Below are 59,424 nucleotides of genomic sequence, written 5' to 3'. Positions count from 1 at the left end.
ATAAATATTCTTTATTTTAATAATTAATTTATATATTAATTTTAATTTATTAATAAAATAAATAGCTTTAATAAAACTATTACGAATATTTTTAAACCTAAATACTTTAATTACCTTCGTTCTTATAAATTATTACTTATTATATTAATAAAAGCGACTTCTATTACACGTTTAAATACTCTCTCGTATTTATTAATATAAACCCTAGTACGTCTTACTAGGTTTCTTTTAAAACCTAGATAGCGTTCGTTACACGCGGGAGACCTACACGGTATAACCGGTCGTACGATTAAACCCCGACTACCGATATCCCTTTTTCTCAACTACGCATCCCGGTATACCCGGTATTAAAGCTTTTTAAGATATCGTTCTCTTTTCCGCTTTTAGCTAAACACTTAATATTAATACATAAATATTTAACCCGGTATATATTATTATATATAATATTTTATTAATTCGAATTATTTATAATAAAAAAATAAATAGCTCTAAAATCGTCCTATTTTCTAAAATATAAAAAAAGATTAACGATTATACCGGCGTACCGTATAGTATTTTTACTAATAAAGTATAATTCTTTATCGAGACTTACCGCTAACTAAATATCTCGGAAGACTAGTATTACGCGATTTTTCCGGATATCCTAGCCGGCCGTGTAGTAAACTTTTATTTAAGCTATATCGGCTTAAATAAAAAATAGGACTAGATATATATCGATTTCGATAAATATTTTAACAACTTAATAACTTATACCTAATATTATACGAATTAAATAAATATTATATTTATATAATTAAAAATAGAAAACCTTAAGAAATCGTTTTTAAAAATCTTAGAAATATTATTTAATAAGTTAACCCGCGTATAACGAGCCCTCGGAATAGAATTTTAAAGAGAAAAATACTTCTATACTTTTATTATACGAGCCTGTCAAGGAGTTCTCGAGCTTGAACCGGCCCTTATCTACCGGTAGTTAACGTGCGAGGGTCTATTTTCTAACTTTCGAGCCTTACTAAGTACCGCGATGGACCGAAAGATAATAAGCGGCTACTTAACGAAAGGATTACCGCTAAAAATAGCTTTTAAAAACGTATATAATTAATAAACGTTTTATTAATAATTATATAAGAGGGAATAGGCCGTTTTATAGTAATAAACCTTTTTATGAGAGTAAACCGGTATTTTTTAATAACCGGAATTAATAAATAATAATACCGTTCCGATCTAGATTAACGTATAGAAATAAGCCGTTTTAAAAAGAAATATACCGAGTTTATTAAAAATAGGGATATTAATCGATAAATTATTTATTTAAAAAGTAATCTCGAGTACGAACTTAATACTTTTAAGCGTATAAAGTTATTAAATAGAGTTTTTTTATATTAAAAAAATACGAAATATTTATATAAAATTAAAAAAAACCGTAAAAAAAACCTTAACGATAAAGAAAACTATAATTATATTAATCTAAAAAATATATAATAAGGAATTATTTATTTAATAAACGTTACGTTTTTTTACCGGCTTATAAAAAAAGATATTTACTTTTTAAAACCTATCGTATAAACGGATTAATTTAATTTAAACGGCTAATATAACTAGGTATACCAGGGTAAACTTTAAAATACTAGTGCCGCATAGCTCTCAATAATCGGCAAGTTTTAAGCCGAAGCTTATATATAAAAAAACCCGGATATTTAGATCGACTAGACTCCCGGATTAACCGAGATCAAATTTAATAACTCACTTCCGGTATTATTAATCGATACTTTTAACGTATAGAACTAATTAAAAATAACGAAATATTATATTTTTAAAACTTAAACCTTTTTCTTATTATTATTATATAATATCGATAAATTTAAAACATATTATAATAATATTTTTAATATTATTATATAAACCGACGAGAAAATATTCCTAGTTATTAAAAAATAAGGATATCCATTCTTTAATATTAATTATATAAAAGCGACGGTACACCTTATCGAAGTATAGTTCCGGCACTTTTACCATTAGTTCGGATATCCCCGCACGGAGAGGCTATATAACCTCTTAAAAAATATTAGCTATAACGACGTCGAGACTTCCGTCCTTAGCGAAATCTAGAAATTCTACTCTTAATATTAAACGTATAACCCGGTATTACGGCGGTTTAAATTCTTATTTTAAAACTCGTATAATTTTAATTATAAAATCGTTATTAATATTATATATATTAATAAATAAAACGTATTATACGTTATTAATATTAATATATCTTTTTAAATAATTATATTTTTAAAATTATTTAATATATAAAATACTTAAAATACGCTTTATAAATATTAAATATACGTTTATTAAAGCCTTTTAAATAATATCTCGTATAACCCCAGAATTTATTTTTAAAGAGAGTTTTAAAATTACGTATAAATAATAAAAATTATATATAAATAAATACTAATTAAAACTTATTAAATAATAAAAAAGATTAAAAAAGCGTATACTCCGCTCCGTTAAATATATAATATCTTATAAAAAAAATTAAGTAACCGTATAAACTTAGAGACGGTCCTCTAAATAGCGGTAAAAGCTTTAAACAATACTGCCGGCCCGGATAGGCTCGTCCCAATACTTTTTATCTTCGGAATATATCCCTAAATTAATACGAGTTCGCCTCCGTCGCCAGAAATCTAAACGAGAGCGGAAGCCGTATAAAAAGCGATAAAAATATTACAAAAGATCCGAACAAAGGTTAATATTAATCGAGCTCTAAATACCCGGAGCGGACTATATATTTATAATATTTTTATACTCCCGCTTTATACGGAGGTTTTTATATAACGAGAAAAAAAAGGATAAATCGGACCGTACCTAATCGCCGTAATCGAAAACCGTATAGTTTAAATTAATATACTAAACGGCCCGAAAAAATTCTAAGTTATTTAAATTAAACTATATTTCTAAAAACCCGAAAAACTTATAAAAAATACAGAAAGCGAGGATAGTATTATTTTTAAAGTAGAGGACGATATTATTTTCGAAATAGAGAACATTATTATTATAAAATAGCCCGAAGTTTTCACGTAATAAGGTCGAGGCTAACCCCGAAAGTATTTATTTCCGCATAATTCTTTAACGATATTCCTTATTTAAAAAAGATATAAAAATTACGATTTAACCGTTAAACTTTAAAAAAATAGTATAATTATAACCTCCGGAACCCCTTTTTAAGAATTAAATATAAAAAAAATAAATAACCTCGCCGTATAAAAGGTATTCGAGTTCGTTCGATTCGATCCGAAGGTTTACGATAATTACCAGATTTTTAAAACCCGGCTCGTATAGGAGATTAAAAGGAAGAATATTAGACCGTACGAGAAATTTAAGCTTATTATTTAAAGATACGGAGATATAAAAAAAAAAGAAAATCCTTACTTAATCGCTAATAATTTAAAGAATAAGTTAAAAGTTAATACTCGTATTAAGACCGACCTTTATTTAAAATTTTAAAGCTTATAGGAAATTACGAGATATTATTTAAGCGTAAATTTAATTATATAATAAATTTACCCGTGTAATATATACGAAGCTTTTAAAAAAGCTCGAGTTTTAATACTTTAAAAAAACGTTTTTATAAATCGTATTATTATTATACGGCTTAATAAAATCTAAACTATATTAATTTAAAACGTATTATAAATACTATATATAAAACTTAGGAATAACGGTTTTTATATATAACCTTTATTTATTCTTTATAAATAACGGCTTAAAAATCTTCGGGATTATTATTATATAAATTAATAATACCTTTAATTTCGTTATAAACCCTTTTTTTAAAAAAGAAAATAAAAAACTAATAAAAATAGCGTTTTATATAAATCCGAAAGAAACCTTAACGGAAAATACGCCTATAAAATTTAATAGAGGTAAAAATTTTATTAAAAACGTACGATATTTTTTTTTTAATAAAAAAGATAAACTAAATAACTCTAGCTTATAAATTTAAAAATTATTAATTAAAATTAGTAATATATTTTTTAATATATAAAAAGGGTGTATATTACTTTAATTTATTAATCGGAGATAGCGTATAACCTATTAGTCATAGCTTAGGTATAAACCTTTAAAAATAAAAATATTAAGTACTTAAACGCCCGAATTATTTAATAAATCGAGAACTTAATACGAAAACTTTAATATATTTTTTTTTAATTTTTAATATATAAAGATATATATTTTTACCGACGGCTTATTTATAAATAATAAAAACTTAACTTCTTAATTCGAATACCTTATCGTGCTCGGTTAAAAAACCGAGCGTATAAAAAACCGATTCGAAATTTAAAGTAATATTATTTATTAAAACTTAATAAAATATAAAAGAGTTATTTAAAACATATTTATTAATAAGTTATATAAGATAATTTCCGGCGTTAATAACGGTATTATATTAAATATAACGCTTAAAAAGATTATATAAAGTTTAAAATTCTAAGAGATTTTAATAATTTTTTATATAAACTCGAGGTCCTTATATAAGTATTTAATAAAGCTTAATACGATAAATAAGAAGCGATTAATGATCGATATTATATCGCTTCGAGAGTCGTATAAGAAAAAGGAAATAATAGAGATTTATTAAATAAACGGACGAGATAACCCAGCGGACGCTTTTATAAAGAAGTTTTTAAATAAAACCCTCGAATAATTTATTTTAACAAATAAATTAATTATATAAATAAAGGCGTACGTTAAAAGGTTTCGCCCGTATAACGAGTAAACGAAAAGTAAGGAGTAAAAAGGAAGGAGGAGGATTTTCCCTTTAAAAAAAAAACTACTAATATTAAAATAGCTACTCTAAAAGCTTTTAACACCTCTTGAAAAGGGCGTTACGTACGTGCGACGCACGGATCATTAGCCCCTCGTACGAGAAGATAAGCGCTGGCGGCTTCCCGCCAGTTAATAAATAGAGGAGACAGATAGAATATAAGCACCGTTTTAACCCCTACGTAGCGTACGTACGCATTAGAAAGCCTATTTAACACACACTGCCTAAGATTGTTAAGATTAAAAAAAATGGTCTCGAAAGGAAAGGATGTTGTCTTTGATTCTTATGTCAGGTGATCTCAAAGAGTTTAACTCGACTATGAGCTTGGACATGAGACATGGAGGACATGTCTGAAAGGTATGAATCAATTAAATGCATATGGTGTGTCTAGAGAGCGACGTTTATTGGTTGATATCCGCCCAAGGGTCATTGGTGGTCGGCTTTAGAATCTTTCGGGTAGCAGAAGAGTGAATCACAGTAAGCCCGAACATTGAACCTGGACATCTTTGCGTTTCCATAGCCTTCAGATGCCCAATGGACAAGATGTAGATATATTATTACAACAATGGGTGCAAATAAGTGGATTAAAAGAAACAGGTAATCAAGCAAAAACAAGTAGCAGAAAATAAAAAGAGGGGTTCTGGTAACCAAAGACATCATGAATATACAACACTGCTATGGAGGTTGAAAGGGAAACTTTCCAGCCATTACTGGCAGGTTGTCGAAAGATTGACCTTTTATAACCGAGTACACAGAATCATCATACATGGTTGATACCCCCACACCCCCAGCCAAGCATTTGAGGTACGCAAAACACAACTCCCAATGTGCCGGTACAGCATACGCAAGTTTCTCCGACGAGTACGTCGATGGGGAGGTCAGCATAATAAGGCCAGAACATCCAATCAGCGACATGGATTACCACCAAGAGCAACAGGTATATTATGCTCCAACTCTGCTATATTCCAACTGTATTATTATCTGACTGCATATAGATACATCTTCAACGGCATATTTCCTCCGCGATTCGGGCTCAACTGGATATCATCGGTCAAGTTCATCTGCCGAGCAGATAACTCCCTGTTGTCCCTGGGCCGCATCCCAGTGAGCCTCATGAGCCGTCAATTCCGAACTCGGGCATTGCTAAGCCACTGTAAGTCGAACAATTCCCGTTATTATAGATACAGACACTGATGAAATTCAAGGGGCAATCTTTCAGTGGGGGCTCGACGGGTTGAGCAAGACCATGACTCCAGCTCAATGGATATGGTTATTGAGGACGGTGGAACCACAAGATCGACTTTCCCAACCATCGACGACTACGGAGTCGGGCAGTCGAAGCTAGTAATGATGGCTATGGAAATTGAGAAGGAAATTGAGAACGAGAAGCACCAGCTGCGCCAAGCAATGGCTGATGCCAAATGCGAAACACGCAGACTTCAGCAGGATCTTACAGAGACTCGGAACGAGCTTTCGGGAACACAGAAACACCTTCTTTGCATGCAAGAAAACCGAGAGCTCCTCGCAGAGAATGCTGCGTGTAGCGTAAGTTCATACATACATATCTACTGGCGACCACAATCTGCGGTACTAACCATGTACGCGCAGGAGTTGAAGGAAATCATTGGATCAGTAGATCACTGGATCGGTCAACATATCACTCCAATATTCACCACCGATACGTACTCAAAACAAGCATTGAGTTTTGCCCGAAATAATTATTTCGAAGGGGTTATTTGTATGGTACAGGATGACCCAGACCTGAACCTCGTAGCCCATCTCCCCGAGACTGGGGAGGATGTTGTACATGCCTGTATACTCCACTGGATCACCCAGAACATATTTCACAACGGGCTACGAGGCATTTCTGAGGCGCTGGTCAATTTCACCGAAGAGCAAGAACATTCCTTGAAGCAGGAGGGTGAGCCCCTATATGCTGTACGATCCTGGAAAGCACAAGCCTACTACGCCTGGACCAAGACGCCACTATATCATTCCGACCGCGAGAAAGAAATATACAAGTTAACCTCCGACCTCGATAATAATTTGACAATGTTCCTTGCACACCTGGAGGAGCCTCGGGCCGCCGTCGAATCCCTACGAAGTCACATAGTGAGACCCGCCTTCGCCCTGGTGGAAAGAATGATGCGCAGCAGGGACAGCTTTGAGGTCACCGCCGAGCACTACCGCCCATTGGCCAAGGGTCAGAAACGAGAAAGGCCGCAGATTGATTTTGATTGGTCGGAGTGCGTAGACATAACACATCGTCATAGCTTTGTCACACCAGATGCAGTCCGCCAAGACCACTCAAAGAACTTGGTGGCTCTATTTGCGAACGCGCCAGGCCTTACGATGCGCAAGATACAAGGTGATGACACTTTCGGGCCACCAAAGGTCCTCATGAAGCAAAGCCTCCTGGTAGCATGGCAGAGACCTGTGGAGGAGCTCCTACGCAAGAATGAGAGAGATCGCATGTCGACGGACTCGCCGAACCAAGGCGCCGAGGCGGCGAGGTCGGCCCGGTAGTAGGGGCGCGCGCACGCGCGTCAGGTGCCGCCAGACGAAGGCGCACATGGCGTCGTAGGTCGACACCCAGCCTGCCCCCTCCGGCTGGGCCAGCGCCTTCAGGGCGGCGGCCTTGCTCTTCGGCAGGTGGAACAGCACCGCCTCGAACCGGTCCTCGGCGGGCAGGTCCGGGTGGCGCGGCGCCACGGCCGGGCCATCCACCAGCTGGTCCCGGGGCAGCTGCTTGGTGAAGCGCGCGACGTCGATGCAGGCCGGGTCCCACAACGGCCACTGGGGCGCGCCGCCGCCGGCGGCCTGGGCGTCCCAGATGGCGCGGCAGTTGTCGGCGAGCTGGCGCGTGAAGTTCCCCCAGCCCACGAGGTCGGCGACCCAGTGGTGGAGGTGCGAGCTGAGCATGGCGCCACCGCGGACGAAGTTGAGTTGGAAGCCCGAGCTGATGGGGCTGTTGTTGGGGTTGAACTCGGGCCGGCCTTCGCCGTAGGGTATGCCGTCGAGGGCGAAGGCACCGGGGCTGTCGCCCAGCGACTTGCTGGAGAAGGCCATCTTTTCCATGTCGTCGATGGAGGGGAACTCGGGGCCGTCCAGCCACTTGACGACGTACCGGACCGTCGTCGCCTGCTTCTTCACGAAGGAGAAGCCGCCGCCCTCATCCTTCTCGATCGTGCCACACAAATGCCGCACCTGGCTGAGCGTCTTCTCGAGACCCTGCTGCAGTACCAGCGCCTACTTGGTCTTTGTGGGCGTCATCGAGGCGGAAATAGAGGGCGAACTGACAGTACACCACGAGAATGATGGGGTCGAAAAACGATAGCCGGAACCGCTCTTTCTCGGGGTCGTTCTCCCATCCCGTGGGGTGGATGGCGTGTTCTTCTTGTCTGGGTTCACGCTGTGTTACGACAATGATTGCGACTCTGTACTGTTTCTGGGGTGCTACTTTGGCCTTTTCCAAATCGATTGGACCTCGTCGATATCATGTGCTTGACATGGGGAAATAGTAAGTTTGCGAGAGCCGTCCAGGCCAGCGCCCTGCGACACAGTATCGCTCCATGCGCATTATTCTCTTCGGGGTTTCTCTCAGTCCCTTGGGAGGATCCCCTTTCCCGCCTAGCAAGCCCCAGCATTGTTTAATGGGGCATGACTGAGTATTGTGTGGTATTCTTGGGTTTGGCACAGTCCATACATACTTTACGTGTTGCATTGATGGGGACTTAAAGGCGTATCACAATCTTGTCGGCGTCACCAAATACCAATTCTAGTCAATGGAATCGATCCTTCGCCCATTTCCATAGCAGCTCTGCCGCAACTCTATGCCGCAGATTTGAATGATTGCAATTGGAAATCCGCGCCTTCATCGGCCAAACAGACTGACGACGACGACTTCGTTGGTAAACAGTATCTGAAACCAAACTTGATAAGGCTCGGGGACTCCGCTGCGCTCGGGTTAGAGGCCGGGCTCCTTCGGGCCTAGCTGGCCTGTTTCGATCTGCCAGCTACTACCCAATTAGGAAAACCAGGGGCAAACCGTTGGTTGGTCGGGCGGGGCTCACGCCGGCCTCATGCTTCCGGGGGGACGTCGGGGATAGTGAGTCAGGAATCGACCAGGGATCCCGTACTCCGCTAGCCGCTGTTGCTCTGGGGTAAGTAGGGCTCACACTGGCGGGCTGGTAGGCTGTCCCACTTAGACGCCCATGTAGGCCCTGTTGTTAGGCCTCTGAACTACATGATGGTATGCAATGGGCAAGAAATGTGCCGGTGTCAAAGACCATGTTGCTTTCCTGGAATCGAACGACCTTTTTAAAGGGTTTCGCCCCTGCGATCAGTCTCCGTTATATATATCAAGATATCGGCTCCACGAACATAGTAAGCTCCTCTCTGGCCGCTTAAGAGCCCTGCCTACCGCCCTACCCGCCCCATGCTCGCTCTGCCCGGAGGAGCTTTACGATATAGTAATATTTCTACCCGCGGGAACATGCCATCCCTGACCATTGGCCACCGGTCACCACCCACCGGCGTTTTATGAACTCAAAGCCCATATAATAGCAGTTGAGCGTTGCGTGGCAGTTAATCCCTTTCGCCTACGTCGTACCCTGCCTGTACTGTAGTATGTTCTCTTCTCTGGGGTTTCCATTGTACGGAGCACACGGTTGCGACGAGGAGGGAATCACATGGTGACCATGATCCTCTCTGTTTGCCATCTACTTAAGTAATTCATTACGAGCTGTCCCAGCACAACTTTACCTATCTAAAATGATTCTTTATGGAGCTGTTCCCGTGTTTTGCCGACAATTAGTTCGGTACAATCTACTGGACTGTTGGTGTTTGTTCTTACTTCTAGTGCCTCCACCCCTATCTCGAAGGCGTTTGTAAATTCCCTCTCGTTTCAAGTCGACGAGGTCCTGCCCGAGCCCTGCTGGACTGCGCATTGTTTCTTGTTGTTGTCCCCTTTGCCGCCAAGCAGGTTCCTGACAACATGGCACTCGATATCTCTGCGTCGGTCCTGCCGCCGCCGGACGGCATGGCCTCCAACTTCCACGATCCACCGAGCAAGAACAATGCACTGGGTCTCGGGGCGGTCAGTCTTATGCTGGTTGTGTCGACTCTGGCCGTGGCGGCCCGACTCTACGGCAGATTCGTCATTGTAAGGCAGCTAAAGGCCGAAGACATATTGGTCGTCTGCGCCTACGGTGTCTTCATCGCAGCCGTCTGGGCCGACTTGATGTGGCTTCAATACCCGGGCTACTTCGTACATGCATGGGATATCACTGTCGAGACCGAGATCTGGCACTGTATGTATGTGGGAAACATTAACCCTACTATTCCCGAGTGTCGAGTGACAGAAAAGCTAATATTTTCCTTGGCAGTATACATTCCTCTTTGGTGTTTTCTACTCTATCGCCCTGGGCCTCATCAAAATCGCCATCCCGCTAGAATAGTCTCGGATATTCGTGCCACCTGGTACTTGGAGGAAGAACTACTTCTGGTGGGGATCTATGTTCATCGTCGTCCTCCAGTCCCTAGTCCTGGTTGTCATCACCATCCTCCTGAATGTGCAGTGCATTCCTCATGAGGCCATCTGGGACGTCACCAAAGTGGCCAACGCGAAATATTTCCCCCTTCCCATTCTACAGAAGTTCTCGGCTAGCACCCACTTCGTTACTGACGTCATCATGGTGCTGTTGCCCCAGAAGGTGGTCTGGTCGCTGAACCTGTCGCTGCAAAAGAAGGTCGGACTTGCTTTCGTTCTCAGCCTTGGTCTGCTGTAAGTAACATACCTACCTAATATCTCCGGTACTGCTGTACGGTGTGAGTCGTACGATCTAATGGGCGACTTGAATAGGGGCGTGGTTTGCTCCGTCTTCCGTCTTGCCGACACGCTTGCCCTTGCGGCCGAGAAAGAAGTCTTCTTCTTCACCTCGCCGGTACTACTCTGGTGCACAGCGGAGATGGCGTGCGGTTTCATCGTAGTCTGTGCCCCCAGTATGCCGCTTATCGTCAAGGAATCGTCTCTTCTCCGAAAGGTCTTTGGCAGTACCCTGTCGGGCACAGGGCCCAGTCATCCCCACGACGGCCTCGCTCAAGCTATAATGTATTACCGCTCAAGCGCAACAAGGACAGCGTGTTTGATGATACCGAGACTGGTGTACCGCCGGACAAGCTGGATAGATCCGAGTCGATGGATCGTCTACGTGAGACTTCGAAAGACGGTGACGCGGGTTTTGGTGGTGGGATTATTCCCACCACGCATGTCACGGTTGTGCAAGACAAAGAATGTCGGAATTTAGGCCAAAGTCAGGTGGCATCCGCTTGGGCATAGGTTTGTATATATACTGAAATGGACTGGTGAGTAAGTAGCCATAAGTTATCTGGGCTCGATGACATTTAATATGGATATGTATAATATGACGATGACTTCATAATTACTGGCTAACTAACCTTCCCGAAACAATGTTTGCACTACTGAATCGTTTCTCATGCGCTTCTAACCTGAAAATTTCACTTGACGAAGATAGATACGACATCCAGATCCTGATTCGATTTCAGTCGATATTGATAGGGTGCCATCAACCTCGGCTCCCTGGGCGAATTGTATTGGATCGCTAATCTGGAATCCCCGTAACAATCCACCAATGAGCAGCAGCAGTACGCATATACGATATCGGCATGGATGACCACACAGCATTTCGAATGGGTCACATAGACCTGCTATTTGACCTTTTTCGTTCGTGTGATAGTTACACAACTTTCAGGATTTGGTTCCCTTCCCCGCTTGCTGTGTCTCAAAACTCGCACGCGCTCTAGTTGTGGCCCCTGTTGTATTCTTGCGAAGCACATCATGGCTTTTTCAACGCTGTTCTCGCAGATTGCAGCGGGGTCGTTATTGGCTATTCTATTGCTTTCACTGAAGAGACGCTTCCTAACGCCGATCCGCGATGTCCCAGGCCCGTTCTTCGCCTCGTTCACGGGTGCATGGCAGGTCTACCAAATCATCAAGGGCGACCAACATGTGTCCATGATCGAGCTGCATCGCAGACATGATGGGCAGCAAATACTGATCTCCCGTCACATAGGAATCAAGACTGATCTGGGTTCAAATGCAGGACCATTCGTGCGGATATCAGAGAAGGAAGTCAGTGTCGGGGACCCAGACGCCGCAAGAGAAGTCCTCCAGGCGCATCTCAGGAAGGTGCTTCAAGCTTTTCTTCTAGTTACCCTTCACTCACGAAGGGGGAGCTCATATATGCCTTTAGACCGAATTTTATTCCGTATTTAGCTTGCCCGACTATAACTACGTCAACCAGATGTCCGAGTGCGATCCCAAAGAGCACATTCGGAAGAGCCGTAACGTGAACGCCGGCTACGCGCTCTCCAACGTCATCCGCTCGGAGCCGCAAGTAGACGCTCTGGTCAGGCTCCTCCAGGAGCGACTCGATGAATGCATCACCAAGCCATCACAAAAGCGGCAGAAGGAGCAGGGAGATCCAACGGCGGCTGCCGCGGCCGTCGTCGACCTGAACCGCTGGATCACGTACTTCACGTTCGACGTGCTGGGCGAAGTGACCTTCTCGCGCGCCTTCGGCTTCCTGGCGGCCGGCCACGACATCCGCGCCACGGTGGCCAACGCGCGCTACCTGGCCGCGTACCTGGGCTTCGTCGGCCGCTACCCGGTGGTGCACCACGCGACGCTCGGCAACCCGCTGCTGAGCTGGCTCGGGGTGCAGCCGACGTCGCACCTGTTCGACACGGTCGCGGCGGCCATCGCGGACCGCGCGCACAACCCGCACGTGCGCCGCGACATGATGGCGCAGTGGGACGAGGTCCGCGCGCTCCACCCGGACCGCATGGCCGCTGCCGAGATCGGCAACGCGGCGCTTGCTAATGTTGGCGCGGGGGGCGACACCACTAGCGCGACGATCTAGGCGTGCTTGCACTTCGTCGTCAATAGTGGCGGCGGGTGCGTTCTGCGGAGGCTGCGCGGCGAGATCGATGGGGCGCAGGATAGGGGCGAGCTGTCGGAGACGATCTCGTTTGTGGAGACGCAGAGGCTGCCCTTCCTACAAGCTTGCGTAAGTTAATCCTACCACATCAAGGCTATACCATGCAACCACTCACACTTCGGAATTTTGGCAGATCAAAGAGACCTATCGGTGTCATGCGGCTTTCGGCTCGGCATACTCACGTATAGTACCGCCTGAAGGATTTGCCGTTGGAGGCAGAACATTTACATCTGGGGTAATCTGAGCCCACCATGCTTCCTAACTCTGCAATTATACTCACATGTGCGAATAGACTGTCCTCAGCGTCAACTCCTGGGTCATCAACAGCAGTCGTTCGGTCTTCGGCGCGGACGCAGACACGTTCAACCCAGACCGGTGGCTTGATCCGGAAGAGGCCAAAGGAATGGCCCCATACCTCATGCATGTATGTGACCATGCCGCTCCCTTCCTATTGTTGTTGTCCGAGCCCTTCCCTATTAACACTTCATTTTTCCCAGTGGGGCACGGGCTACAACCAGTGTCCCGGCCGCAACTTGGCGAACCTCGAGACTTGCAAAGTAGTTGCGCAACTGGTCAGAGACTATGACATCGAGCCGGTTCAGGCAGGCGGGAGCTTTAGATTCAAAAACCGCTTGTTATGCCTTGCAGATCCTCACTTCTGTCGTCTGAAGCGTCGGGTAAGGTTGGTTGATCTACATCCTGCTTTAGTTTCTGGGTTTCTGCTATTGAAATCAAAGTGATGACAGGAGTTATACTACTGTGGTGTGCTTTCAATATACGATTGCTTACTAAAGTATATTCTGGTTTACACGTTTTGGGAATATGCAGTTGTGAGTATGCCTAGAACGCATGCACATACTTAACGACATTTGCTTTTGCTAATTATATTCACTTACGCCCTTGCTCCGGTGCCGTGATATTATCCGGGACGGTTGCACAAAGTGGGGACTGTCTATCCCGCGTCAGCTCAAGTGCTTACTCTGCGTTTATCTCGGCACACGCCATCCCCCAAATTTACCCCAAAAACGAAAAACGTCATTACTCATCCGTGAGTAGACACTGCTTCAGCAAGTTGGAAGTATGGAGGAATATGACTGCGTCGTCATAGGTGCCGGTAATAACACCCTGATCGTGTCTTATGTGTTCTTTTATCCGACGGATGGGATTGCTGATCGGCATGCAGGCTGGTATGGGCTGGCCGCAGCAAAGCAATATCACTCCACTGAGCCCGAGGCTTCATTGAGGATATTCGATTCCCAAGCGTCTCTCGGGGGTACGTGGGCAGACGAGCGACTCTACCCTGGGCTCAAAACGAACAACCTCCTGGGAACTTACGAGTACCCCGACTTCCCCATGGATAGCCCGAGCTTCGGTATCGAGTCTGGCCAGCACATCCCCGGTTTGGTCGTTAATAAGTACCTCAAGGCGTATGCGGAGGAGTTCGGCATTGCTGATCGTATCCGCTTCCAGACCAAGGTCCGGTCCGCCGAGCACCATAATGAGACCGGAGGCTGGACTCTCGCGGTGGAAGGTACCAACGGCATCGGGGCCAGCAGCGTCAAGGCACGGAGGCTGATCATCGCCACCGGCCTTACTTCGGACCCCTTCTTGCCTCATTTCGAAGGCCAGGAAACCTACGGCGGCCGGATATTTCACGGTAAATACTTCAAGCAAAACAGCGATACCTTGCAAACGGCCAAGAATGTTACCGTTTTCGGAGGAACCAAGTTTGCCTGGGATGCGGTATACGCTTATGCCACTGCCGGAGTAGCAGTAGACTGGGTTATTCGATGTAATTTTGCCCCTTTTTATACGACTTTCTGTCAGAAAGACTAGATGGGCTATACTAAACTGCTTGACGCCAGCATCTGGACATGGCCCTTGCTGGGTAGCACCAGCCTACGTGACACCATTAAAAAAATGGCTCGAGAAGCTGGCCAGTAAGTTGAAGCACTCCGTTCCATTAACCAAACAACCCCCTGATCAGTCTTAGACACACGCTTTTTGACCTGGTTCAGCCCCTGTATTTGGGGCTGGGCCGATGGCTACAACCATATCCGCCGACTTCTGCATGGAACATTCATTGGGCGTATCATTGTAGACGCTTTCTGGAAGATTCTAGCAAACGATGCACTGGCCCTGATGAAATTCGACTTGCATCCCGAAACCGCCAAACTCAAGCCTTGGACTGAGGCCATGTTCACTGGATCAAGCTTTAGTATTCTCAACCATGAAACGGACTTTCTGGACCTCGTACGAAATGGGAAAGTCAGGGTCCACATCAGTGACATCACCAAGCTGAGTCCTGGAAAGGTTCACTTGTCGGACGCGACCCTTCTTGATTCCGACGTTCTTCTCGCCAACACTGGCTGGAAGCACGTGCCTGCGCTTAAGTTCCTGCCCGAGGGTATCGAAAAGGAGTTGGGCTTGCCGCATACACCGACGGAGAACGGTCTCCAGGAAGACCTGGCAAACCAGCAGGCGCTTGTGAAGAGGGCCGACGAAGAGATTTTCGCGCAGTTTCCCCGGCTCCGGAAACAGCCTGTCTGGAACAGGTTCTACGTTCCTCTTAAGGACCAGAAGGGCATCGACAGCCAGGACGAGATCACCCCTTGCACGCCCCTCACGCCCTACATGCTGCATCACTTCATGGTCCCTCCATCCGAGCGCTTCCTGCGGACTCGCGATGTGGCGTTTACGGGCATCATCTCCAACTTCAGCACCGTCATCACGGCACATCTGCAAGGCCTCTGGATCAGCGCGTACTTCTCGGGGTCCCTGGCACAAGACCCAGCAGCGTGCGCAGCCAACAGCACGGAGCTCGAAGCGCTGCGCTACAGGACGGTCTTGTACAACCGGTTTGGGCGGTGGCGCTACCCGACCGACTGGGGCAACAAGAATCCCAACTTCGTCTTCGACGCGGTGCCGTACCTTGACCTGTTGCTGCGCGACTTGGGGTTGCCGGTGCACAGGAAGAACGGGTTCCTGACGGAGTGGACTGACCCGTATGGCCCTGAGGATTATCGAAGCGTAAATGAGGAGTGGCAGAGCAAGTACGGGAAGAAGGTCAAGAATGTTTAGCGCGATGAACGCCTGGATGAACGCGTGATGTACGCGGGGGCGGCTTGGGAGACGTGGCCCAGAGCGTCCTCAATGTAGAATCTGATCCCAAATTGGAAGTCAATGAGGCATGGCTAAGTATGTATACAACGCAGTCCGATCAGGTAGTAGAATCACGACAAAAGACGAGGCTCATAAGTAGCCAGCCATTATCAGGGTAATTTGGCGTGGCTAGATATGAACAGGAATATTACCTTAAAGCCATCACTTGACTAGGCAGCATTGGCAATATCCATTTTAATCAAAACTACTCTGCTGGGCGATTAGTAAGGGGATTCGAGGTTAGCATAGGTCTGAATTATGCTTATAATTAAGCCGAAAAGGTCCAGCTAGCTGACAGGTTGAAACGTGGCCTTAGTTACACTATAACTATACAAATTTATTATTCCGTAGCTAGCTATTCTGCTCATGCTTTTAGCCAATTTTCCTGTCGGCACTGATTAGCTTAGAACTAATCACATAAACGTTTATGTTTGTGCTTATTCCACTATTCTCCCATACTGATTCTCGTTAGCCGTGTAGCGCCCGCCCGAGGCGAGTCGCGGCAGCAGCCGTTATGAAAGCCGTCGAACATTCACCGGCATACCTGGGGAAATCCCACAATGGCCCAAAGAGACCACACCAGATCAAGTTGCCGCAAGGGCCGCAGGCGGCGATGTCCAAGTACATCCAGAAGCGTGGGTAGTGCGGTCCAGAGAAGCCCCTGAAGGCCCGGAGGCCCAGGACGCCGGACGCCGGACGCCAATCCCCGGACGAGCGCATGGTTTCCTGGGCGCCAGTATCGCAGGCAGAGCAACGCCAGCGTTTGCACCTCGCTATAAAGAATCCGACCGAGGCTCCAGCCAACCGCATTGGGGTCCGGGCCGACCAGGTACGGCAGAACCGAGTAATTGAAGGCCGCGACGGCGAGCTTGGGGAGGAGAATCGAGAGATAGCCCTTGGCGGACTTGGGCGCAAGGTCGGTCAAAACGTATCGGCAGTTCTTGCGGTTGACGATCGCCCGCTTCGTCTCGGGAGATAGGAATACGAAGCACAGGCTGACTGGTGCCATCACAGCTAGGATAGTCCGGGCCTTGCGGAAAGGCCCATGTTCGAGGAATTTGTAGAGCCTGCCCTCTACTGGGGGATCCAAGGGCGGTGGTGGTAGCCCAGCCTCGTACAGCATCCGATTGAAAAATTCATCAAACTCGGGGTCAGGTCCAAGACCAGGCAGGACTGCACCCGCCAGGCACATAGCCGCAAAAAAAGCCCTCCAGACGCTCGAGTCGGGTGGGTCTGAAATTCAGTATCGCTTCCATGACGCCCTGTATATATGTTAATTTCCCGTACCTAACAAGTCTAGAAACAAAAGTTCACATACCGGTTGAGACAGTATATAACTTATAACTTGGTTTTTAAGAGTTAGGGAGTATTTGAATATAAGTATGCAAAATAATAGCTTGTGAGGGTGGTTATTATTATAATCGATATAGAAGGTGTTGGAACAGCTGGAACTGAAGCTGTCCATATTGCTCCAAAAGGGGTGCCACGTGCCTGCGCGCACGAACCCCTTTTCTGTTTCATAAAGAGGGGCATACGATGCCCCTCGTAGCTAGCACTGAAGATAGACATGAACAACAGAATAAGAACGATTGAACCCCGATTAAAGCCGGAACCACCGTACGTACGAGAGCCTATTCAACAGAAGGTAATATATGCGCTTAAGTAAGTACACCCAGTTATAAATACTCGTTCGGAAAAAGGTAAGAAAAGGAAGGACTTCCTAGCAACCTTACGCTTTATTTGTACCACCTAGTAAAGTGAAAAAAGAGGTGCCTTCCAAGTGTACCAATCACGGCTGGAATCTTGTTTATGTTACCAAGGCAGAAACAAAGTAAAGGGCCATATGCCGTGGTAACTTATTACAGCTATTTTGGCATCTCGTGAATATCAAATAACGCCTTGCCACTATTACTGCTTCAACTCGGAGAAGAAAGTCACCCAGATGTGCTTCGATAATCTCGAAAGTGGCTGATTAATTAGGTGAGCAAATCTATTTTTCTTTAGAAATAGGAACGAAGCTACTATATTCAACCGCGTACAAAGCCATCGACTAACGGAAAAAGCGAAATTACGAACCAGATGGTCCGAGAGTGCCCTGAGGTTCTGGATCAACACCATGGCACACCCAGACAAATGGGAGGAAGCGATCCCAGCATTGCAATTCGAATTCAACAACGCACGATCTTCAACCACGAAAATGACGCCCAATGAAATCGTCATGGGATTCACGCCGACATCAGTATTAGACATCGTGGCGGATAAGAAGCAAATCATGGAGGACCGAAAGATGGCTCGAATCCAAGCCCACGACGCAATATGCATGGGAGCGATGAGCACGAAAGCCTACTATGACCGGAAACATTTGCCTTGCTGGCTTTGTGAGACTTCAAGATACTTCCCACGCGACATAAGCTAGATCTCTTAGCGGTGTGTTTCCTCGACTTCGGTCAACGGATTAGAAATAAGTTGGCTGAATGTGCTCGATTGGACCTCGTTATTCTGACTAGTTAAATAATAGAATCCTGGCTGAATCGCATCGTCCTCCAACCAGCTACTGAATTTGCTAAAATCTGGCTGAATAGGCTGTTTTGGTGAGTGTGGCATTGCTCGTGCTCGGCCTCGTCCGTCCTTTCGTTGGTTCGTCCGTCCTCGTCCGTCCTTCCCGCCAGCGTGCGTTAAATCTGGTGGGTGTAGTATTGCTCGCGCTCGACCCTCGACGTTCCGGATGAACGCTATCTCTATTTTCACGGCAGCACGGATGAACCCGTGGTGACGTCGACGATATCGCCGGGAGGGATTCAGCAGAATCAGCCGGCTCGTAAGCTAACTCTAAAATGCTGAGAGGATCGGCTGAAAAGCTGGCTGAAATCGAGGAAAAGCTCCAGCTAGCTGAATGAAGGAAACGTAGCCTAAGCTGAATACGAGCTGCAAAGCTGCGAGGATTATTGCTTAGTATTCCATATTTTCCTAAACACCCCCTTATTCTACCCCTTTTCTACGATGATGTACATTAAGGTGGATGCCGTATCTATTGGGGGCAATTGAATCTCCATACCATCTTGTCTGATAGAGTTCATATTGATCGGATGGCATATGCCACTCTGGAATTGATTCGTCCAGATGGTCTATTCTGTAAGGAATGCCCTGGAGTCAATAGGGCTCGGCGTATGCTTTGATGGACAGGGACTAGTTCATGTCAATCCATTTCTTCGAACACCTGCTAACATTTAAGTCCTTATTGACAGGGTTCTCCGCGAAGATTGACATGATCCTAGGCCACTTAAATGGATTTGGCTATTATTTCCGGGACTGTAATGCGCGCCATGGAAGTGTGTAGATGGTAACCAAAGAGATACCACCAGCACCTCATTTCCTTCAAGTCACCTGACGATTCTCGGGCGTGTATGTCAACAGGCAAACGCACGGGATTGACGTTGAAGATCCATGTGGCTGGCATCTATTTTCCCATATCACCATGGCAATCGTCAACACGAATGTCTGTGCAGGTATAAACAGTCGAGGTAGACAAGCGCAGTGGCCGTTGCGTTGGCTGCCGAGCTGCTTAAAAGGGGCCTGTCTGTTGTCTGTCTTGAGCAAAAGAATTGGAGGTCCTGGCTAAATTCACAGGCCAATCCCCTATCGTCATTGCGGGGCAGCTGACTCGATTGAAATTGGGGTCAGGCAATCAGCACGGCCTTTGAGCCCATTCCGGGGCATTGGTCCAGCAGCCTGAGTGCTGGCCAATGGCCGAGCGGCCCACCCATGTCCCGACAAGCCGAGGCAAAAAAGACTGCTGGACAGCCACTAGAAACCGCCCGGGACTCCCCCATCGCGTCGAGCAAATCAGCCGGCTAACTGCCCAGACCGCAGTTTAAACATTCCGCACGACAGCCCGCCATGTGGTCGGGCAAGCTCAACCTCAACTGCCCTTAGTAACCGGAAACTACACCCAACTCAACCATCAACAACCATAATCAACATTACCAGTACTATCACCACCACCACATGGAAATAACGGAAGCGTTGTCCTTAGTACTGCCTTCCTTTCTAATACTTACTTTCGCTTGATCGCCTCTATCACCTCTTCTAACTTGCTCCTAAACTGATATGTCCAATACACGCCACCAATAACTGGAATTGGACAATTTGACGAAAACCCACAGCCGCACCAACTAGGAAAATAAAGGTGCAATTCGGGCTTTGTTGACAAGCGTCATGGCCTTCAACAACCACAATAGCAATGCCTATACGGCCACGCTGAGTCCTACGGGCTCCATCTCCATATCCGACAACGCATTCGGCTCGCATCATTCGCAACTCTTATCTTCGTCGATCTCGTCCCTCTCTTCGCCGACAACTGCAGCGCGCCAATCGTCCTCGCACATCTCCAAGACGTACCGCCAGTCCTCCCAGCTCTTCCTTACGCGTCGCCTGCCCGAGGCCCTCTCCACCATCCTCCCGCTCGTCACACCACCCGCTGGATTAGGGGAATCCGCTGAAACGAAAGCCGAGAACGAGCCGGCCCCCGTCGCTCAGGCCAGCCGGACGACCCGCATCAAGGTGTGGAGCCTGTATCTGACGATACTCAACGGGATCCTGGAGCTCGACCCCGACGAGGGCAAGGACTCCTTCGGCACGCAGGAATACCGCGCCCTGTGCCACAAGGTGCGCGAAGGCGACATCTGGGAGGAGGTTATCCGGAATGGCTACCATGGCATCGAGGGCAATGTCGACTCGGACGTTGTCATCAACCTGTAAGTTGCTGCTGCATTGAACTCCCGCTCTGCGCCGCTCTGCGGCTCTGTGTCTCGAAAGACTCGGCTGGACTAACATACGCGACAGAGCCACTTTACTCCTGGCGCATGCCCGCACCCAGACCCTCAATCAGAAGCGATTAGAGACCTATCTGGCAGCATCTCAACAACCGAATCTAGACCTAGCACAGCGGCTAGAAGCGACACAATCACCCGATCCCTCTTCTAAGCATCGGAGGTCGGCATCTAAGTCTAAGGCTACAAGCGGCGCCGACACGCCGCGGGATCTAAATGCGAGAGTTAAGATACTCGAGCTGTATACATTGCACGTACTACTAAGAAACGATGAGTGGGATTACGCCCGAGAGTTCATCAGCGTCTCGTCAGTCCTGGACGAAGAGCGGCGCGACGCGTTCCTACAGGCACTGCAGAGTCTGCAAGAAGACCAGCAGGAACAGGAGCGGCATGACCAAGAGGAGAAGGAGCGACAGGATGAGCAGCTCCGCAAGGACCTGGAGGAAGCCAAAAGACTGCGGTCCGAGAATGAGACCCGGGAGCGAAAACGGCTGGAAGAAGAGAGAACCCGGCGTGAGGGCAGCGAGGTCGATTACGGCATCGAGAAGACGCCCGGCGTTGCCACTGGATCGAGCAAGGGCCGTCGCACAAAAGAGGGTTCTTCGGCCATGTCGAAACCAAAGGCTTCCAGGGGCAAGCCTGCAGGCCCGCCGAGTCTCAGTGCGAGGGCATCGATGATCCTCTCGAACTTGCGAGTGGTCCTCGAGCAGTTGGGATCGCAGTTTAAGACTAATCCGATGTTGCTTATGCGGTTCATGGCCTTTATTATTGGCATTCTCGTAATGTTTGGCAACCAGCGTATACGGGAGCGCATCAGTCGCATATTGGGTTCCGGTTGGAACAAGCTCAAGGCGACGGCGGGCATGGGCGTCAAGGTCAGCTACATCTAGCTGGTCCTGGCCGGGATTGATGGGCTAATGATTTTGCATATAACTTCTCCATTTTGTATAATATTATGGGTACGGGAGGATTGGGGGGTCACGCAAGGCGCACGGCGTCACGAGTTTATGTATCTGTTTCGCACAGCAGTCTATAGCGAGACAAAAACAAGTTTAATTTTGTCAACTATGTGTGTGGTGTACTGCATCGAATCACTGGGTATCAACCCTTAAACCAAAACCTCTTAACGCCTTGTAAATGCAACATCCCAAGTTCTTTTGCTCATTTTGTGATAAATCTTCTGCTGCTTCGCCCCTATCCATATACAATGATGTCCACCTCGCATTCGAGCGATCGCGCCCAGACCCGGGCCACACGGGGACTAGTACCCCGTCCGATTTGTTTTCTTCTGGTAGAACAACTGCGAGAAGAGAAAGATGGATAGTTAGCTACTGCCTGGCCAGATGCCCCTGAGATAGGAATTGAAAAAAGAAGAAAACTCACGTCCGTCCTCGAACTACCGAGGTTGATAATCTTGGGGCAGCCGTCGCGGTCCTTCTCGAGGCGGGTGCACTCGAAGCAGTAGAAGGCGTCCGAAATGCCCTCTCCGCCGCACACGACGCACTTGTTCTGATAATTGCCGAAGGAGCACTCGTCGCAGATGCGCACCAGCGTCGTCGGCCGCACGTACGAGTCGCACACGGGGCACTTTCCGTCGCACTTGTCGCAGAGACGCCCGATTGCGACGCCGGACTGCTTGCGGCACATGACCAAGTCGCTGGAAGGGGCGGGGGAGTGTCAGTATATCATGGTTTCGTAAAGGGAGGAATGATGGGGGAGGCGAGGAGGCTTACGGATGATGGCGCGACATTTTGGGTGATTTCTAGGGTTGTTTCCGTGGTCGATCTTGTCGTATAGAAGGGTGGATTCGGAGGGGAGGTTCTTTGTGTGGTGCTCTGTACGCGAAGGTGATATAGAGAGAAGGCGCGTCGATGTTTGGGTGGTGATGGATTTCTCAGCCTTGCCACCAAATTCTGGAGTTTCTTTTGGACTGACGTTGGAGCTCGGGACTGCTTAGAGCAAGGCTAGGCCAAGGTGGGGGTGGTTGGGCGGTACCTTGCACAAGTGTCTTCATAAGCGGAGAATGAAGTCAATCGCGTGCTGGATTACTAATGCTCCCAGCCTTGCAACGACGTCTCGCCATCTCCCATCCAAGGGAGCATCAGCCCGATTGAGACGAGTAGCATGAGCTGACAGCAGTTAAAATTGAAGTTCTGAGTTTACTTGGACCTATTTAACTGTTCACAGCCGGTTTTAGCAGCCATCGGTTGGTAGCGTTCGTTGGGAAGGGTCGAGATGTCGACAGACGATGATGGGTAAGCAAGCTCGCTAGCTACCTTCCAATCCCCGCCTCGGCCACGTCTGATTCAATGACTGATAACCTCCCATAGCTTGCGCAAAGCCGACGACGATACCACTGCCACGTCCGATGCGAAAATGGAAGATTCCTTGGGCACCCAGAAACGCAAGGCTTCATCGCCATCCCCTTCTGAGGTGACCACGTCCCAGTCGCCCAAGCGCACGAGACGCGAAGACCCCGACGCCGCAGATGGAGGTAGTCGCCGTGGTTCCACCGCCACGCGATCGCCCACGGTCCCTAGGCAAACCTCGCCTGCCGACCGCCGGCTGAGCACGTCGATGGAAGAGAAGAAGCGCGGCAGGCGATTATTCGGTGGTTTGCTGAACACACTAAGTCAGACCACTACCAATTCGCAACAGAAGAGACGGCAGGAGATTGAGCGACGACAGCAGGAAAAAGCCACCCAGCAGAGAGCCGAGGATAGCAAGCACCGAGAGGCGAGGTTGGCGAAAGTCAGGGAAGTACGCCAGCGGGAGCAGATCAACTTTGAGGAACAGGTGGTGAGTTGCACTTTCCCCCGCCTCCTTTTCGAGCCAGTACATGTTACTGGTCGAAGATACGGTGCTGGTTAAACCTAGGACAATTGGCTGACCCGGACGATATAGATGAAAACCCGTCATTCCCATTTGGTCTCCACAGCCCGTTATCTCAGAACGAAAACCGAACCCCATATCGTAAGTTACTCGTTCGCCTCATACAGAGCCCCTTTAATTGCTGCGGTGACTAACCGATATCACAGTATTACCTTCCCTGGGACCTTACCCAACGCCAGGAAGACCTCATTAAGGACCAGATCCAAGATGCGGAAGACTTGGTCAATCAGGAAACCCGTGAGTTCAAGCAAAGACGAGAGAAACGACACGGCGAATCCGCCGTAGCCGAGGAGAAAGTACCTCTTCCCGGTGATGAGATGGTGATAGAGGGGACTTCACAACCCCCGCCGCCGTCAGACCAGCCCAGCGAAGAGCAGCAGCAACAGACCACTGTGGGTAGTAAGAGTGACAGCGACCCTAACCCCCCAGCACAGCCTGATTCTACTAATGATCGTGCATCCGCACAAGCCAGCAAAGCCGGTGGTGCCCACGTTAAGGAAGCGGATGAGGCCGGGGATGTCATGGTGGTAGAAGGCGAAGACACGGTGATTTACTAACAATTAACGGTAATGATATAAGGCTCACTACCCAGTATTGGTAATTTAACGATTTATACCCAATCTCAACCTGCTTAGCCTTGCTGTGTGTATGTCAGGACACCGAGAGGATGTGATGTGCCAATAGGTGCAATGATGCTTTTCAGGGGTTGTCCCATGTGTCTCACCTGGACCAGCCCACACACCCCCTTCCTGTTTATCTCATTCTTCTTCAGTGTCCGTTGCTGCAGCGTATTCACTGCTTACCATCTGGTGCTGAACTGAAACCAGTTCTTTTGAATGGCCACCTAAGGCTACACAGCTCGTGTCGAAAGGGTGCAAGGCAGGTTGAAAGGTCAACAATCTCTAAGGCCAAGGCCGATTCCCCACGGCACTTCTTTTTGCCAAATGGTGTCCATGGCCAAAAGAAACACATACCAGCTTCCAAAGCTCAGGACAATCAAACATATGGTTGAGCTTTGATGGTGTCCCCTAATTTTGCCCTCCTGCGACTCATGATTTTAATCTCATTTAAGGCTCAATTTCGTTTTCTTGACTCTTGATCGATGCCTGTGAGTGTAAATTCCCTGCAGAATTATCAGTCACGAGAACTTCACTTGCTTTTCCGGCTCCCCCTCCCGCCCAAATCCTCGAAAACAACGGTGGGGTACACACATTCTGTACTCCGAGCCTAGTTTTACTTGATCCCAACATGCACATGAAGTTTCTACACATAAGTCTCATTGACTTCAGCAACAAATCAGCACGGAGTGAGCGAGTCTACAAATAGTGCTCCCCCGACATCAATCCCGCCCTTCCATCACGCATCCCCGATCGAAGCAAATGATTATGCCTCGGTCTTCCAATCTTCACCAACCCATCACCAACCACCAACCACTCGCTCGGCTGTTGCGTGTTAGCACCTCAAAAAGAAACAACATGGCTGTTCACGCCAACCACGATGAAAGCGACGATGGCATTGCTGCCGTACACGACGACGACCCGAACATCTTTGGTCCACCCTCGGGCTCTTGCATACTCTGCGGCCGCCTCTCCAAGTACCCGTGCCCCTTCATCGACGATGCCTTCGAGTGCGAGTTCCTGTGCGGCTGGCCGGTGCCCCGTGACATCCGGACCCGTCTGCGCCGGCTCAAGGAGCAGGAAGAGCGAGAGGACACGGAGTCTTATGGTTACGAAGCCGACGACGAAAAGGAAGATAATGCCCAAGATAGCGCAGAGACGACGGTCAGTGGCGTCGTGCTTGTCGACAGCCAAAGCGCTGCAAGAGCATCTGATCACGCCATGCCAAAAGAAGAAATGGTCAATGGTGACATCTCCGCTACGGACCTTGTCGACATCTACGAGGAGATGCACAAGACTCTTTTCCCTGGAGGTGCTCCTTGTCCACCAGTTCAGGCGAGTAAGTCCCGAGGCACCACCATGAAGGATATCGGCGATGATAAAGTGCAGCTTGCCTCTTCGGGAAAGCGGAGGCCCAGAGACCACAACGAAGGCGGCAAGGATAGGCCGGCAAAGAAGCAGAAGATTGTAGGCGGGAAAAGCTCCTCAATATCGAAAGATCCGGTGGACTGCTTCAAGCTCGGGGGCCGTCACAACCTACTGGGACGAATGATGAAGCAGGGTTTGGCTGACATATTTGGTTATCGTGGCAACGAGCATTAGATGAGGCTCGGGCCCATGTCTATGCACAAGTGGCGTGCTATGTTGTTGATCCAAGAAGTCAAGGGGGAGTGATAAGTGAGATTACCGGGCACGAGATGCCATCAGGGGCCATTATTAGGACGATTTGGGATGATACTGGGATGCCTTAGTACTGATGCTGTTTGATTGAAGGGATACTGTCGATGGAAAGATCTAGACAGAGCCAAATCATCGCACGGAAAGGTACGTACCTACAGGCGACCTAGTTCTTAAAATCAAATCGCTTTGGGCTGAGGACGATGGCAGGCTGGAAACAGGTTTGGTGCAACTCAATCATGCCCAATGATATCGTAAGTTTCTCTCTTGGATGAGAACGCGCGATGGACATGAAGGGCTGGTCTATCCCAACCGCGTCAAGATTAACATTGATCGTGTGTTGGACGAACATGAAACGCTTTTATGCTTGTCTGTACAATGAAGGAGGCATATGCTCTGGGCCTATCCGTCAAGAAAACTGGTGAGAGAAACTCGCCCGAAGTGAGAGATGAAAAGTAAACGCAGCTCGCCACGCAGCTCACCCCCCTTTACCGAGAACCATTATTCAGCCTGCTCCTCCATCTCCTCTCATCCCCTTCACCACTCCTTTCGTCCTCGCCCCCCTTCTCCTCTCCCTCCTCCTCCTCGACATCAATCTCCATTTCGATTTGTATCCCCCCAATGTGTCTCATAGTGGAGTCCACTCGTTCTCGTAATTGTTTCAGCTGTCCTCTCAAAGGACAAGATTCATCTGCCGCGCATCTGTGTTTACATTGTTTGTGGGCACGAGTGAACATTCCAGAAAGGGCCTGTAGTGTACAAGCCGAGAAAGGCCCAATAGAAGGCCATAAGTCGCAGTTTGTCAATATTTCGAAGTACTCCGTCACTCTGGATTTGCGGGTACAAAATCTTGCTCTGCGTTCCGTCTGGATCAAGCAAGACGGGTAACGATCATGCGGTTCTCCCGTATTACCACATGACGGGCACGACCTACCGACTCTCGGCGTTGATATTACTCTTTTTGGAACAAACGGGATGTCTCAGTAGGGAATAAAGGCAACTCCTGAAGTAACCGGAGAATCCTAACCCTACCCCCCTCTGAGACACTGGAATAACGAGGAATAACCACTGGAATAGGTAGGAATAGACCCGGAAAGTCGCTTACCATATGCAATTGAACTGTTTCATAGAATACGATCCTTTCGTCGCTCGTAGATTGACTTCAACATTTTGCAGTTCACTATGAAGCCGCGTGGATGTCGCGGAAACCACAGCCGACAACGCAGCTGCTATTTGTCAGTAAAGAGAAACCAAGAGGAAAAGGGTGGTTACATATGATGTGTTCTGGCAGGAGGGACAGCCCTCCTAAGTCCTCCCAACATGATTCAAAGTCAGAAGTTGGGTACACAACAACTTTTCTAGATATCTCGTAGAAGGTGGGTGCTCGGAACAGGTACGCTGCAAGTAACGTATATGCTGCTTCAGACACGCCTATGGATGCCGTCCATACCTGGCACCAGTGGGGAACCCAAGGCGCCAACGCCCGGCTGCAGTCATATTTGTCGCTGAGTAGTGCCATAGGCAAGAGCAGCTCCCGCCCGATGGCCGTTGTCGCATTGGATTGGTGGTGTAGAGCACAAAGGATCATCTCCATCGCATAATGGTCGTCGTCGTGGAAGCTGATAGTGACCTGACCTTTCGTCCGAAGCTCCTGGCCTTCTTTGAAGTTGGGGCCGAGCATTTTGGCGAAGACGGTCGATGCCAGACTCAACACGTGTGATGATACTTGGAAGCGCCGAACTTCGTCACAACATTGGCAGTTGATTTTGATCGTGACATCTCCCTCAGGGTCCAGTATCATCGTTTCGCGGGCTTCGCAACACTTTTCGATGCGACGATTGCGACCCCGGCCATTGTCGCTCTCATCACCAATATCCGTGGCGGGTCTCTTTTCCCCATATTGGTGTAATCGCGAGAGGACTGGATGCTGGCGAGAAGTAACAAATCTAAAATATGGAGCAATGAAAGGAATGTATCAGCTGTGCTTGCTGCTGCCAGTCCCTTCCACATATTCACTTTGTAGGGGACATTACCAGAGTTTGGCCCCGCGGTTACAGAACGACAGCCGCGAAACCATAACCCGAATCAGCCAGACTTAATGATCGACAACCAATTGCAGCACCGTTACAATCTGAACTACCTCCGGCCCAAGCCTGGTGTTGTCGTCTTCGTACAACCGTGCACCACAACCGACTGGAACTAGGAGCTCCTTCGAGATGCCCAATGAGAATTAGGTCCTTTCCCATCGGACATTATGTTCGACCCGTGACGTGATCACCACTGAATACACACATATAATTTAACAGCGCTTTGCTTCTGCTGCACACATTCACAGTTACTGAAACCGTCGCTACCAATTAAGAGAGTTTACAGGACTCAGAGACGACTTCTCAAATCCACATTTGTGTCAATTGATGTATGGAAGACAGTCCCGCGAAGAGAAACATGGGGGGTATCATTAAGGCATCGTGGGAGCCTTTTTGGTATATGTACAAAACGCCAAACTCATTGGAAAGTAGTTGCTAAGCCACAATGGGGGCCATCCCGTATATTCAAAGGTATCGTTCTACATTACATTAAGAAAAAGGGGTGGTGTGCGTTGGCGGGTGAAGTCGGCCCCTATCTATTAGACGAGGAGCAGCGCAGCCATCGCAACACCAGCGGCGGCGGCGGCCGTGGACCCCACAGCTGGCTTCGCCGCGCCAGCCGTGACGATGGGCTGACCAGTAGGGAAGACGCCACCCGTGCCCGTGCCGATGGCTGTTGAGTTAGCGCCCCCGGTCACAGCGAACGGCGGCGGCATCGTCACGACCGGGGCCAAGCTGGCAGTGCTGGCAGGCGTCGTGACGGCGGGTGGCGGAGCAGCACTGCAGGAAGCAGTCACCGTCATGGTCTGGGGCGGCGGCGGGACACCGGCCATGGGCTCTTTCACCGTGACGGTGTGCGGTGGCGGCGCTACTGCAGCTGGGGCTGAGTGATGTACGGTGACAGTCTCAGGGGGAGGCGCGACGCCAGCATGGGATTGGATAACAGTATGGGTAAGGGTAACCGGTGGGGGTGCCATGCCAGGGTGAGTTTCAACAATAGTATGGGTAACTGCAGGCGGAGTCGCCATGCCTGGGTAAGATTCGACAACAGTGTGGGTGACCGTAACTGGAGGAGGTGCGACACCGGCTTGAGATTGGATAACGGTATGGGTAAGGGTGACTGGCGGGACAGCTGCGCAGCTGCCGACGACTGTATGAACCAATGTTTTGGTCTCGACAAGTGTATGGGTCACGGGCTTGTCCATCACGACGTGCGATGTGACCGTTACGTGCTCGACCACGGTTTTGGTATCGTGCACCACCATGCCCCCATGGTTCTCGGTGACCGTGACCTTTGCCGTCTCCGTGACCTTGACAGGCTCGGTCATTGTTACAACGACCTTCTTGGTTTCGGTAACATGGACAGTTTGGGTATTGTTGGAGCCAACCGTTTCCTTGATCTTCTCAGTGACCTTGACGGGAATGGTTTCCTTGACTGTTTCCGTGGTCTTGTCGGTGACCACCACCTGGGTGGCGTTCCAGCCAACTGTCTGGGTGAACTTCTCGGTGATTTTGATAGGGATCGTCTGCTTGACCTTTTCGGTCACCTTTTCGGTCACCTTGGCAGTCATAGTCTCCTTCACCTTCTCCGTGACCGTGATAGGTACGGTGGCGTTGATAGCCTTGGTCTGCTTGACCGTCTCTGTTACCTTCACGGGAATTGTCTCCTTAACTTTCTCGGTAATCTTCTGGGTGACCTTGATGGGTATGGTAGCGTTCACCGTGACAGTCTGCTTGACCTTCTCGGTGACCTTGACTGGGATAGTCTCCTTGACTTTCTCGGTGATCTTTTGGGTGACCTTAACAGGGATGGTGGCATTGACCGCGATAGTCTGCTTAACATGCTCCGTCACCTTCACCGGAATAGTCTCCTTGAATTTCTCGGTAACCTTCTCCGTGACTTTGACAGGTATAGTTGCGTTAACTCGGGCTGTCTCCTTGATATGCTCTGTGACCTTGACAGGAACGGTCTCCTTGACCGTCTCGGTATGAATAACAGTCTTGACGATGTCACCTGCCTTGGAGCTGGCTTTGGTGGTAGTATGCTCGACCTTGGACTCGGCCGCACTGCTGGTGGTATGTCCCGCCCTGGACTCGGCCGCACTGCTGGTGGTATGTCCCGCCTTGGACTCGGAAGTGGTGGTGGTATGCGCCACCTTCGACTGAGATGCAGTAGCTGTGGTCTTCCCTTCCTTGGACTTGGATTCGGTGACGACGGAGGATTCCGTCTTGGATTCGGTAGCAGCCGCAGTGGTGGTTGCCGCCGGTGTACAGTGGAATGTGTTGACCAAATCAAGACCCTTCTTCAGGATCGAATTAAGCACATTGCCAACGGTCTGAGTGGTCGACTTCGATTCGTTGGGGCACTTGCCAACGATACTGTCTACTAGCTTCTGGGCTTCTTTGCCGATATCGTTCACGCCGGTCTGGAGGACAGTGCACAGTTTCGACTGCTCGAACTCGAGTTTCTTCTTTTGAAAGTTGTCCACCAGTGACTGACATCCACTTCCGAGGTTCGCAATGAGCGGATGAATGTTCAGAGCATCTTGAGCGGACATTTGGGTCTTGTCCATAGAAGCGGTACAAGATTGTATGGTTTTGACGAGGTTCTGGGTATCTGACTGAATAGCTGCGGCATCCCCCTCGAAGGCGCCGGTCGAGTCGGCCAGCTGGGACACGGCGGCGGAGATCTTGTTCATGCAAGAATTGACTTTAGTAAAGGTGCGGGCCTCGAGAATGATGCGGTGAGGATGCATCTCGACGGAATGGCCGTTGCCGGCCGCCGCCAGGGCAAGAAAAGAAAAGAATGTAGTAATCCTCATGGTGATCAACAACGAGGCAAAGAATGAACGGAAAAAGTTGGGCTAGCCAAAAAGAATGAAGGAAAGAAACGAATACAAGCCGGCGCAACTAACGACAGCAAGATGCGAAAGGAGCGTGAGAAGGAGAGACAGACCGTGGGCGAAGCGCATGGGGCTGCCATCCTTATGAGACGGACGGACGCAGAGCCGCACGCCTTGCCGGGTGATGCTCTAGCCTCTCGTATCGACAGGAACCCCTGTATGGCACGGATGACCGGCAGTGGGATCTGGATGGAGCGGCATGCCAGGCGAGATTCGGACTTAAGTCCATCAGCCTGCCCCATGTCACATCGGATTGGAACAGCATGGCCGTTTGGGTGGTAGTGCTGCTGACATTGGCATTGGCGGCGCGCGCTGAAGTGGATGAGGTTTGTTCTGAAGTCGGTCTTCAAACTCGCAATTTCTCGGCGGGGGTGTTTTCAGGGACACGGAAGCGCACGGCAAGACCACCTTAATGCGACCTTCGCGGGCTTGACCTGCCAACCTGCCAACCTAGGGCTGCCTCTACGTAGCATTAAGCATAGATGCAGCGGAGCTTCGGGTATCCCTGCACGACTCCGTGCTGGACAAGGGGGCAGCTCTAAGCGGCTGGCGGTCAAATAGGTTCCTGTCAAAGTCAATGTTGAAGACTTGCAAGTTGGAACAAATATGGGATGACAACGGTGCACTAAAGAAGCAGCGGGCTAAGCTGCGTGGGGGACTTTGCACCGGGAGCCGGCAGAGACGCAGACGCTAAATCAACTGTTCACCATGGCGAAGCTCAACCGGGCAGTCGTTGCGACTGACTTCTTCGCCTTCCCGCTTTACTTAAGGTCGTATCAGTGTATCAATATGCAGTAGATGGGATATTAAATAACCGAATCTCCATGAGCAATGCCTATCCTCAGCGTGCAATTGAGCTGCATGATGAAAATGACGATAAAGAGAGACCTGTAAGCTCTGGCCTGGGCGGTGGTCAGTGACCTGAAAACGGTTGAAGGGCCCCGCTCTTTAAAGCTACAGGGGCCAACAAGCGCAGGGATGAAACGGCACCCTGGAGGACGATCAAATCAACTGAAGAAAATTCACTTTTTTCGCTTCTCTTTTCGTAGGCGGCCAGGCACATGACTGCTTGAATCGGTAATCGGTCCTGGCCGTGTTTCCAGGGTTGCCTTGCCTCGAGTAGCAAGATCGTGGCAACATGGGTAAGGAGAGAATGTCTGTGGTTTGTTCACCGGGTCTCATTCCAGGCGGCTGTTCTGGAAGCTTGGCCTCGACCACAATTCAATAACGTTTCTTCCACCATTGGATGCATGATATGATACAGGCAATCGAACCAGAGATCCCGTTCTCAAGATCATTGGCGTTTCTCGACATATGTTCTAGATGGCTTTTGCCAGGCTGGAGGGTCTGGGGATGATTGATGTCCAAATTTGGAGTCACTAGCCTGGCCGATCACGTTTCCATGTATGATGACCACTCCAGCACAACCTTGGCGGCACCCGTTACTTTCCAGCGGCCATATGGTATATCTAGGTAGGCTACTCCGTACACTATCCTTAATGACGAGACCATGGTTGCTGTTGCTCTCAATAACCACCTCAGGCAGAAATTTGACTTTGGATCACACAATTTCCGTCTGATCTACTTGTCTATCACTATGTTTACTTGACCTAGAGCGCAAATGCATTATTCTTCCGTCCCCTATCCGCTCACATGGAAACACAAACAAATGCCTGGTCCTGCATATAGCTTCTCATTGCGCCGCTCTCATCCTCGTCCGAGATGACGATATCAGTTAGGGCTGGCCAAGAAAGTTATGTGTAGGAATATACTTGCCTTCCCTGTGCATGTAATCCAAGAGGATTCACATCAGAGTCAACACCAAGTCAGAACAACCATCCACCCACGTATCGAGGTTCGCACGCGTCTCGTCACGCTCCAGCCGCAACTGTCGTATTCAGTCCAGGTTGAAGCTTTTTCAACGCCCCACAGGGACTACACGAGCATGGCTACGTAAAGATTGAAGGCCTATAACACTGGCTGGCTGAAGCGATAGCCAGAGACTTGGAGGGAGAGGCGCTGCTGGTGAATGGTTCAGTCCACGTGACGGGCATTCTGAACCACGTAGAAAGCGATGTGTGACCAGACTTGGCACTGAATCAGCTGAAGTCTGAAGTAGACGCACGACTTGAGGTCGAACGTCTGGGGCTCAGAGTGATTCCGACGGGGCGACTGTCGCCATGAAGCAAGCGGTGACCTATTCGCGTCGCTACTGCCCCTCCAGAAGGACCCAATGCAATTCCCTATTGATCAGTCGTCTCGGTCCTTCTCGAGCATCACGCGTTGGCCTGTTCAAGGAACTGGCACCGTCCAGATAACACTCTCCCCTAACTACATACTCTAAACCAGGGTGGTTGTTCAGCCCATTGGCAATCTTCGTCGTGTTTATGCAGACGGGCAGAATATTGATTCATCGGACGTCTTGCAGCCTTCGGACAAAGAGTACCTAACATTCACGCGTCACAAAGGGGCAGACAAACTCTCCACACAGGAGTAGCTCCTATCAGGTCCCTCTTGGGCTAGCTTTCATGCCGGTAGCAGTGGGGGATCCCAGATCGAGACGTTGCCAGTGGCTAATCTCATCCAGCTTCGGCTAGCCAAAGATTGCTAAAACCCTCAAACAGGTGACAATTATATGCTCGGTATATATCTGACGTTGCGGGCCACTATCTTTGCACTTTTTCCATGAGCGGACTCGCCACCTTTTACGTTACTAGCTGTTGGGCAATAGTTTCAAGCATTAGTTAAGCCCCAGACCCAGACTCTCGGTACCAGTGAGCATCACTACCGTCCTGGTGCACTATGCGTGGCTAACCCTAGCGGCTCGAAATAACGTACTCATCCTCTACGCGAGTATTTACGATAGCGAATCCAGCAAGGATTCTTGGTGTCGAAGTCTACCTAGCAGACGAGTTGGTGTCTAATGGAAGCAATACTGGGCATGAATGCAGTGCGTAACTGCATGTATGTACCATATGAAACCACACGGCGGGTTGATAAGAGGTCAGGTCAGGTCAAGTGTCGCCATGGTAGATACTCGGTGGTCATATGATAACGGAGATTTCGAAGATGGGAAATATTGGTCAAAATGTGAAAGAAAAGAAAGGATCGAGGAGACGCATGGCAGGGGGGTGGGCATGTGTACAAAGCAGAAACAGCCTCCCCGACTACTACCCTAGATTGTGTTTGCTCGATTAACCAATAATAAAACCCAGTCGCTCACAGCTGGTGATCATCTTTTCACCTCGCCATTATTTCAAACACTGTTGATTCCGCTGATACCCTCTACTCGTCTACACCCAACAGGACTTCCAATCATCATGTTCCGTGCTACATCTAACAGAGCGGCCCTGAGCGGTGTCTTCTTTAGGCCAATCGCAAATAAATCGACAGTGCCTCGGACTTCACACGTGCGACTAAACCGTATACCACTCCCGACGCGTCGCAACTTCTACACGCGACAGGTCCACGGCAGCAACACCCAGAAACGTCCCGGCACTCTCATAGCGACCACGGGACTCACGCTTGTGGCAGCCCTAGCTGTTTCACCTCTGGGCACAAATATGCCCAGAGAACTCTACGAAGAGGTTGATAAAGCCTGGGACAGGGCCTTCGCATCTGACTCGATTGCCGCAGCACGCGAAGCATCACTGCTCGAGACACGTTTTTAGCTCAGTCACTACTTCCGGGGCGACTTTGTCGATGAGGGCCCGTTTGACCAGTCTTTGCTAATACTCAGGGGCCTGCACATCATGGCCGAGGACACGCGCATCTTCTACCTTCCGGCGGAGAACACTGCTACCGCCCCCGTTGTGTGCGTAAGTCTCAATGTTATTTTCGACCACAACACGAAATCTGATTTAAGCCGGGATGAGGTCAATGCCTTGGTGGATGGGGAGCACAAATGGGCCACATGGCCAAATACTACCCTCTGTTGAAGATTACTGCCGTGGTCAGGCATATGGAACACCGCGTCTTGTCAAAGTGGGCGCAGGAAGGTCGGTTTAAGCGATGCTTTGTCGTATTTCGATGAACGGATGGGGTGGCAACGATGGTCTACGAGGATGGAAATTTATTACCTTTTCCGTTCGAAAACGTTGTGAGTGACAACGATATCGCCATGATATAGTAATCGTGTTGGATGAGTTGGTGCCGATCCGAGGATGTGGCTACTTTGACCTAAGTCGGCTGGCAAGCTGGCTCTGTGGGTGACAGAAGAGACCTGGGGCTGGGGTCCATACCTGGCAGGAGAGGGTGGGGCGCGTACTTCTACCGGATCGCGTCCGTGATACTGATGTTCCGTGGGCACTGCGCGTCCACAAAGGCGGCATTATAAGAATATTTCCTCATATGTGCGTGATGGTGCATTTATTCATGATAGGGTCATGTATGTACACTGCCACCCTCTTGTCTGCTGTCCCAAGGAACAGGTTGTACAGTGTGTCTCAAGCCCACGAAGCTGTGGAAGGATTGAGGTTGTTAGTGCTCAAGCTGGGGCCTGACGTTGGTGGGGGTTAGGCGGGGTAATTGTCCGTCAGTGACTAGACGTCGCCAAAGCGAAAAAATCGCTGGCTGGGTTGAAGGTTCTATTAATCAAGTAAAAAGGTTTCATCGACTTGCTTCTCAACTCCGACTTCTTCGTCGCACAATACCGTAGAAATGCCAGTAAGTTCCAAGATCCCGATAAGGGAGCATCGGCAAAGGAAATAACAAGTCGCGACTGACATACGCCTAGCTGATAATGGTCACAGGCTTCCCGACCTCAGGCAAGTCTACTCGAGCCAAGCAACTGTATTCCTACCTCGACGATCGGATAAAGGACACGTCCAATGGAGCCACTCCCAAGTACCGCCTTCACCTGATATCTGACCAGACTCTCTCGATATCGCGCTCAGTGTACGACCTCTCGGCCTTGCCGGCGCATACTCGCTCAGCCAACGCTTCGGAAAAGGATGCGAGAGCAACTATATACGGGGCTGTCAAACGCGTGCTGTCGGACAAGGACATAGTCGTATTGGATGGCTTGAATTACATCAAAGGCTGGCGATACCAGCTACATTGCGAGTCAAAGGCAGTACGGACACCGAGCTGTCTCCTCCAGATTGGATGCCCGACGGACAAGGCGAAAGGGGTCAACCAGGAACGACTACGAAAACAGCAAGAGGCAGAGGCTGGCGGCCAGGACGCCGCCAATTCCGCCCAAGATAACGAGAGCGAAGCGCCATACGCCCCAGAGAACTGGGACAATTTAGTGTTTCGGTACGAGGAGCCAAATGCCATGACTAGATGGGATAGTCCCTTATTTACGTTGTTATGGGATGATGATGAGGAACAAACAAAACAGACGTTCAAGAGTCTGTGGGATGCGGTAGCCGGCGAGGGGCGCAAGATCGTCAAACCTAATCAGGCAACCGTCCAACGCAGCCGCGACGCCGGCGGCGACTATCTCTACATCCTTGACCGGGAGACTCAAGATGTCGTGAAGCGCATCCTGGATCGGCAGTCGGAAGAGGGAGGCGACGAGATCAGGCTGCCCAAGGATCCGAGCCAGCCCAGTGGTGATGAGTTGATCGTCGAGCTGCCTGCAGGCAAGAAAACGGGTCTGCCGCAGCTCCAGAGAATGCGCCGTGCCTACATGAACCTGAACAGAGGCGGCATTGGCCTCGAATTGGTCGGTAACCTGACCGGGTCAGCAAGGATACGGGATAGCTTCGTCAGATACCTTAATGATGCCTTCGAGACGGAGGGGTAAACACAGCAAGCCTGCCAAGTCCCCTGATTAAGCCATGAGTCGTGTCGTGGCATATTCTGGCTGCAATGATACCCGGCGAAACCCAGTTTGCTTCCCCCTGGATACTCACGATTGCCAAGGTAATACTATAATCACAAACAATCGTATTGTCATGGGTGGCGCTTCTTGCAGAATGACAGTTGCAGTCCGGAACTGGATGCATGCTGATTTTCGTCGGAAAGCTGAGCTGAGCTGACCTCGGGCGTTTCTTATTTCAAGGCCCAATGACCACTAGCGATCCGTCAAAGCCCTCGGTCCCCAGACCAGATGCCAATTTCCACAACTGTCGCCAATGTCTAAATACAGCACAAATAAGAAAAGCTCGACGCAGCCACCCGAAGTCGGACGGGCTCCTTAAGCAGTCAGGTTGGACAAATCCCGCATTGTATGAGAGATCCGACGACAACAACCTGAGACTACTAGCGACCTGTGACGAGAATCCGGGAAACCGGATCCCAAGAATTGTTCTTCAGGTTGAATCTAGTTCCATCTGAGGATTAGAGCTCGATAGCTGCGGGTCTTGACATCACGAGCAGTACAAATCTACAGTAAACGTCAAGAGAGCTAGCAAGCTGATATTAGATGCCAAGACACCGGTGCATAGGGCTAATGCTGCCTCACCGGATGTCGACCTGGCTAACGGGACAAAAAAGGCACGACCAGATCTCGCCGCGCTAGGGTGGGGCTTCGGCTAATGCAACAACCCTTCTAAATTCTAAATTAAGGAGAGATTGCTAAATCTTGGTCGAGTGGTGTCCTTCAGCCCCTGACTTCCGATCCGACTACTCCAGCACCCAGACTGTTTTCGGTACGAGATCGACATTTCCAACGACGTGTGCTGTTGGCGATCAGGCAGGCATAGACTAGTCTCGATCGACCGTTTGCTGAGGGTCTCAGCACGTGCGTGGAGAACTCGGGCTCTTGACCTTGGCATAACGCAGTCAGCAGCTTGGAAGGCCTGAATGCCCCGTATGTAGAATACGACGACTCAAAGACCAGAGGAATCATGGACTATTTCAAGCAGACTATGCGCCTTTGGGCCCCTTTGAGCGAGGCTAATAGCATACTAGACCACGTTCGGTCAGGACTTCATGTGCCTCGGGCTCTTGTGTATCAGGGGGGTTCCGCCGAGTTGGGTACAACAATGGTGGTGGCTCATTTTCGCGCGGCAGCCACCGTTTTCTAGCATCAGCATGGCCTCTTGTATCGCCGCGGAGCTGGCGCTCGTTCTGTGCCGCCAGTCAGTCACCCATGAGATTACCGACTTGACGGCTGTATAAGTCTAGCCTCTCCCCCGTGAGTTGGTGAAGGTGAGGAGAGTTTCGTTCCCATCTTCCCATGCCTCATCTTTCTTAGTTGAAGTCATTCGTTTCTCGTCACTCGTTCCTATTCACCATGCATCTTTCGCATGCTGCCACTCTTTTCGGCCTTTTGGCCACACACGTCGACGCCGCTTACCCCATTACTCCCAATACAGGCGGTGTGAATCAAGCTACGGGCGAACGACCGGATCGGTTGGAAATCAATGGCTTCGCCAGCTCAGGTGGACCAGCTTGGGACCTGTTCGTTCAATGTCTAAGTGACCTTCAGAAGAGGCCCCAAACCACTGTCGACTCATGGTATCAGATCGCAGGTATGAAATAGGCTCTTCTGGCATTGTAACAGACAGTATGGTTAACATTATGAAGGCATTCACGGCAGGCCGTATGCTGCCTGGGACAATGTCAAGAGGGCTCAAGGCGCTCAGGCTGGGGGCTACTGCCCACACTCAAGTGTACTCTTCCCTACATGGCACAGGCCGTATATCCAACTTCTCGAAGTAAGTATCTTGCTGCTGCTCATTGCTCAGGTCAACCGACTTACACAGTAACAGCAAAACATCTGGCAATGTGCTCAGACCAAGGCAAAGTCCTACCCGTCCTGGGCTCGTCAAGAATACGAGGCGGCTGCCGTGACGCTTCGCTTCCCCTACTGGGATTGGGTAGCTCAAGCTGCCCTGCCTCCAATCGTGACTCAAACTACGGTGACCATCAACAGCCCGACTGGCAGGACCACCGTCAGCAACCCCCTGTACCAGTACTCCTTCCAAAGTAGCTCGACGACTGGGCCCAAGACTAGCGACTTCCCTGGCAGCAGCGCTCCTCAGGCTTACAAGAACACTGTCCGGACGCCCGACCGGAACGGTCAGTCGAACCACCAGAGTGTGAACACGGCGTTGAAGCGCAACGCCGCTTACCTCCACGACACCACCTATCTTATCCTAACCCAGACCAACAATTATGCCGAGTTCTCCAACAACGGGTACCCGGGCACTATTCAGGGGTATGGCTCCATCGAGAACCCTCACGGCACTATTCACAACGCTGTCGGAGGCAGTGGTGGCCACATGAGCTACTTGGATTACGCCGGCTTTGATCCAATCTTTTTTCTCCACCACACGGGTGTTGATAGACTCGTGGCCATCTGGCAAGCAATTCACCCTAACTCCTGGGCGATCAACCAGCGAGATAACTATGGAACGTACTCGATCGCCCCGAGCACCGAGACGGACCAGACCAAGCTCTACCCATTCTCCAAGGACTCGGCGGGCACCTTCTACACCAGCAACGACGTCCGTGACACGCGGAGTCTTGGTTACACGTACCCTGAGATCCGTCCCTGGGGCAAGTCGGCGCAGCAGAACTCCGATGACGTGCGCGCCGCCATCCAGAGGCTGTATGACCCGAACAACAACCTGGCTCGCCGCCACAGCCACAAGTGTGCGAAGCGCGGCGGTGCCGGCAGCATCAACCCCTCCGGCAATGTCGGGTCACTCAACCCGCCGCCGGCCGCCATCGTCGACGGCAAGTACAAGCAGTGGTCCGTCAACCTCGAGGTGAACAAGTTCGCGATGAACAGCTCCTTCGTCATCTACTTCTTCATGGGCGCGCCCGCGAGCGGGCCCGAGGAGTGGCTCTCGGACGTCAACCTCATCGGCTCGTACCCGTGCATGCGGCCCATGGGCGACGACCTGCCCGACGACCTCAAGATCTACGGCACCGTCCCGCTGACGCGCGCCATGCTCAACGGCATGGACAGCGGTGCGCTCAAGAACCTCGAGGTCGGCCAGGCCACGCCGTACCTGCGCGAGCACCTGCAGTGGCGCATCACCGACGTCCAGGGCGTCGAGATCCCCGTCGCGGCCGTCGCGAGCCTCAAGGTCTTCGTCGCCGAGCAGGAGGTCACGCCGCCGGGCCCCAAGTCGTCCCACGGCGGCGCGGCGTCGCGCTGGCCCGTCTTCGGCAAGGCCACGGCCCACCTCAACGTCACCGAGGGCAAGACCGGCAGCGCTCTCTCGGGCGACGACTTCTTGCACAAGGTCGGCGCCGCCCTTGCTGACGTCCTCCCGGGCGCGAAGCACGAGCATCACGACAACCACGAGAAGCCCAGCAAACCCGATGACCACGAGAATCACGTCAGCCAGGGACCAGAGACAGAGAAGCCCAACAAGCCCGAGGACCACGAGAATCAAGTCAGCCAAGGGCCAAAGACATCCCGTCGCGCTGTCGTGTCGCAGTGAGTGGACGATGGTGTCTCGCGGACACATGATGGTTCGACGGGATGAAAGAACATCCCCACATGATTGTCCCACCACAATCACAAAGTTTCCATTGAAATCCCTCTATATGTACATTGCTCTTAATCTTTAATACAGTTATCCTTATACAATTAAAACCTGATTCTTTAGGACATGTGTAGAAGTAGTTTGGTGGCGTGCTGGCTCAGAACTTGGCAGAGCCAACCTGGGCCAACCAGCGAGATGTCAATTGTCATATGGTAGGAAGTCAAGCCGCTTCATGACATGCCACTCTGCCTCTACTGCTATCCTTATTGATCTGGCTCAAATACGGTGTGAGCGAAGAGCTCAAAGCATGCCTGCTTTCCCTTATCCAACTCCTGAAGGTGTATGCCGTCCTCGCCGCCGCCCCTGCTGCTGCTAACGCGGCTCACTTGCCAGAACTTGTTGTCCACCTCGATGTACCGGAGCTGGGGCGCCGACGCAGCCAGTCCTTTGGCTAATAATAACGCGACGCCAGGTGGCGGCTCGGAATACCGGCGCTGGGTCTTCACGACAAGCTGCTTGATATTGGAGAGATGGGCCAGTGTATCTTTCAGCGGGCTTAGTACCTCAGCTAGCTTCTGGGTCTCCGTGTAGCCTGGCAGGCGGACTGCGAGGCCCTCGAGGCTCTCCGAGCACGAATCAACAAGACCGTTTAGTATGGTCTCCACCGCAAGGTCGCTACTATCGGCGTCGCGGCAGAGCTCGAGGTCGTCCATCCGCAGCGGCATGGGCAGGCTTGAGCAATAGCCGTTGCCTCTGTCGCTGTCGCCATCGTCGGCCTGTTTCCTCCGCTGGACGGGAAGGAGAAGCCGGGCCAATTCGAGGTGTCCGGCCTCGTGTCTCCGGAAGGACACAGCGAGCTGCCGCGCAAACCCCCGTCCTCGATGGCGCACAGCGCCTCCCACACGTCGGGCATGATGGCTCGGTCGCGAGCCGGCGGCGCCAGCACGGGAGGTCGTCGTGGATGTCGTGGACGGTGAGGTCTGTGAGGTTCGCGAAGCCCGAGAGGTCTTGCACCCGGTATAGCCTGCGGTTCTCCACGGATGCGGCCTCGGGGTTCTCGTCTTCTTCCTCGGGCGCAACGGCCAGGCCCAGCAGGTCCCATGTGGCGTCCTCTGCGTACTCAATGTGGAGCTGACGAATTTGGGTGGGCGCCGCCTGCAGCGCGTTGATCGTCTGTGTAGCCAACGGTACTTCGATCCAGCTTGCAACGATGCGTCAGATCCAAGTCTCAAGTACGGGAAGAGAACACGAACCTAAACCCTTCCAGGCGTGCAATAGAGTGCAGGATCCTCCTGGAAGTGTCATTCGCTTCGCTTCCCATGCGCGGGCCAGAAAAGGATATTTCTTTGGTGTATCGCAGACATCTGGTACATTCGGTAAGGCTACTCAGCCCCGGGCCATCCTTAACCTCGAGATGACGGTAGAGGAAGAGCGAGAACTCGATGTTGAACTGCCTGTTGACAAAGCACAAGCTGTGAAGCAAGGCTACGTTCCGGATCTGAAGGGGCTGTGTTGAGCCACCCAGTCGCAAGAAGTAGAAAGAGTAGCAAATCCAAGCGGCTATCGCAAATTCCATATCTTATCGCCCAAGCAGCTCAGTATGACGGAGTTGCCCGCAAGAGCAGCAGAAGCCGCCACCATGGCGCGTAGTTTGGAGTTCTCTAAGACAGTTAGGGGTTGAAGCAAAAGGGCTGCGAGAAAGCCCACGTGTACGCCGGACTGACGTGTCTGGAACGCCGAGGAGCGGAAGAAGACGAACGAACCCATCTAGGATTCAGCATGAACCGGTCGTGATACCAATTGGTCCGTTCGTGCCGCAGAGAAACATGTACCGTGGTAAAGCCCATCTAGAGGAAAGGAGGGAAGTGCAACGTGGAGGCTGGTCCGGATGCCTCCGCTGTCCTTAAAAGGGGCTCTCCAGGAATACCGATATCGCTCTAGAGGTACAGTAGCCGGTACTATACTCACAGCACAGGATACGCAGGGCCAGGTGAAGAAATGGAGCTGATTATCGTACTGACCTTGCTACTGCGGCATTGACACTCCAATAGAATGATAATTCGGCCACACCTCTTGCCCGAAAGTCGCCCACCGATGATTGCCATGAAACACTCAAACACACGTGCTAGTCAAAATACCCCAGTATGTACCACAACTCTGACGATGACTTACGAGGAACAGTGGGAATTTCCGAACCGAACAATAAAGTGCTCGCTTACAATACCTATACTCACCGACATTCTTTTGGATAGCGCTGTAGGAGGAGGCCGAGAGGCTCGATTTCCTTGAGGGTTTCAGGTCTCCGAGAGGAAACGGGAACCCAGTATTCGTAGTCACGTAGATTTTTGAGCCTTTCGTATTTGATAGCATGACTAAAGTAGGCACCGGGTCGAAGTTAAAGGGAGGAGACTAAGGCAACTTGGCCACGTTTCTTGACTTCAAGAATGTGGTGGTGGTCGAGGCGTGAATTGATCCGATCGATGGGCGGGGGTGTGATCCGGGTTAACGAAATAAGAGATGAAACAGGCGGGATATAACGTCGCAATGAGCAGAGGGGCCCTTTGGGCTATATAACCTCTCTTATTACATCTCTATACAGATTAGGGGTCTACGTTATAGTTGCCATATAAGTCGAGATCGTCCGTGGTTTTGCTTCTTTTTTTCTTCCCTTTTTCTGCAATCAGAGTCCTGCGAGCCTAAAGCAACTCTCAATGTTCCCACGCAGTTGGTTTTTACGCTAATAGAGCCCCTGGATCCCGGAGACACCCACGCAAAAAAAACATTGATCAACCGGATTTCCGTCTCCTAGTCCCGGCGAGCTTCGATTCACGACTGCAGCTTCGGAGACGACAACAACTTTCCGCCCCCTGCCGCGAAACGCCCTTAAATATCCGGCCCTAGAGCAATATCCGCTTAGGGTTGTATACGAAGACTATGAGGCTCTCATAACTTGTTATAATTATAGAGGACACGGCGGTCAGTCACTAATTATCGGCTCATACGATTTTGTGACTTCGATATCCCCTAAGCTGCCACAACGCTGCTTTCCACCACATTTGACGGTACTGTACTGGCCAGGGATAATTTTAGTACGATCGGAGTGGCGTTTTGAACGTCCGTTGTGCTCGGTGTGTTATTTGATTGGTCAAGCTCACCTGGTTACGGAATGCACGACCGTGTTGATCATTTAGCGAAAGTATTGTACGAAAAGCAGCGTTATGGCAGCTTAGGGGATATTAGATTCAACTTTGTATGCACGTCATGACAGGCCGCAGGTTCCAGGGCAAATAGTGGGACTTCATGTGGTGCCAAGCCACGACCAGGGTCAAAGGGCTGCGCAAGTTCGCAGCCACGAAGCGCAGGCACTGACAACCCAGGATTCGGCATCTACAGTAGGCTATGGAAATTTCTGTGAAGACAAGTCGTCTATCTGTCTCGGTTAGCTGAACCCCTCGTTGTTCGTCCTTGACATGATCTCCGCGGCTAGGAAGCTCGCCTCGAGGTTTTGATCCCCAGAAACGTACATTGACAGGGGCAGGGACAGGGGTAGGGGCAGGGACAGGGGTAGGGGTAGGGGGGACAACTCCCACTTGGCCACAGCCGGGTCAAGGGGCATAATAATTGGCCTTTGTCCGTTTCATCCCAAGCCCATTGACTCCTGTCCGAACGATTTGCACGTCTAATGAGACGTGCAGATGATGTGTGGGACATCTTCATGGGGGGGGGGGTCCTGCAGCGTCTTGATGTGCTTGCTACCCGATACGCCCGGCGCCCGCATGCGTGATCTCCGATCGGTTATTGAAGCCCCGTAGGACGTGGGGATGGTGTCGCTTGCATAAGCTACCTTGTGGGAGTAATGTCCGTGAAATCGGCTTCGAGCGACCTCTACCGTTCCATACATGCGTATTTACCTTTGATGTTATCGAAAGGCTATGACGATAGCCCTCATTGGATAGTAATTAGATATCTGAGTTGTGTAGGACTGCTTGAAAACGCGAAAACATGAAAACATACACGTTACCTCCTAAAAGTTTGTTTAATCCGTACCCTTGTGCGAGAGCCCTGGTAAAGGTATTTCATGTGTCTGCAATATCTCTATCGTGCTGAAATGTATAACAGCTGTTTAGTTGCGATACCTTTTACGGTGGCATTCTTTGTTTTTTATGTTTCAGATGAGATGCTCGATGTACTTCCTATATAAATATGGCCTGTCGATACTTCATCTAAGTCCGAAACGGTATCCGTCAATTAACAAACTTTTAGGGGGTAACATGTATAGTACAGGCTCCACAGTGACCCTCCTAGCAATACTACAATATCCCAGTGATCGCTAACTATAGTAATAAGAATAGGGCGAGTTTTTAACCAATCGATAAGCGTGTACACCACGTGACTATGCCAACATATCCCTTTTAATAATCTATGCGACTAATGAGATATTACTAATTAAAACCCAGTTTTATTACTATAGTTAGCGGTCAAGGGGATACTTAGTTTACATAGAGATGTGATACACCTACTATGTCGCCCCACCCTAAAACCTACTATGTACTTACAGCTTCTGCCAGCTGCCACACACCGCCAGGTGGATCTCAATCGGAGCTCCAGCTATTTGACCAATCAAAACAGGTGCATCGGTTGAGCCACCTAACATGACTATATGCTGATCGGCTCGAAAGGAGGCTCGTATGCGTGTCGGTATTGGTAAAGGTATTGTTGTGGTGTGCAAGGCTGATTATTGATAAATTTCAAGTACGCAGCTAAAAATAGGTGTGGCGTGAGTGGCCGTGCAGTTTAGCTCTTGGAAGTACATAGTAGGTGTATCACATCTCTTTACATACCTCCTCCAGCCAAGCCCCTTTACGCCATAGTAACCAGTTTTACCAGTGCCGTAACTGCAATGACCCGTAGGACAATACCATGATGAAGATCCTGTATGATGCAAGTCGACCCGGTTGTATGCCTTAGAGATGAAACCGCAGAGACCCTACAGGAGGTGAAGAGGTCAAGGGTGGACCACTGCAGAACGTGCAAAAAAAAAAAAAAGGAGAGAGAGAGAGAGAAAGAAGAAAAGAAAAAAAAGCAATTCTCTCCAACCTGAATTGAGTGGCGTCTTTCTCCTCCAGCCGACGCAAGGCACTAATATGACAAGTGATGAATCACCTACATTTGGCTGCCGGATGAGGCCATAACCCATATTTCATAGCAAAAAGTCACAGATGCCCCATTTCGCTGGTGAAGACCTTCACATGGCAGACCGTTTGACGTCTGTCTACTGAGGGGAATGCATTGACGTATGCGCGATCGCGGACCGGATCGTGCATTGGGCTTTGCTTGCGATTCCCTTCGATTTCAAGCTATCCACTCCGTAGAAACGAGAGATGTCGGAATTTTTATACCTGAATGCATATATGGGACGCCTATTCCCCTTGCGGGGTGCCTTGCGGAGTGTCTTGTGGAGTGCGCCTCTCCACCCGCTGTTGGTCTCTTATAATATCGTTACCTCGTCTTCAAACCCATCAGGCATACAGAACTGTACGGGTATTAATGTCTACTCAACGGGAATAGGATCTGGACGGAGTCCGCACCTGCCCCGACATGAAGTTCCCGCCCCCCGAGGTCGTGGCCAGCTGGCCGGTGCCCGACTACAAGCATCCACGACGCCAAGGTCCAGCCGGGGAGATTGTGGTTTATGTTCTCACCGCTATCGTGACGGTCATGATCGCTATCCGTATGTATACCCGCATACACATCACGAGGGGATTCGGGATGGATGATGGCTTCATCATGGCAGCATACGTATGAGACCCCTTCCCATCTGACTCTCCCCCTCGGTTTTTACACATGGCCATACACTAACTGATGATGATTGCACCAGCTATTTGCGACAGGCTTCACAGGTATCGCCATCTTAGCCAAGCAAACGGTTGGATGGGGGCTACATATATACGATGTAGAGCCGACCAAATTCGAGAACGGACTGAAAATCGTGTATGTTCTCCCATCCCTTACCCTGTATCGATTGCATGTAGACGAGAATGAAGCTCTGACAGCGTTGGCCACATCCACAGCATGATCGCGGTCAACCTTTTCAATTTCGCATCATGTTTCACCAAGCTGTCCATACTTTCTAATCTGTGGAGACTGTTGGGTGCCAGTCGGTCGCAGTTGAAGATTTTCGTGACGGTTTGCGGAGTTTTGATCTCGCTCAACTCGGTCATCTTCTGTCTTGTCGTCATCTTCCAATGCAGGTATGGGAACCCCCTTTTTCAAACCAGAAAGACTCTTTCTCCCCAGCCATTGAATATGGGTTACTTGCTGATTGCTTATTATACAGACCCATTTCGAATTATTGGAACGTAATGGCCGAGTCGCATAACTGCCTTGACGAAGCCGCTCATCTCCTGAGCGCGGGAATTATCAACACCTTCACCGACTTTGTCGTGGTTCTTCTACCCATCGTCACGGTCATGAAGCTACAGTTGACTACCCGCAACCGGCTCGTTGTCGTGGGTCTCTTCAGCTTGGGCTTTCTCGCTTGTGGCGTGGGCGTCTTTCGTACATATATCACATGGCACATGACTGTCGACTACGACTTGACGTACCATGCCGGTTCCGTGTTTTGGAGCAGTGCTATTGAGTTGAATACTGGCATTGTGAGTTTACTTGGCCACCCTGTCATGTTGAGATACTACTTTGCTAAGAATACCTCCGTATTATTCAGATATGTGCCTCCGTACCTGCCACAAAATCATTCTTCACGAGACATCTACCCGAAGCCTTGGGCCTGAGTGCCCCTCCGATAACACAATATCTTACGAGCTTTAGGCTCTGCAGCAATCCGAGGATGTCGGGCTTCACCACCAGCAAGCATCCAGACACGCGGGCAACTACAGCAGCCAATGCCAATGCCAATGCCAACATCATCAACAAAAATGACAACAAAAACAGCAACAGGATCAATAGCAGCAACAACAGCAGCAGCAGCAACAACAACAACAATATCCACAATGTTGAGCCAACCCACCACCGCGCCGAACAGTCGATTTCCACTCTCTGGCTGGATCTGAACGGGCACCCAGCCCCCAAGACGGATACCCGCTAAGTCGGAAGTCGTCCGAGACTGTACCCACCGCATTTGGATGCAATGATTCCAGTAGGTGGTCCTGGTCGAGGCTTTCGCCTCCCCGGACTCCCAGGGTCGAGGATCAGAGGAAATATACAGGGCCGCGGCTAACATGGCTCGGCGATGCGTCGAGGCTGGGCAGCCGGGACAGCGAGGATCGCTACATCAGTGATGTGGAGTCTGGGGATTTTTGAGTCGTGAAGGTCCTCGGTGAAAGAGCAAAAAGTCTTGTCCCCTCTGACAAAGCCAACATGTTTTAGCCAGTGTTTCAGTGGCGGGGTTTGGTTTGTGGTTTTATTTGGCGTTATCACTTGCGAGCAGGGATAGTTGATACCATGGGTGGGATTTCGTTTTTATACCAGTCTACTCTCATTTAGACAACCTTATATTATCGTCCATCTGCCAAAGGCATTGATATTGTAGCACCAGGCAGGACCGCCAGAGTGTGCTGTCCAAAATACACTCGTTTTGACGCAAACCTCGGTTTTCATGTTATGACTTTTAGACATCAGACTTCTGGCCCCCTTTTGTGGCCAGCCAAGTTATCGATAGGCTCCATCTCCAATTGCTTGTCGACATTACTCTCTCCTTCCTGCTGGACTGCCTTGCCCTCAAACATGAAAGAGAGCTCTTCCAGTGTCCTGCCCGTATGTTTCGGGGAAGAACATGTCTGAAATAGTAAGTGACTGATCAGTACCGACTTCAGAAGCTAGGCTGCGGTTGTTTCACGCTGCGGGGCCGGTCTTGCAGAGAGTATCATCACTTACAGACGGTCACAATCTCCACCAGGATCCAGATACAGTACACGATGTAGTACTTCCACCCGATCCAGTCGAGCTCAATGGGGTTCACATACGTATTGAAAAACACGGCGAAGCGGAGCATGAGCTGCTCCACGGCGATTTCCTTGGCCCGTTGCTGGTAGGGCAAGATCTCTACGAGGTACGTGTAGGCCAGCGCGTTCCATCCCACGTTGTAAAACCTGAGATTGACGTGAGCCATGGGGGAACACGTTGGTCCAAATCGGGAATACCTACGGCGATTAGACGAAGATGGAGACTAGCCCTGTTCTCTGCTAGTCTTGTATTGGCTTATATTGCACGATAATCCACCAGCCTTTGCTGGCTACGACGTAACAATCATGCTATGTAAGTTTCCAGCCAATCCTCGGCGTGAGAAATACCACAGCGATACATCTAAAACCGGACCGGCTGCTGACTACAACCTCGTGAGATTTATCCCTGTTCTGTGTAGGAATGGGCTACTGGGAACTTTGCCTTTAGAGACCGTCGTATTTCCTAGGAATATTACGACTCTTAACATAGCATAAATATCGCCAGTCACTATTGGTCAGGGTATATATAAAAACACGCACCCGCACTTCTAGTGACCTGTAGGCTTGCCTAACTTTTCTCATTTCTAGTTACCACCTCTTCTATCTGTCACTTAGCGCATCGCCTTGTCGCACATTCCACGCCCGCACCACATCCCCCTCAGACACAAGGCTCACATGTCTCATTCACCCGCTATTAGCCCATCTTGATTAATTTGCCCTGGTAAACAGCAACAGTGTCGTTGTGTAGCCTACTTTGATTGTGAGGGTCCCATAATCTTCAGTCCCTGACCCCGTGGCTTCGGAAACCGCTTTCATGGTCTGTACCACGCAATCGCCATCGGTGCCGACCAGTTCGGGATGGTCCTCTCCGCCATCGCGTCACCATGCTTGAAGTCCCCAGACCATTGGCCAGATCCTCCAGCGTCATGGCGGAAGAGCCGCCGTAGAAGTCGTCCTGGCCAGGCTCGAGCTTTCCATCCTTGTTCCACTCACGCCGCACGGACAGGGCCTGAGGGAATTCCGCGGTAGGCGGGTCGACTGACCAGGGCATGCGGAGGCTCACGTACATGGTTCGAGAGATATTATTGGCGGTGAGCTCATAAGGGCCCAGCACGTCGTCCTCAAGATGACTCAGAGCCCTCTGGACGTTGCTTACGTTGGGCGTCGAGGGATCTGCGGGGTACGGCGGTCAGCCCCGTGCGGGGGGGTTGCATGAGTTTGTGCAGTGCAGGATGCTTACGGCAGTAAAGCGACGACTTTGTCCAGAGAGCGACAGTGCCCCCAGGCTTGACCATACGAGCTGCCTGGTGCCAGAACAGATCGATTTCGAACCAGTGAGCCTGCGATAAGGTCAGTGAATGTGGCCAATTTACGCGGAAGAGAGAGATGGGGGTAGGGGCACGTCAATGCAACGTACAGCCATTGCTGCGGTAAGCAAGTCCAACGAGGCGGGATCCACGAGACAGGATTCGTTGAGGCTTTCGGCCCCGAGGACCCTCGTACCGGATTACCGCCTTGCCTTCAGTTCCGGGGCCGAGCTCGATTGCTTTGGCGATCATCTCCCGTCCCGGGTCGCATCCTGCAGCCCGGGCAAAGTAGACTGCGAGTTGACGCGTCGCTCCTCCTGTTCCGCAACCGACGTCGAATACTGTGTCGAGATCTCCTCCTTGTGAGGTGTGGTAAGCGAGAACCTCGTGATATATATCGGGCTCATATCCGCCGCGATGCGTTGCATAGGAGGCGGCCTGCTGGGATGTATAATTGCGGAAGGTGAGGTCGGCCATCATGCAACTTGACGATCTTCCGGTTGGATGTGGAGAAGAGATGTTGTATTGGATTTAAAGGGGCCTTCCAAGAAGTATATCCTATTTATTTATCAATTTGTGGTAAACATAGCCAGTCCCGTGACTATTATCCGTTATAAACAGTTTAACGGTATAACCATTGGCTCCCCGGGAAAACTACCAGGTTCATATCAGTCAATGATAGGCCTTGGGCTATTTGGATATGCCGCACTACTTGTAAACCCGGTATGCAAGCAATCCGGAGCTCTCGGGAGGTCAACTCTTTAGTTTACTAACATGTCACGTCATCCCTGTGATTTAACACATAATACCATATTACTATAACCTACCCTCTGATATGGGATGTTATGGGTTTCCGCAGCATTTCGGCATGCCTGCCTGCCGGAGTACAAGTATACTTTGACCGAGCAGATTTCAAACAAGCCGTCATTGCTCCGCAGGTGCCGGGGGTAGAAGCATATCCCCGGACCATATTCAATGTTACATCCGGATTTTCTGAGAACTACATGGGAAACGGGTATACGGGGTTAACCGTGTCGCCTTCAGTCATTAATAAGACTAATCCCACCATTATAGACTCTCTTACATTTAATTAAGGAACTGTGCACGTCGTAGTTGTGAGTTTTCAGGGGCTTTGTTTAGGGGAGTGTCTCATGTAAATATATATTCCTAATTTAGTAATTATAGGCTCTTTCCCAGGAAGAAGTCGTATTCTCCTTACCGCGCCGTTCTCTCTCTCTCTTGAATTCAGCCAGGCTAAGTCTCGGTAGCGTCCGGGTCGCTTGATCAGTAGTAGTGTCGATGGCGACTGGGCGATCGTGAGTGACTGTGATGACTATGGTGCCTGTGGTGATGGTGGTGGTGGTGATGGCGATGGCCAGAGTCCCGGAACCGCGACCGCGAACGCGACCGAGAGTGAGAGGACGAACCATATGCGGCCATCTCCGATGTGTGTTTGCGCTTCATCTCCTCCTCCCCCTCCGTTGCTCCTCCTCTTTGCGGTTGTCTCGCCAGTCGGAGATCCTGTCTTGGCCCTGGTGCCCCATGAACGCCCCGATGAGTGCGCCGGCCACCGCGGCGGCCTTGCTGCCGCCCAGAGAGTTGCCACCGAAAGCGCCGGCAGCGCCTCCGGCCAGGGCTCCCGTCAGCCCTCGCTCCCCGGCAGCAGGGTCTTCGAAGCCGCGCTGTTGGCCATCGCCATATTGACTCTGGCCAGCGTATCCGCTCTGGCCAGCGTACTGGCTTTGGCCGCTGTACGGGGTCTGGCCCTTGTCCTGGCTGGCGGCAAAGGTATTCTGAGGGACAGGTGTGCTGTAGAAGGACGCGGCCTCCCCTTGCCCGCCCGGAGTGCCTCCGTATTGTTGAGGCGGATAGCCGCCCTGCTGATAACCACCTTGCTGGTAGCCACCCTGTTGATAGCTATCCTGCCGATAGCCGCCTTGATCGTGGTTGTTGTAGTAGCTCATTGAGGTTGTTCAGACTCTTCAAAGTTGTGTGGTGGCATCAGATATAGACTACGCACCAACTCAAGGGGAAGACCTGCGGAATATACCAACACCTTGGTACAATTCGTTCCGGTATATGACCTTGTACGTGTTGATTTTTGGCCATATGGGTATTGGCTACTTTACGTAGTGGTCGGGTAGGACCTTGGCGCCAAGAGGTTTGGGGCTGAAATGAACGAAAAATCTGAGGTCGGAGTGCCGGCGTCTTACGTACGCTGCGTGAGGATTCATCATCCCCCGGCTGTTGGGTGCCGTGAAAGGAGGGTCCAGCGAGCCGAACAGCCGGGTTATCCCCTCGACCGCTGACTGCTCCGTGAAAGCTGATTGGCCGGAGGGCTTATGCACCGTAAGTAACGCTACGTGCGACGGCCTTCCCGGTTTTTACTGCGTATAACCTTGGTTCCAGAGAAGAAGAAAAACGGCCCCGGTCGTACTAGCGCACTTCTATATTGATAATACAATACTCGGACTATTGGAAGCATTTGGGGTGTTACCAGGCCCTACACGTGTCTCCAGGTTTGGCTTTCTCAGCCCCAACTGCCAACCTTGCCCCAATGATCCACTAGGTATCATCTTGATGTTCGATTTGGCATTCAAAGTCTGCCGATCTTGGAGGCGGGGCTGCGGGTCTCAGACAGCATGGTCAGGATGCCGCCTAGGTTAAGCAATCCGTGCCGTCTGCTGATGACCATACTGAACTCGCGGGCTATCATTGAATTGTTTGTTCCGACCACCAATGTACATGAGAGGCCTTTGTACTCTTGCGAATATGGGACCTCATCTTGGATTTTGGTCTCACTCCCAATAGTGTCTTCACGGGGATTTGGGGAAACAAATGATCCCATGGCTTTAACCCCTAAATTTCATGCCAGGCCGGGTCACTGCATGGCTCGTGATGAGGACTACCGGTCACGTGATACCGAGTAATTAATATGTGATGCCCCCCTCGAACTGCGCCTTGCCCCAGAGCTGGCTACGATACAAATGTCTACCAACTTGTGTTTGTCTGGTTCTGTGATCACAACAAACTAGATCTATATTCACGGTAAGAGTGATATGTACAGCTCTCGTGTTCAGATGTGACTGAACTTGCGCTTGGATATATCCAAGACGACTTCTACCTCTACTCCACGGTGCCTTGGGGTCGGTTCTGATCCAGCCAGAGTGGGTCAAGTGTCGGGCTATACAATATATTACGCACATATTGGGCCTTGTTCGTGGATTTTGACCTCTATATACCACTGCACCACGCATAAGAGCTGGATAACTGTCGGCTGGGAAGCGGGGAAACATGGCAAGGACGACTAATATTGATTACATATTTGATATACCTAAGGGATACAGGGAGGTAATCAATACGACGGGGCTCTTTTTTCATTCTCATGAGCCGTGCAGATATCATTACATGCAGGTGCCGTGATTCCTAACGAAGCACAGCACTAGATCCGCCACCCCTGCATGATTCGTGTAACGACCAAACTGGAATGAGAGCTCAGCTCAAATGAAAGCTGAGAGAGAAAGGAGAATACAATCAATGAATAAAACACCAGATCACCCCTAAAGGGCTTTAAATCAATATTCAGATATCAATTAACTGTTCCCGACTTCAACAGCGTCCAATACCCCCTCAGAATGGGTGCTAGTACGTCTGTCAAGCACTGTTGTTAGTACCCGCGGCGACGCTGACCTCCACCGCCGCACAACTCCATTTGCTGATATAACGATGTTCGTCCCCTTCTCCGAGCTCCCGCCCTGCGCGCAACGCTGCAGCACGCTCTACGACGCGAACGGCGGATGCGTCTCGCCGTTTATACTACGCAGTCGAGTGTGTGCCGCCAAGCTCAAGGTCTGCAGTCGACGCTCACGTACCGACCGTACCAGTCGAACAGGCAGAACGCCCCCGGCGTCAGGGCATCGTTGCAGGACTCGGGCTGGGTGGAGCTGTAGCCGTAGAAATGGACGTTCGTGCCGCCCAGGGACACGCTGCACTCGTGGCCGCAGGCGACCTGGAAGTGCAGCTCGGGCTTGCTGGGGTCCGGGTCGGGCTTGGTAACGGCGCAGCCCCCGCTCTGCTTGGCCGCGGCGCTGTTGCAGACGCAGTCGGCCTCGTAGCGCTTCACGCTTTGGTCCGGGAGTGCCGAGGCGCCGAGGGCCAGGGCGGCGATGGCGGCGGTGAAGGAGAGGAACTGCATGGTTGCTCTTGGAAAAGGGATGAGAGTTGTAGTAGGTGTGAAGACTTGGTGGAGGCAATAAATAACCTGCAGTGTGGAGTTGGTTTCCTGGCGTCGAAGAGAGGAAGAGGCTTGTACAGACTGTTTGTGGTCTCGTGTTGGGATGCAGATGTGCTTCAAGTCTTGATTCCTCGGCGTCATTCAGATGCCCTTTATACAGAGAATATCTGCTCAACGCCAAGCGCGTCTACTATTTCTGAGTGTCGATCTCTTGGTAGCACTCAGCACGTATAGACGAAGCTTGCATGTCTCCTAGTTACTCAATTTCAGCACTGTGGAGAGGGCCCCTAGAGACGGCCGCTTATTGGCTGGTGACGCTTGATGTGGGGCTCTCGTATAATCCCCAGGTCAGCTTCATCTCATTCAGTTGCAGCCTCAGCCTCTGGACCCCACCGATCGTCAGGGCTATGCTATATAAGTAAAGGCATCCATCTGCTTACTACTGTAGGCTACCCTGCAAGGGGTGGGTAAAGTATTTAGGCTTCCACAGCGGTTAATGATGACAGAACTAGTGAATATCGAGTCTAGCGGTCTCTATTTTTACCAAATAGAAATAGAACTGCGCCACCAACATTTCCAGTTTGGCAAATGCGTCATACAGCCTAAGGCGCCTTGCTACTACGTAATTAGCAGCCAACCTGTGAGTGTTTCACTTTGACCTACATAGAATATACATAGTTTGGTAGGTTCGTCCGATCATGTCATCTCATGCCATTCAGGACACTAGCTCGTCCAAACATCCCTGTCATCTTCAAGAACGGCACATGTATGTATCAAGCTGGATGAATTCCCGAAAGCCATTTCCTCCCATGACGCAATGAATTCTCACCGGTCTTGAAAATAAATTATTTTCAACTATCAAACTTATGAATTTGTACATCTTGACAGTAATCTACTGTGGACGGTACTTCAAGTCCCACGCTGTATGTCCCACTCTGGATCCGCGTTGCACATGGTGGCTGTAGCCCCCTTCCATGAGGAAGTTGACGGAAGTCAGGTCCAGGCAGGTTCCAGGCATAAAGAGCGACTTTGTGCCTTGAAATTTGAGAGTGAATGCATGACTTTGGATAAATCTTGGAGAGTTCAGACCGTCCAGGACCTGGGAAATGCAAGGGTAGCATACTCTAGAAAGCCACCCTCATCTGGGTGGGCATATACATCGAGAACGTTACATAAGAACAGTACTACGTGTCTAATAGTATAGAGGTGATGTTGATGAGTTGGTCTAACTCATACCTCGTCACATGATAATGAGGCACCTCACTCCTCTAGTATTTATAGTTAGACTTATTTTCTTATAATTCTTCGTGACCGGCGGATATAGAATCTTGTTATAATTGAATCTTACGGCATTAGTTTTATATTAATAATATAAGAGAGTATTTAAACGTGCGATAAAAGTAACGCTTTTATTAATATAACGTGTAATAGCTAAGTCGTAACGTAGTAATAAAGGGTCGAGTGAAGGTATTTATATAATAAAGTTAATAAAGTTAATTATTTTATTAATAAATTAAGATTAATATTTAAATTAATTATTAAAATAAAGAGTATTTATATAAGATATATAAGGAATATTCGTTGTTATATATATTTAATTCTTTTTTTATTAATTACGTTTACTTAGTAATTTTTATTAATTATATTTAATATTATTTATTTATTTATAACGAACGCTATCCGGGTTTTAAAAGAAACTTAGTAAGACGTACTAGGGTTTATATTAATAATACGAGAGAGTATTTAAACGTGCGATAAAAGTCCGCTTTTATTAATATAATAGGTAATAGTTTATAAGAATAAAGATAATTAAGGTGCGTAGATTTAAAAATATTTATAATAAAGTTATTAAGGCTATTTATTTTATTAATAAATTAAATTAATACTTAAATTAATTATTAAAATAAAGAGTATTTATATAAAATATATAAAAAACGTTCGTGGTTATATATTTAATCTTTCTTTTATTAATCCGTTATTATTTAATAATCTCGTTTAAGCGCGCTCGGCGCTGCTTAGTGATCTCCCTTGATTACGCTTTACGTTACTTAGTAGTTTCGCTTAAGCGTTCGTTACGTTACGTAACTTGTTAACGGCCGCCGTTGCTTATAGGCGTATTCGTTTTATCGCTAGGCGAGGTAGTATTATCGTTATTTATTATTAAAGAAGGTTTAGCTTTATATTAATATAATTAGCGGTGCGGTTTATAGCTATGATATTATAACTTAGTCGGGGTATAGTAGTTCCGTACCGGTAAGTAGGGTTTTTAGCCGTATAATTAGGTCGGGTTATAATATTATCTTTTTTTTTAATTATTTTATTTTTAAAGCGTAAAACCGTATAAATATCCTAGCCGCCCGTTATTATAATTTTATAATAAGTTTTTTTTCTCTTTATTACTTTTATTATAATATATATTTATTATAAATAATCGCGTCGAAAATTTTCGAATTAAACTTAATCGTTTTTTTATCGTTCGTTATATAGATTTTATCGAAGCTTTTTTTAAGTTTAGTTTCGAAGCTCTACTTTATAATCGCTATTTCGCAAAGGGGTAGTTTTATATAATAATAAAAAGCGTTAATAAGTATAAGGAATATACTCGTATTAACTATGCGTATAATAGTATTAAGGTTTTATTATTTTTTTTACGGCGTGTATAGAACGAGCACGACCGCCTGTCTCGGGAAAATTCCGCCGCGGAGGCTTATTTTTTAAAGCTTTAACGCTAGATTAACGAGGCTATTACTTACTTTATTTGTTTCCGTAAATAGAAGGAGATAGCTCGTACCCAAAGGGTTAAACTGGTGCAACGTGGCTTATATTCCCTAGACGAACTAGAAAAGTAAGAGCGTCGAGAGTCTGAGGCCGTTATAACCGTTCAAGCTTAAAGGGGCTTTAATATTATTAACTAAAACACGACCGACTTCTCTTTTAAGCCGATCTTTAAGGTTATTATTTAAACGTTCGTAGCTCTTTAATAATATTCGCTAGGTATTTTTTAAGCTTTTAGGTGTTATTCTTTAATAAGTAACCTTTTTATTAAACGAGGTATTAAAAGCCTTATTTTTTTTATTAATAATTCCGTCGATTTTATACTCGTATTAATTTATTTTAATTTTTAGTTATATATCGATTAAGGTTTCTTCGGCCGTTAACTCGAGTAATAAAATATAAAATATAAGGTGTATCCGTATTATTTTAAGTAATAATAATCGGTAATTAGTTTTTAAAACGATTTTTTTAAAATTTAATTTATCGCTTAGTCGCTTTATTTTAATGTTTCGTTATAAAAGGTAAACTTTTTCTTTTTTTTTAAAGGTTAGTCCTTTTAACCTTGTTTAGTCGGTGTATTTCTTTATTCGTTATTAGAAGAAGGTAAAGTTTTATTATAATATAATTTAGAGTTCTTTTAATTTTTCGATTTATATAGTCGTGATTAATACTAGCTCTCCTTTTAAGGGTTTTTTAGTAATTTTTAAGTTATACTTGTAATTTATTCGAAATAGTGATATACGTATAGTTTCGTTATTTACGTTATTATAAGCGAATTAAGTTATAAGTAATAATTATACCTAATTATTCTATTTATAATTAATATAGTAGTATAGGTATTACTTTAATATTTAATTTATTTTTTTATTTATTCGTTTGTTTAAGGGTAGTAAGTTATAAATAATTTATATTTAATACCGAGTTATATTATAAATAACTTTTAAAATTTTATTATAAATAACTTATTTTGGTCGGAAATAATCGTTTTTAATAGCCCGTGCTAATTAATAATAATATGGAGGAAGGTATAAGCTAGATCGTTAATATTATTAAACTTTTTGTATAGTAAGAAGTAGGTATATTTTATAAATTTATCCGTAATTATTAAAATATTATCGTAATTAGCCTTAGTTAAAGGTTCTTTTAATAAGGGTAGTTTAATTATAAAGTCGAGCGCGATCGTTTTTTACGCCTTATTTAGCGGTAGAATTAATTATAGCTCTCCGTACGGTCGATATTTTACAAACTTAACCTTATTATATAAGTTATATTTATTAATAATTCTAGTTATAATTATTTTAAGGTTTTTATAATTAAATTATTTAATAATTCGTTTTTAAGTTTTAAATATTCCTTAATATCTGTATATAAGGTGCTCGTAGAATTCCTTAATAAAGTCTTTACGATATCGTTTAGGGATATGGATCTTATCCCGGTAGAAGGTGAGGTCGTCGCGGTCCTCGAGACGACCCCCGGGGTGGTCGGTGGAATCGAGGCCCTGACTAAGTTACCGGAACTTGGTGACCTATTCGTCGCTATACTAAACGTAGCTCGTAACGTTTAATTATCTCGACGGTGTAAAGTTACTATTCTGGTCGTATATAAGGATAATTCGTATTTCGAGCGGGACCTCCTTTTAGTGGTCCGGTTATTGGCTGAATACGTCGGCGCGACCGTTCTCGTTACCTTTCCGGTAGATAATAGTAAGGTTAAACTTTAAAAGGAATTTAAATTATTATATTTATTGTTTATTTAGTTTTTTAATAATAATAAACGTTATAAAGTTTTTATAATCGGTATAAATTTTAATTAGTTTTATTATTTTATTAAAATAATATTTTTATTTTTTATAAGTTTTAATAATAATTATTTATTTTTTGTTATATATTTAATAATTAAATTTTAATTTATTTAATTTTTTAAAAAGAAATACGATAAAGTGCGACTTTCCGTTATCGTTTCGTTAATTTAATTACCCTCCGATCGCATAGTTCAATATATTGGTTTTGATTTTGAAAAGTCTCGAAAAGTCCGTTACGCGGAGTACTAATTCGTTAAGGATTCGCTCCTTAATATTATAAAAGGCTTAATCTTTTTTTTCTATTTATCGAAATAGCTCGTCCTTTTTTATTAAGTTTGTTAAAAGTGTTACTAACTTATTAAACACGGGGATAAATATCCGGTAATAATTAACTAATTTTAAGAAGAATCTAACTTTTATAGCGCTTATAAGCGTAAGTTATTCTTTAATTATTAAGATTTTATAAGGTTCTATCCGGATTTCTTTAAAAAATATTATATATTTTACGAATATAACGGATCGTTAATATAATTCGCTCTTTTTTAAATTAATTAATAAGTTAACGTCCTATAGTTTCCGGAGCACTAATTTTACATATTTTCGGTATTACTTATTATTCTCGGAGTAAATAAAGATATTATTAAGATATATTATAATAAATTTATTAAAGTATTCTCGTAAAATATAATTAATTATAAATTAAAAGCTAGTTAATACGTTAATTAAATTAAATAGTATAGCTTAATATTCGAAATATCCGTACTTAGTTTAAAACGCGGTTTTTTATTCCTCTCTTTCTTTAATTCGAATTAAATTATATATATTAAAGAGATCGAGTATTATAAAGATTTTAACGTTTAATAATTTATTTCGTAAGTCGCCGATTAGAGGTAAAAGGTACCGGTTTTTAATAATAATTTCGTTAAGCTTTTAATAATCGATATATA

At 48.3% G+C, this 59,424-nt stretch overlaps 22 protein-coding genes across 22 annotated transcripts; 12 read left to right on the top strand and 10 right to left on the bottom strand.

Moving 5' to 3' along the window:
• Window positions 1-5,582: 5,582 nt before the first annotated feature.
• PG994_009343 (uncharacterized protein) lies at window positions 5,583-7,188 on the top strand (the record flags this gene model as incomplete). Its single annotated transcript, XM_066860752.1, has 5 exons — window positions 5,583-5,620; window positions 5,812-5,969; window positions 6,036-6,361; window positions 6,425-7,062; window positions 7,104-7,188. The coding sequence occupies 5 exons, from the start codon at window positions 5,583-5,585 to the stop codon at window positions 7,186-7,188; spliced, it is 1,245 nt and encodes a 414-aa protein (XP_066714341.1).
• A 76-nt stretch (window positions 7,189-7,264) lies between these two features.
• PG994_009342 (Trichothecene 3-O-acetyltransferase) lies at window positions 7,265-8,089 on the bottom strand (the record flags this gene model as incomplete). Its single annotated transcript, XM_066860751.1, has 2 exons — window positions 7,265-8,027; window positions 8,070-8,089. 2 exons carry the CDS (start codon window positions 8,087-8,089, stop codon window positions 7,265-7,267), a joined length of 783 nt encoding a protein of 260 aa, XP_066714340.1.
• Window positions 8,090-9,812: 1,723 nt separating this feature from the next.
• PG994_009341 (uncharacterized protein) lies at window positions 9,813-11,156 on the top strand (the record flags this gene model as incomplete). The annotated part of the gene is made up of 3 exons (XM_066860750.1): window positions 9,813-10,132; window positions 10,308-10,601; window positions 10,781-11,156. 3 exons carry the CDS (start codon window positions 9,813-9,815, stop codon window positions 11,154-11,156), a joined length of 990 nt encoding a protein of 329 aa, XP_066714339.1.
• Window positions 11,157-11,675: 519 nt separating this feature from the next.
• Window positions 11,676-15,918, top strand: PG994_009340 (uncharacterized protein; the record flags this gene model as incomplete). Its single annotated transcript, XM_066860749.1, has 9 exons — window positions 11,676-11,969; window positions 12,142-12,720; window positions 12,760-12,906; window positions 12,971-13,072; window positions 13,130-13,261; window positions 13,335-13,514; window positions 13,894-14,629; window positions 14,703-14,777; window positions 14,825-15,918. The coding sequence occupies 9 exons, from the start codon at window positions 11,676-11,678 to the stop codon at window positions 15,916-15,918; spliced, it is 3,339 nt and encodes a 1,112-aa protein (XP_066714338.1).
• A 613-nt stretch (window positions 15,919-16,531) lies between these two features.
• Window positions 16,532-17,191, bottom strand: PG994_009339 (uncharacterized protein; the record flags this gene model as incomplete). The annotated part of the gene is made up of 1 exon (XM_066860748.1): window positions 16,532-17,191. One exon carries the CDS (start codon window positions 17,189-17,191, stop codon window positions 16,532-16,534), a length of 660 nt encoding a protein of 219 aa, XP_066714337.1.
• A 3,023-nt stretch (window positions 17,192-20,214) lies between these two features.
• PG994_009338 (uncharacterized protein) lies at window positions 20,215-21,718 on the top strand (the record flags this gene model as incomplete). Its single annotated transcript, XM_066860747.1, has 2 exons — window positions 20,215-20,753; window positions 20,842-21,718. The coding sequence occupies 2 exons, from the start codon at window positions 20,215-20,217 to the stop codon at window positions 21,716-21,718; spliced, it is 1,416 nt and encodes a 471-aa protein (XP_066714336.1).
• Window positions 21,719-22,089: 371 nt separating this feature from the next.
• On the bottom strand, window positions 22,090-22,578 carry PG994_009337 (pre-mRNA splicing factor ini1; the record flags this gene model as incomplete). Its single annotated transcript, XM_066860746.1, has 3 exons — window positions 22,090-22,128; window positions 22,212-22,485; window positions 22,562-22,578. The coding sequence occupies 3 exons, from the start codon at window positions 22,576-22,578 to the stop codon at window positions 22,090-22,092; spliced, it is 330 nt and encodes a 109-aa protein (XP_066714335.1).
• A 485-nt stretch (window positions 22,579-23,063) lies between these two features.
• Window positions 23,064-24,277, top strand: PG994_009336 (uncharacterized protein; the record flags this gene model as incomplete). Its single annotated transcript, XM_066860745.1, has 4 exons — window positions 23,064-23,083; window positions 23,159-23,627; window positions 23,733-23,801; window positions 23,867-24,277. The coding sequence occupies 4 exons, from the start codon at window positions 23,064-23,066 to the stop codon at window positions 24,275-24,277; spliced, it is 969 nt and encodes a 322-aa protein (XP_066714334.1).
• Window positions 24,278-25,180: 903 nt separating this feature from the next.
• PG994_009335 (uncharacterized protein) lies at window positions 25,181-25,911 on the bottom strand (the record flags this gene model as incomplete). The annotated part of the gene is made up of 2 exons (XM_066860744.1): window positions 25,181-25,818; window positions 25,878-25,911. The coding sequence occupies 2 exons, from the start codon at window positions 25,909-25,911 to the stop codon at window positions 25,181-25,183; spliced, it is 672 nt and encodes a 223-aa protein (XP_066714333.1).
• A 1,283-nt stretch (window positions 25,912-27,194) lies between these two features.
• On the bottom strand, window positions 27,195-27,695 carry PG994_009334 (uncharacterized protein; the record flags this gene model as incomplete). Its single annotated transcript, XM_066860743.1, has 1 exon — window positions 27,195-27,695. The coding sequence occupies one exon, from the start codon at window positions 27,693-27,695 to the stop codon at window positions 27,195-27,197; it is 501 nt and encodes a 166-aa protein (XP_066714332.1).
• Window positions 27,696-28,640: 945 nt separating this feature from the next.
• Window positions 28,641-30,923, bottom strand: PG994_009333 (uncharacterized protein; the record flags this gene model as incomplete). Its single annotated transcript, XM_066860742.1, has 1 exon — window positions 28,641-30,923. One exon carries the CDS (start codon window positions 30,921-30,923, stop codon window positions 28,641-28,643), a length of 2,283 nt encoding a protein of 760 aa, XP_066714331.1.
• Window positions 30,924-34,324: 3,401 nt separating this feature from the next.
• On the top strand, window positions 34,325-34,675 carry PG994_009332 (uncharacterized protein; the record flags this gene model as incomplete). Its single annotated transcript, XM_066860741.1, has 1 exon — window positions 34,325-34,675. The coding sequence occupies one exon, from the start codon at window positions 34,325-34,327 to the stop codon at window positions 34,673-34,675; it is 351 nt and encodes a 116-aa protein (XP_066714330.1).
• Window positions 34,676-34,756: 81 nt separating this feature from the next.
• PG994_009331 (uncharacterized protein) lies at window positions 34,757-34,942 on the top strand (the record flags this gene model as incomplete). Its single annotated transcript, XM_066860740.1, has 1 exon — window positions 34,757-34,942. The coding sequence occupies one exon, from the start codon at window positions 34,757-34,759 to the stop codon at window positions 34,940-34,942; it is 186 nt and encodes a 61-aa protein (XP_066714329.1).
• An 803-nt stretch (window positions 34,943-35,745) lies between these two features.
• On the top strand, window positions 35,746-36,756 carry PG994_009330 (KTI12 (TOT4); the record flags this gene model as incomplete). Its single annotated transcript, XM_066860739.1, has 1 exon — window positions 35,746-36,756. The coding sequence occupies one exon, from the start codon at window positions 35,746-35,748 to the stop codon at window positions 36,754-36,756; it is 1,011 nt and encodes a 336-aa protein (XP_066714328.1).
• Window positions 36,757-38,190: 1,434 nt separating this feature from the next.
• On the top strand, window positions 38,191-40,354 carry PG994_009329 (photo-regulated tyrosinase- variant; the record flags this gene model as incomplete). Its single annotated transcript, XM_066860738.1, has 3 exons — window positions 38,191-38,428; window positions 38,484-38,614; window positions 38,669-40,354. The coding sequence occupies 3 exons, from the start codon at window positions 38,191-38,193 to the stop codon at window positions 40,352-40,354; spliced, it is 2,055 nt and encodes a 684-aa protein (XP_066714327.1).
• A 1,255-nt stretch (window positions 40,355-41,609) lies between these two features.
• Window positions 41,610-41,915, top strand: PG994_009328 (uncharacterized protein; the record flags this gene model as incomplete). The annotated part of the gene is made up of 1 exon (XM_066860737.1): window positions 41,610-41,915. The coding sequence occupies one exon, from the start codon at window positions 41,610-41,612 to the stop codon at window positions 41,913-41,915; it is 306 nt and encodes a 101-aa protein (XP_066714326.1).
• Window positions 41,916-45,997: 4,082 nt separating this feature from the next.
• PG994_009327 (uncharacterized protein) lies at window positions 45,998-47,190 on the top strand (the record flags this gene model as incomplete). Its single annotated transcript, XM_066860736.1, has 4 exons — window positions 45,998-46,198; window positions 46,278-46,390; window positions 46,444-46,650; window positions 46,737-47,190. 4 exons carry the CDS (start codon window positions 45,998-46,000, stop codon window positions 47,188-47,190), a joined length of 975 nt encoding a protein of 324 aa, XP_066714325.1.
• A 56-nt stretch (window positions 47,191-47,246) lies between these two features.
• PG994_009326 (uncharacterized protein) lies at window positions 47,247-47,504 on the top strand (the record flags this gene model as incomplete). The annotated part of the gene is made up of 1 exon (XM_066860735.1): window positions 47,247-47,504. The coding sequence occupies one exon, from the start codon at window positions 47,247-47,249 to the stop codon at window positions 47,502-47,504; it is 258 nt and encodes an 85-aa protein (XP_066714324.1).
• Window positions 47,505-48,136: 632 nt separating this feature from the next.
• Window positions 48,137-48,527, bottom strand: PG994_009325 (Lactose permease; the record flags this gene model as incomplete). Its single annotated transcript, XM_066860734.1, has 2 exons — window positions 48,137-48,234; window positions 48,293-48,527. The coding sequence occupies 2 exons, from the start codon at window positions 48,525-48,527 to the stop codon at window positions 48,137-48,139; spliced, it is 333 nt and encodes a 110-aa protein (XP_066714323.1).
• Window positions 48,528-49,138: 611 nt separating this feature from the next.
• PG994_009324 (methyltransferase tdiE) lies at window positions 49,139-50,144 on the bottom strand (the record flags this gene model as incomplete). The annotated part of the gene is made up of 3 exons (XM_066860733.1): window positions 49,139-49,533; window positions 49,601-49,700; window positions 49,872-50,144. 3 exons carry the CDS (start codon window positions 50,142-50,144, stop codon window positions 49,139-49,141), a joined length of 768 nt encoding a protein of 255 aa, XP_066714322.1.
• A 983-nt stretch (window positions 50,145-51,127) lies between these two features.
• PG994_009323 (uncharacterized protein) lies at window positions 51,128-51,631 on the bottom strand (the record flags this gene model as incomplete). Its single annotated transcript, XM_066860732.1, has 1 exon — window positions 51,128-51,631. The coding sequence occupies one exon, from the start codon at window positions 51,629-51,631 to the stop codon at window positions 51,128-51,130; it is 504 nt and encodes a 167-aa protein (XP_066714321.1).
• A 1,880-nt stretch (window positions 51,632-53,511) lies between these two features.
• On the bottom strand, window positions 53,512-53,862 carry PG994_009322 (uncharacterized protein; the record flags this gene model as incomplete). Its single annotated transcript, XM_066860731.1, has 1 exon — window positions 53,512-53,862. One exon carries the CDS (start codon window positions 53,860-53,862, stop codon window positions 53,512-53,514), a length of 351 nt encoding a protein of 116 aa, XP_066714320.1.
• Window positions 53,863-59,424: the final 5,562 nt, after the last annotated feature.

The sequence above is a fragment of the Apiospora phragmitis genome (assembly GCF_038363925.1).
Source record: "Apiospora phragmitis strain CBS 135458 chromosome Unknown utg000008l:1.0-3514335.0:1.0-3519231.0, whole genome shotgun sequence".
Taxonomy (NCBI): domain Eukaryota; kingdom Fungi; phylum Ascomycota; class Sordariomycetes; order Amphisphaeriales; family Apiosporaceae; genus Apiospora; species Apiospora phragmitis.
This window is presented reverse-complemented; position numbering and strand designations above follow the sequence as displayed.